General features: G+C 49.5%; 2 protein-coding genes across 7 annotated transcripts in view; both read left to right on the top strand.

Moving 5' to 3' along the window:
- The window catches only part of exoc6b (exocyst complex component 6B), a 111,220-nt gene extending 110,831 nt beyond the window's left edge, over positions 1 to 389 (top strand). For all 6 annotated transcript variants that reach the window (XM_061251997.1, XM_061251996.1, XM_061251993.1 and 3 more), the window contains one exon: positions 1 to 389. This exon is cut by the window's left edge and continues 2,417 nt beyond it. The gene's annotated coding sequence lies outside the window, so the exon portion shown is untranslated.
- Positions 390 to 21,111: 20,722 nt separating this feature from the next.
- LOC133135017 (cytochrome P450 26B1) lies at positions 21,112 to 55,771 on the top strand. Its single transcript, XM_061251748.1, has 6 exons — positions 21,112 to 22,117; positions 39,722 to 39,946; positions 49,506 to 49,781; positions 51,123 to 51,278; positions 54,560 to 54,841; positions 55,379 to 55,771. Exons 1-6 carry the CDS (start codon positions 21,914 to 21,916, stop codon positions 55,769 to 55,771), a joined length of 1,536 nt encoding a protein of 511 aa, XP_061107732.1. The 5' UTR covers positions 21,112 to 21,913.
- The last annotated feature ends 16,085 nt before the right edge of the window (positions 55,772 to 71,856 follow it).

Raw genomic sequence — 71,856 nt, 5'->3', positions numbered from 1 at the left:
GATAGCCATGTTTCAGAAGTGCTTGCGGTTGGATGAACTTGTGGACGTGCCTTGACTTTAATTTTCTTTTTTTTTTATTATTATTTTTGTTTGTTTAAATCGAAATTTCTGCTGCCTGTTGGCGAGTTTGTCGCTCCGCGGCTGGTGTCGGGTCGGAGGCTGCCCCCCACCCCCACCCCCACCCCACCCCGCCCCCCCGCTGGTCCGCTGCACTGGGCCGGGGGGGGGGGGGATCGGACTGAGCCAATCCCAGAAGCAGAACCGGAAAAGGGCCTGTGGACAGCGTCCGCCAGCAGAGATGCTCTGTACAGTTTGTGTTCCATTAAACCACTAATGACCTTGGGCTATTACAATACTAATAAAGCTAAGGCAAGTATGGATAAATAATAAATAAAGAATCCAACGAAAAAGATGACGCAATTGGTGCGTGGGCCTTTTTGTTTTATTCACTTGTTGCGAAACGCTCCGGAGGAAAGCCCTCGGCTGTCGTCTGGATCGAGTTTTGACGCGTTGACGACGGCCTTAAAAACCCCCCTAAGTTCTGGCCGGCTGCGGTGTCCTTTCTGTTCCGCACTGCGGAACGGGTTTCCCCTCCGCCCGTTCCCACGGCTCTGCGTCGGCGTGGGGAACAAAGTCGTACGCGGGGTGAGGGCGCTGGAAGGCGCTGGAAGGCGCTGGAAGGTGCTGGAGGGCGCTCTGATGTGCCGGATGAGGAGTGAGGCGACGGCCTCACGGGGAGACTGGAGATGTTTAGGCTCGGCTCTCTGCTGCACGCCGGTGCACGGTGACTCCTCTCCCTCCGAGGGGGACGGTGGTCTCCAGTCCTGGGGTGCCTCTGGGGAGGGGAGGGGGGTGGGCCTGCCGTGTCCTCAGGAGAGGAACTTGGGTGGGCCAGTTCCACAATCCGGTGATTGTGGGTAACCAGAGCAATCCGCTTGTGTTGCTTCAGTCACACCGGTGTTGCATGCACACATGCTCTCTCACACAAACACACACACACACTCACACACACTCACCCACACACACATACACATATACTCACACTCTCGCTGTTGTCCATTAAAGTGATATGGGGGCTGAGGTCAGTCGATGGCATAGTGTGGCTGAGGCAGTAAGAGCAGTCGTCTGGCGGTCGGAGGGTTGCCCATTCGATTCCCACCCTGGGTGTGTCGAAGTGTCCCTGAGCAAGACGCCTAACCCCCAAATCACTCCTGATGAACTGGTGTGTGTGTGTGTGTGTGTGTGTGTGTGTGTGTGTGTGTGTGTGTGTGTGTGTGTGTGTGTGTGTGTGTGTGTGTGTGTGTGTGTGTGTGTGTGTGTGTGTGTGTGTGTGTGTGAGTGTGTGTGAGTGAATGAGAAGCATCGATTGTACCACGCTTTGGATAAAGGCGCTATATATACCATTCATAGCAACCGCTGATCGCGACCTCTGCTTAGACTGGAAGTGCAGAACATAGATGAGTCTGGATGCAGTCGTTTCAGAACTGAATCACTTCATCCTCTCCTGTGGGTCTTCTCCAGAATAGAAGTGACCTCAAACTGCCCTGTAAGGTTTGATTAATTTGAGCAATGTGACAACACCTTGATTCCTGTCCAAAAGGCGCTTTTTTTTTTGTAGAATGGAAGAAGCTTGCATAGGGCTGGAAGGTTATCCAGAGGGAAATCCAATTCATTTTCATTTTTTGGAACTCCCCATTTCTTTTTCTTACTTTGTGTGTATTCCTCGATGGAAATTTTGTTGCTATGTTGCTTGGCAAGGAAAAAATTATAATCCTGTACCTTAAATCTGCAAAGCCTCCAAGTCTGCATTTTAAGTGTCCTTCCAGAGGTCAAAAGTATGTTGTTTGTTGGCTGTAATTATCTACATCGTGGCCATGACAGGTGCTTGTGTCGCAAATCTTCTGAGATTTGGAAACCGCACACCAAAATGTAAATCTCGTGGATATTTTACGTCGTAATTTTCCTATTTGCGTTATTGCTCTAACCTTTGGGAAGGTGGAGCATCAAGAACGTGTGGAACGAGCTTGCCAATATTGAATACACCTGCAAGTCGCAAGTAGAGAGTGAGACCGAAATGATGTAAGACTATTCCGGTATTGCCACTGTGGTAATTATTATCCAGCGGGTCATGTGTTTTACAGCCTACTTCTTCCTCAATGTTATGGCGATGATAATGTCAAAACCTCATTTCTCTTGACATCCTCACAATACTATCATTGTTTATTGATGATTGATACTGATCTACCTACCGAAAGGTACACTGACACATTAACGTGACACGAGACACAATCGCACCTTCGTTTTCGCCGCCAGTGTGTTCATTCGCTTCACGTTGTTCTTGGACGTTCGTCAAGACTCCGCAGGGTTCACGTCCTTAAAAAGAATTTAGTGTCCCTCTCCCATGTTTTTATGTGTGATTACGGGTGGAAACGTAGCTGAAGCGTTGCTAGGACGCAAGGAGGCTTGTTTTATATTGAGATGGTACAAAGACTGCGGGTCTGGGTTTTCAGCAGTCGCATGTGGTGGCCATGAATGGGGGGGGGGGGGGGGGGGGGGGGGCTCAATTCAGCACGTGGAGCTTTGTGGGTAAACCAGCTTGAAACGCCAGTTTGAAATGCAGAAAATATGTGGCTTTAGGGGGAGGGTTGGTTATGAATGATGACCGAGGAGAAGAAATCTGATATTAAGATCAACTGAGAGGCGTGAGAACATCGCTAATAATGAAACTTCCAGTGACCTTCGCGTTACAGGTCTTTTTTTTCTTCTTCTTTTTTTTTACGTGGTATTTTGTTGTTATATGGTTTCCAAGATTGTGAAATTCTGCTTTTACTGTTAATCCGTACTTTCATTGACCGCAGCGGTCTAACAAGCTCCGTATGATTATAATGTTCTGCAGTTTCCCCCCGGCTTCCTTTCTCCGTTCGGGTGCGCATTACTTTATTAACCACTGCGGGGAATTCTGCAGGACTACACTTGGGTACGTCAAAGTGTCAAAACCAAGCTCAACGGTGCCTTCAACACTCGCGGAAGCTGGCTCCAATAAAGCAACTGCGCACAAACATTTTCTACTGACGCGCGGCCCCATTAGCTTAAAAGCGAAGGGGAGAAAGCGTGTCATTTTTCAGCCGTTGCACGCCACGGCGTTTGCCGTTGTGCTGCACGACGGAGCGCTATCGAAGCATTTTAATGGGACACAGCGCCGCACTTGTACTCTCCCGCGTCCCGCTGCGCGTCGTGGCAGACCGAAGATGCCACGCGGAGGAGATGTGCGCACTATTCTGTTCACGCGCAGGCAGGACGAAGATCCGACTAACCAAGGCAGTGCTGTGCCGCACCTCGAACTAGCATAAAGTTTTTTATTTATTTATTTTTTAATTTTTTTTATGTTAAACTGAAAAGCCATGGAAAGTTCCTATCTAATTTTCTAGACTGTCATTTCTTTTTTTTTTTTTTCTATTTTGGAATGGAAAAAATATATCATAAAAAAAATAGAAAGCAAAAAAAAACTCAACTCTGACAAGAAGTGATCTGTCAACAAAATTGAATATGATAGTTAAATTGTATTAGCTCAATTGTAAATAAATACTCAAAGAGCACTTTGCTGATGGTTGACTCAAGCCAGATATTTTGAGCATAATGGCCAAATCACCATATGGATCTAGACAGGGATGTCTCAAGACTGAGTGGCTGTCTGTAAAGGAATTGGGAGGTTGGGGCTGGCCCTGTTGTCTGAAGTTTGAACTCTGGCTCCCTTACGAGTGACTGAATCTGATAGCAGAGGCTGTATCAGTAGCAGTGTATTGCCGATGTCCTGGTCGGGGTTGTAGTGGGAATGCTTTGGCCAGCCAGGCTTCTGTAATAGTCAGACACCTTTCCCCTTATTGGTCCAAGGTGTCCTGTGATGCCATATGTGGTGTTGTGTGGAGAGTCGCCATTGGCTCCTGTGGGACAAGTTGGCTGAAAAAGCTGAGAATCTCTCAGGCTTTCTAAGGAGTGTCCAAACCCAGCTCCAGACCACAGGGCCCTACCGCACGTTACTGGTGTTTACACAATCAAAAAAATGGTTCGTATTCTGCAGAAAATTGTCTCATACTCGGAGAGTATGTCTCTTTAGTTATGCTTGTGGCAACGTTTTAAAATATATATATATTTTATTATTCTCTTAAATTATTGTAAAATATATTTTGACTGCTGGATTTGCGAAAGCTCTCTTTACTGAATAATGAACAATTATACACAATTCAATCATTTTATTTTGGATTAAGCAGAATTTTTGCTAGATAGACGGTGGCCACCATTCCTACCCTGACCGCACATTCCTAGTGTGGAAAGTGGTCACTGGCTCAGCGATGAGTACATTTGAGCATCGCACACCCTCCCCATGTGCTACACACAATGCGCATGAACACGCAATGCACACGCAATGCACACGCACTGCACACGCACACACACACACACACGCACTGCTCACGCACTGCACACGCACTGCACACGCACACACGCTCACACACTGCTCTCACTGAACACGCACTGACACGGCATTGTCCTGGTTGCGTTCGAGGTACAGCAGAAGGTGGATACTTGAGATTATTCTTAAAAAAAAGATGGCCCGGTCCAGTTTGAGATTAGGTCCATATGGTTCATAACGGGCATGGGCAGTGATGATTGAGTCGTGAGACGTGCGCTGAGTCGGAGTGCTTCGTCCAACCGTAAACGAGCGAGTAACAATGGAGCAGTCCTTTCCAGCCTTGCCTCTTGCCTTGAAATGGAGACGAGTCGCAAGCCAAAATCCCAAAATTGGCCTCCGGCGTCTCAAAGTGATGCAGATTCAGGGATGACCTAACTATTTTTACCAATCAAGCCAATTCTGGATTCCAGACGTGTTCTCATCCAAGCCCCCCCCCCCCCCCCCCCCCCACCACCACCGCACCCAACCCAACCCTGTCTCCTCAATGGGGCCCACATTCCTGAAAATACCTTAAAAATACCTTTTTATCTGCATTCATTTTTTATTCTTTAAATACATTTATTGTACTTAGTTTCTGGAAGCATAATTGCGAAATTATGCCGATCACAGTTTTGGAATAATCAGAATTATTATCGACACCACTATTCTTGGTTAACATCACTTATTATGACTCACTGATTGGTGAAATTAATTATTAAAAGCATTAAGGCATCAAAATTAGCCACGTTCCATTCAGGGAAAATCCAGTTCAGTTATTAGGTCAGCGTTTCCCAACCGGTGTGTCGTCTGGCGTGCTGTGTGAGGGTTCAAATCCCACCTCGGACTCAGGCAATTTCTTCACCTGTTACATAAGCAACAAAATAAATGTCACTATAATATACACTGAATATAAAACCTCAAAAGGATATTGACTGTAGACACATCACATCAACGTCAGTACATCACTGGCTTTTGAGAGCGGTGTGCCATGAGATTCTGTACGTTTGGAAGGTTGGCCGTGGAAGGAAGAATGTTGGGAAATGCTGTATCAGATAATGCATGCCGTATACAGGTGACGAAGACCTGCATTCATTAATTTCTTACTTTTTCAGTGCCCTCAGTATGGGAATGGTATAGTAGCAGTAGTTCACCATGCACTGCAGCGAAGGCCTGGAAAGGCATTTCCAAAAGATACCAAAGGATTTGTGATGTTAATGGGTTATAAGCATGATGCAGTTATCGCATTTATGGGCCATGCCACCAAATATTAGACTATTGCTATTATTTTCAGTAAAGGGTAATCCATTAACTTACTTTCTCACAACTGAAAATGGGGGGGGGGGGGGACTCAACACAAAAACGTAAGTTTATCTCTAAAATGGTTAGACATATACACATGCAAATACCATGAAATAAAAGATAATTGTCAATACATTTTTCTCATGTTCATATTTTGATCACAAATGCGAACGCGTTAAGCATATGGCAAAAATGGCTAATTTCACTCGACAGTTCCCATACATTTGGAGGGCCCTGTGTCTTTTGTGAGATAACTCTCGCCGGGGATGGAGATTCACAGCATGCCCATAAAAGCACTGCGCGAGTTCAGAAGCTTTTGGGGACGTGTACACAGCGTTGCACGCAGAGAAAGGGCTACGCTGAGATGACGGTGCTCTGGGAAGTCGGGGGCGGTGGTGAACAGAGGCAAGCGGAGGCTCTGGGGCTGGTGAAGGGGGTCGCACAGACTGCGTGTGCGCTGCCAAAAAACACCGAGCGCAGCCAGCGTGAGAACGCCTCCCCCCCCGGGAGAGAGGGGTCAGGACAGGCCGCCGCCCGGGGTGCCCGTCTGGGCCCGGACGCCGTGTGTGTCCCGCTTCAGAAAGGGACAGGACAGCAGAGCGTGCCGCAGGTCTCTGCAGTAAAACAAAAACGGCACAAAAAAAACACTTTACATGCGACGGCGAAACTTGGTCTGTTTTGCGTCCTTGTCTAATGAGGAAGCGGGTAAAAATAAATTGGGAGGAAGTTACTGTTTCAGCCGTAACTTCGTCCTCCAGCCGGAAGAGACGTGGCTTCATCAGCCGCAGGGAAGATGAAGGCCTGGTGAAGAAGATAGCGAGGCCATTTGCATGCCGTCTAGTCCTGATTCATTCGAGATGGCCATGTAAATCCAGCCGGTTCAGAATGTACCGGCACTTCTTCAACACGCAGATCCTCATCGGGGTTTCTAATCTGATGGACCACAAACACACTGCATGCTGACGGCACAGGGCCTGATCGGATGCCGTCCTGTACTTCCGTCCTGACGGCAGAAGAGACAGGTGCAGCGCTGTGGGGCCACAGGTGGAAGGTCCAGAGCTCAGAAAGTGAAAGTCCTGCCATCAGTTTCTTCATTACATTACATTACATTACATTACATTCATTCAGCTGATGCTTTTATTCAAAGCGACTTACAGTTGATTAGACTAAGCAGGTGACAATCCTCCCCTGGAGTAATGCAGGGTTAAGGGCCTTGCCTAAGGGCCCAACGGCTGTGCGGATCTTATTGTGGCTACGCCGGGGATCGAACCACCGACCTTGCGGGTCCCAGTGATGTACCTTAGCCACTACGCTATGCAAATCCAGGTGGTTGCAGCAAAATGCTGGGGAGGACTTTTACTTTCTGGATTTTCCACCTCTAAATGGGACACATTCTATAAACTAACCAGATGGTCAACTCTGTAGTCTTAATGCTGAAAGCTCTGTCTCTGCAGCTTCAGTTGTGGAGGGTCACACTGCACTTTTTTTGTTAAATTAAGTAAATAATAAACTAAACAATCCATATGCCTCTTTTCAAAGCCCTAATTGGGTGCTGATTGAAAGCAAAACACAAATACCTGCACACACCACAACCCTCCCAAACTGTCATGAGTCATGAAACCCTGCTTTATATTGTTGAAGCTAAAACATTAAAATTGGATGCATCTTATGAATATTCATGTACGTGGGGGCACAGCCAATGACAATACTGGTGGCAGTGGATGTTCTGTCCATTCATATCCTGTGATTTAGCACTGGAAACTTTTTACCAATTGGTGTTGATGGTTCATTACATTACATTACAAAGCATTTAGCAGATGCTCTTATCCAGAGCGACGTACAACGAAGTGCAGATCAAACACAAGTGTGAAGAGGACCCTATGGGACAGTACGGTTCAAGCTCAAGTCCTGAGCCTACCTAAAAAAAACAAAAAAAACATTTGTAGATGGATGGAGTACCCTGCTGGTGCAAATCAAACTGCATCTACATCAGTGGAATGCCTGGACAACTGCACAGGAGATGGACACTGAGTGAACGAAAGCCTGGTAGTATAGGATGGAGTGAGAGAATCTGCATGAAGGAAGATAAAAAGGAGTAGAGACATGAAAGAGGCTGAAGAAGAGGGCAGGAGATAAGAGGGAGGAGAGGCCGGCCAGCTGAAGTGGAGAGAGAGAGAGAGAGAGAGAGAGAGAGAGAGAGAGAGAGAGGGGGGGGAGGATAAGAGGACATGAGAGGAGAGACAGCGTACCCTCCGCGCCCCGCAGATGAAGATAAACGAGGGGCTCTACACCTCCTGTCCCCGGGGGGGTTATTGATGGCACGGGGGGTCAGAGGTCGGCGGAGACAAAAAAAAAAAAAAGAAAAACGCCGGGTTTCCCCCTGTCTCTCCTCGGGCCAAACGTGAAAGAGAGGAGCATGTTGGAAAGAAGCGGAGGAGGAGGAGGAGGAGGAGGGAGAGAAAGGCTGCCCACCCCCCCCCCCCAGAAAACCGCTCTCCAACTTCCCAGCGTTCCACAGGCCCGAACCCATCCATCATAGGTGCCGGATGGGTTGAGGGGGGGGGGAGAGAAGGAGAGAGGTGCAACAATGGGTGGCCTTGCATATGCTAATAGCACTTCCTTCGGCACAAAGCCCCCGGGCTGCTTCACCAGGCCATGGCATAGGCTGGAGGTTATCATCGACTCATCCGTCTTGCTTTCTCTCAAGTGAGCGAGCCGTTCAGTTATCCCCGGGATATTTACCCGCTTCCAGTGATCTGGATCGCCCCTGGGGCTAACCGGGGCTACGGCTGGGAGCATCAATCACTCTCGCTTTCTCTCTCTCTCTCCTTCCCTTCATCCCTCCATCCCTCCTACCGCTCCCTGTCCAGGGGTAAGGAGACAGGAGCTCTTCTCCTCTTCTGATATCATCCATTTTTCACCCCTCAACCCCCCCGCCCCCCACACACATACTGTTTCCTCCCATGTCATGTGTGTTTTACACAGGTACCTCTCAGCCAATCTGTGATCTATAGCTGTGCCTGCGGTTTTACACAGGTACCTTTCAGCCAATCTGTGATCTATAGCTGTGCCTGCTGCCCAGGGCACCCAGCTGTCCTCTTCCTCAGTCCTTTAACCACATACTGATAGGCGTCCATCTTGTCATCCTGACGTCTGTTAGCCGTTTGGTGACGACCAACATGAAAGAACAACAGACATTTCAGAAACAGAAAAGGGAGCGGAGGCGTTTATACATCTTCATTCGTCATTAAATTGAGTTTCTTATCTAGGGCTCCTTACAGAATGGCTCATATTATAGTTTGTAGTATGGATAGGTGACAAATGGAAAACTATTTAAACTATATTAAACAAAACTATGGAATTAACCCCTTCAGACCTGAATTTTTGTCAGCCATCTTCTAACTCACTCACATTTATTATTATTATTATTATTATTATTATTATTATTATTATTATTTAAGTTACTTAATTCAACTACTCTACTGTCATGGTTCAATTCCGTGTGATATAACTTTTTCAAATGTCAACCAGTTAGGCCATACTTGCATTGGATTGGTTATTTAGTACACCGAAACTAATCAATCAGAAGATGAGATCAGAAAAATGATTCCTTAACACAGAAAAAAGCACCAAACATGTGATGACCATTTCAATAGTCGTCGGGTCTGCTGGGTTTAAAAATAATCACATTGTGGCAACTGGATCCAATCTAAGCAATAACCCAGCTTTAAGTTGCTGAAATGGTTCTCTTGGTCCCTTCTTCCAGGTAATATGTCACTCTGTCATAAAGAGGTTGTTTACACTCAAAGATAACCGTAATGACTTGGAAGATTGATGATCTATAACAAGACAATAATACTGCAATTGCACCAATTACCTTGTGCACCACTAATCAAGAACGGGCAACAGTTCTAAGAACATTGTGAAAAGTGCAAGGAGAGAGGAGGTCTCCATGCTCAGGATAATAATAAAATAAAACACAAATGATAAAGAGATGATGCTCATGAAATTACATAGTTTCTCTCACACTCATAGAACATACAGGGAAACTGAAAATGGAACTTTCATGTTCGATTAGATTTATTTATATTTTTTCCTGAAAATTATTTAATCTGTGGTGCCATCATGATTACATAAAACTATTTTAGAATTACGTAGATAAACACAGACTGAGCCAGAGTAATACCAGTGTAAACATTTTTAAAAACCTACTCTTCAAAGGGTTAAATAAAATTATATTATTGTTTCAAGATTCATCATTCTGCATAGTCAAAAAGAATTTCTAAAAAAACGATTCATGAATAAATAAATAAATAAATAAATGAATAAATAAGGTTGCAGTAACAACCAAGGCTGGCAGCTCTTTTTTTTATGTCTGGGGTTGAGCTGCAAAGGCAGCTCTGAGCATTATAACAGAAGTTCTTGATAAGCATGAAAGACTTAATATTAGCTATAAATACCTTGTTTATCTCCAAACTGCTGCCACATGTTTAATATTCCCACCAGTCCCGTGTTTTGGATGGCTCCCAGCGAAGTGAAAGAATAAAATAATAGTCGTTTTTATGAGTGAAAAGGTTTGACGTCGATTCTGATCTTATTTCCAAGCAGTTACGTTAAATTAAGGTGTCCAGTGATATTACAGTAATCGTCATATAAAGCAAAGGGGGGGGGTTTTTTCCCGTGCAGTTTTCCCAGATTCCATATGAGGCACTGTGTGCTGTGTGTTGGCACTAAATCGTGTAAAGATGGACATTAAGCAGAAAAAAAGACAGGAAGCAGAGGAAGCTACTGTTTCTGAAGAGGAACGCAAAGCTTGTGACACAGCAGTCCCTCTGTGAGAGTATTTCCCACAGTAAGAGTCCTGTATAATACTGCAGTCAAAATTCAGATACAGTTCAAATTATTGGGCCTGCACCACCAAAAGTGGGTAAAAATCTGGCAATGAAAAAACTTGACTTTCTAAGTAGTGCCCAGCCCCCACTGGCCGGTCCAGCCTCAGTAGATGAAGTTAGATCAGGGCAGATAAACAGCCTCAGACATTAGACATTGCTGGTAATATATGATAGTCCAATCAAAGGAGTTTGTCATAAATTAGGAGAGCGATAGAAAATATTCTGTGTCTGACAACCAGGTCAGACAGAGGGGCAGTCCCTGGACTGGTTGCGGGTTTGAATCCTATAGAAATCACTTTCTCCTGGACCCTGTTCCTCAAACCACGGTCCTCATGGGCTGAGAATGGCTGCCTTTCCACCCTCCCTTTACCTGGGAGTAAAGACAGTTATTAGCAGTAATTATTGCTCAGGTACCTACCTAGGTTAGGAGAAAAGAAAACCTGGGCCGGATTTGGATTCAAGTATCCCTGCCTACAACTTCACCTAAAGGTGTAGGGATAATGCAGCGTTCATTGATGACTGATTTGATCAAAGCGTAACCAGGAGCCGGCAATGCTGTACAGTGAGAATAGTACAGTAGTCTAGCTGCTCATCTTACCTGCGATGCTCACTGGCTTCATTGTGAAATGATATTTAAGCCTTCTTAAGAGCATTGCATGACTCTAGTGGAATGTCTTTGGAGTTACAATCTACATATTTAATATACAGTATAATTCTCATGGTGAAGAAACCAAAAATCAAATACTTGACACAGCTTAATTTGAACTAATAACTCATCCTCATTTTTCCAGGCAGTACCGTTTTTCTGGCTCACGAGTGCAGATTGCTGCCTTGGTTAATTGGTATCCAGGTGCAGTCTAATTACTAACCAATTATCTCTCATTGGTAGGCGCGCTCTACTCTATATAAGACTCATTGCCCCTCCGCTTTGCGCTTGAGAGTTACATTGTGTTTCAGACGCTGAGCCAGGTAGAGGTAGCCTGCAAGGCTGATTTTTCATTAGCTATTTGAAGGTGTGTTACCCCGTATTCGGGTAACCGTATCAGTTCTTCTTTTGTATTTTCTTTCGTCTATTAAGTCAAAATAGACTCGTGTACCAGTTTTTCTGTACTATTCAAGTTGGCGTTTCACCTGTTTACCTGTTTCACCTGGTTCCACTAGATTATTTTGGGGAGAACCCTAGATTATATTTGTGATTATCACACGTTCAGTTGGGTAACTTTAAGGTCGCGTCTGGTCCCCCGTCTCCACTCCCTCGCAGTGCGAAGTGAGCGCAGGATGAGAAGATGTTTTTTCAGAATAGATGAATAGATCTTTGACATATATTTGAATGCAACAGGCAGATGAGAGGTGCATTGTGGGTGCTGGCCGCGTGGCGTAGTCTGTGGGGCGCCTGACTCTCGGCACGTGTTTGGGTACCCTCCTTTCCTCACTGTGGCACTTTCTGAGATCCTCTGTCTGTGCCTTGCTCCCCCCTCCCTGAAAAAAGGAAAACGATGATGCGTATGAAAGCCATTCCCTCTGTGCTGTTGATGGAAGTTACTGGAAACGGTTACTAAAAACGTCATGCAACATGGGAGTGAAGGCACCGTTTAAAAGGGCTGTTTTTGCCGTATACGCACTTTCTGCCTTTTTCACAAGGTATTCACAGGGTATTTCACATCGCATTTTAATCTGAGAACTCCGCAGCATTTCTTGAGATTATCTTGCTTCATCTGGTTGGAATCAGATTATTGAAACGATCGCAATCCATCTCATGCTTGTCAAATGTGCATTAAATCGATAAAGGTAAATATATATTTTTAAATATATTTGCATCAAAGGCTGCTGGGGCGAGAGCAGGTTCTTTAAACGAGCCGGTCCAGAACCCAGAAGTCTGAGGGGTGAACGCGAGAGGAAGTGGCCCTGTGCTGCAGACCCGTCTCTGGTGACCTCCCCCGGAGCAGCCCGACGGAGACTGCCCCACATTTAGAGCTTGAAGTTCTGGGATGATGAGCAGTGGAGCTCATCTGGTTCTTCTTCCCCTTCATGTGCTCCATTAAAAGAGAAGTTCTCATCCAGAGACAGATCCTGATCACAGCGCTGTGGGTCCCGGGACATGTGGTGGTGGTCTGGGCTCAGATGAGAGGCTCTGATGGGTTTTTATCTTGTACAGACCTCTTTAAACAAATGTTTAAATCAAAATATGCTGTCTCGTAAAACACACAAACACACACACATACACGCATACATGTTAACACTCTCACACACACATGCATGTACACACACACTCTCTCTCACACACACACACACACATACACACATACATGTACACACTCTCACACAATCACGCACACGTATACACACGCATACATGCGCACGCACACACATACACACACACACACACACACACATAGACACACATACACACACATGCTCACACATACAGACATATACACACACACACACACACACACACACACACACACACACACACATAGACACACATACACACACATGCTCACACATACAGACATATACACACACACACACACACGCACATGCACACGCACAGTAACACAGCCAGATTGGGTACACACATGTTTCAGGGCTAGCTCCTCCACGATGGTTTGAGAAAAGAGGGTTACTCTGGTTACCTATCTGATCTTTGTGAGAAAGTACAAAGTCGGCAGCTTGAGGCTCCGCCCCCCCCCCCCCCCCCCCCCCCCACGTTGATTGGCTGTGCCTCGGGAGCCACAGTTTCCCACAGAGTCAGTGCAGGGGTGGCATCTTCTGACCGCAGAGAGGCATCTTCTCCCTCCACTGCTCAGCCATCTGGGAAAGGCCTGAGGTCCTACGCCATACACATGTAATCTATAAACATCTCATCTCTAAAAACATAAACCCTGTGTGTGTGCGTGTGTGTGTGTGTGTGTGTGTGTCTGAGAGAGTGAGGGGGTGGGGGCGTAACTCTGTATTTATCTGTGGTAAAAAGCATTTTGCAAAGACATTTTAGCCATTCGTACAATCCTCAGGCAAGTATTACGCAGTTGTTAGACTTCTAGTTCTCACACACCTGTGGTCACCCCTGCTGTAAAATCTAAACAAAGCCAGCTTGAGAATTGAGCTGGTCAAGCTGGTCATAAGCTAGTCTAGCTGGGTATGAACTGGTCAACCAGCATGGCCAAGTTTGTCATCAAGCTGTCATCAAGTTCAAAACGTAGCTTGAGCTGGTCAAACCATGTCAAGCTGAGAGCTGGTCTGAACTTGTCAACCAACTAAACCATGTCAAGCTGGGAGCTGGTCTGAACTGGCCAAACAGCTAAACCATGTCAAGTTGGGAGCTGGTCTGAACTGCTCAACCAGCTACCAAATCTTGAGATGTTTTTTTTCTGCAGGGACCCCTATAGATCCCCTATATCAAGAATGATTCACTCACACATTGATGTAAATATGCACACATTGGGGGCATTAGGGGCTAATCAGGGACACATTCCGCAACAGAAGTGGCTTTCAGAAAAGCAGCAAGCCCTCAAATCGGGGATCCTCAAACCAGGCACTCGAGACCAGAGGTACTGCCAGATTTCTTTCCTGCCTGATAGTTAATTGGTCGATTAATGCAACCGATCGGCCAGAATAAACTCACCTGGGGACCCGGGATTAAACATAATCCTGATTAGAGGATTAGGGGAATGATAACCAGCAGTACTGCTGGCATCCAGTGCCCGATTTGGGTATCCCTGCCCTATGGTCGGGCATGCGGAGGCACGCGGTGATGCCGGCTGTGGCCGGTGACCCCGCAGGACCTGGTGGAACTGGCAGCTACGTCCACGCAGGGGAAGGGAAGGCTTCAATCAGCAGTGGGACGCCTGTCTCCGTAGATGCGTCTCCGGCCTGCCCACACTAACGGCCCATTACATGGAAAAATGCCTCAAGATGGAGTCTTCGCTCACAGACGGGACCCTTCCCTTTCCGCATCCTATGAGTGGATTTTTGAGACTCAGACACCAGGAATGGGAGTGGCACTTTCACTCATATTCACTCAGAAATTACATTACATTAATGGCATTTGGCAGATGCTCTTATCCAAAGCAACTTAAAGTTGATTGGACTAAGCAGGAGACAATCCTCCCCTGGAGCAATGCAGGGTTTAAGGGCCTTGCTCAAGGGCCCAACGGCTGTGCGGATCGTATATGTGGCTGCACCGGGGATCGAACCACCGACCTTGCGGGCCCCAGTCATGTGCCTTAACCACTAAGCTGCAGGCCGCTACAGGCCACCAGAATAAACTGAATATGTGAATGTGATTCATTAAGAAATATTGGCTACATCCTGGGTGGGTTTGTCCGTCTGGACAGCACTGATTTCACTTGGCTGGAGCCTGCACTGCAGACTTGGAAATCACTCTCTTTTGGCAGAAGGGGCTGACGGTTCCTCTCCAGAAGAGGGTTTTATTCTCGGTAACCAAGCGTTCATACCCGACTGAATCACTCTATGATGGTAAGCGCAGAGTTTGTTTACGAGTTAGTCACCATTAGCTTCAGTCATCCTCATTGGTTTGACCACAAAGACACAGAGCCTAAGTTGGCCTCTAGTAATTAAGGTAACTTAGTGCATTTTTTGCAATACACTTCACAGCATAACCTGGCTTCAACCCAGACAAAGTAAACCTGAGGCGACAGTAACAAGAAAAAGAACTCCCCGGGCAGTACTTCCAGAAACGCCCATGGGAACCAGGGGGGGGGCCGTCCTGTTCCAGCCAGCTCCGAGTTTGGGTTCACGGGGACCTCATTTTAAAAATGTTCTCGCCGAAGGTTTTATTTTAGCACGCTTGCTTCCACGTGGTTCTGGTTGGTTCGGGAGCCCTGGCAGTGCCCTGCGCCGCTGACAGGGTGCCCTGGAGCGGGTGAGCGATGGCGCTGGTTCCACACGGGGCTGGCACGGCGGATTTGGGCCTGGCTGCCTCGCCGAGTGCGCGCCGTACGAGACGACCAGCCCGGCACGCAATGGCTGCCGCGCGACGCTGTGTGCCAGTCTGTGGTGAGCCTCGCTGCCACCGGGAGCCCACAACATCCATCAACTAACCTGGCGTAACGTACAGGGCTGGGTTACAGGACCAATGAACGCACTCCGGGAAATAGAAATAGTGTGTGTGTGTGTGTGTGTGTTTAGGATTGGGGTGGAGGGTTATATTCCTTATATATGCCCAATCCTAGTCCTCGAAGCCTGCCAGATTCACATCCTACCAGAACACCTGGTCACACAATTTGGTCAGTTGCAGCTCCAGTAGTGTTTCTTTTTTTTTTTCCAAATTAAACTCAATTTAGAATATCTGTTCCAGTAGTTCCCGGGGAATTATAACAGCACCACGGCAATCCAGCCTGAGCGTGGATCTCTGGCTCGCCCAATGCTAAATCCATACAGAAACAGGGCTGACTGATGGGGATGGCTCTCCTCTCGTTTTCGGGAAGATGTCCGTGACTTCAGCAAAATGGCGCGTGGCCAGACTCACACTCACAGCGCTCCCTGGGCACTGATGTTCTGATCGAATCCGCTGTCTGGACTGGGTGTCTCTCTCCGCCTGTGCGCTTGTAGCGGGTGGTTCTGGGTAATTGAAACAAGGCCGACCACAGAGGAGCCACGCTTTGATAGGCCTGTCAGTGCTTCTGGGAAGAGTTATGGAAGCAAGGGGCACACTAACAAACTGGAGCCAGCAGATCTTGTGCATGACAAACTGTGAGAATGATTCTCACAAAATTTATTTTGTTGTTAACAGTGCACTCCAATAGAGGATCGAGACTTCTTTTTCAAACTTTTGTGTTTGGAGCTGAGGGTTTATGGGGCGTCTGCCGTCATGTAATCTCCAGCAAAGTAATAGAAGGAAATGAGAGAGAGAACAAATAAAAAGGCTAATCCCGTTGCATCATATGTTGTGAATCACAGGTTTTTTTTGCAGATTAAAGTTGTTAATGATTCCCAGAAAGTTTCTTCACCTCTGACGAATTCTCAAAAGAGTCTCCCCACCCCATTCTTCACTCCCGGTCGCCATCCCAGAACTTGGCTTCGCCCGCCTTCCCTAATGGCGTCATCGGCGGAATCGACCGTCACGGAGAGCGCCGCTGATGAAAGCGGCTGATAAACGCGGCGGTGACCTGCTGAACTTCCTGGGCTGCGAGCGTTCCCTGCGTTCCCGTGCCGTGGCTCCTCCCCCCGCGCTGTGGCTCCTCCCCCCATACTGTGACTCCTCCCCTGTGATGTGGCTCCTCCCCCCATAATGTGGCTCCTCCCCCTGCGCCGTGGCTCCTCCCCCCGCGCTGTGGCTCCTCCCCCCACGCTGTGGCTCCTCCCCTCGTGTTGTGGCTCCTCCCCCCACACTGTGGCCCCTCCCCCTGCGCCGTGGCTCCTCCCCCGTGCTGTGGCTCCTCCCCCCACACTGTGGCTCCTCCACCACACTGTGGCTACTCCCCCCGCAGTGAGGCTCCTCCCCCCGCGCTGTGGCTCCTCCCCTCGCCCCTCCTGAGTCACAGGCCTCGGCACTCCTCCTGAGGTGAAGGGTCTCATCCTCCCCCCGACCCGTCCTCTCAGTGCCGTAAGCCCCCACAAGCACGTAAACACGTGGGGCGGGGTGGAGGGGGGGAGAGGGGGGGTGCCCGATCTTATCTCAAAAGGCCCCATGTGGGTGAAGGTTTTTGTTTTCGGCCAGCGCTAAGACACCTGATTCTACGAACCGAGGTCTTGAGAAGAAGACCACGATTCGCCGAATAAGGTGTTCCTGCGCTGGGCTCATGCAAAAAGACCTTCACCCACATCGGCCCCTTGTGGATAAGATTGGACACCCCTGACATAAGGCTATTCTAAGGGGGAGATAGCGGATCTAATGTGAAACAGTGAAGGGGCCAAAGGGTTTGAGGTCTCCACAAGTGCATCGCCAAGCCCCATTTTCTCCGTCGGAAGATTGTGACGCTTCAGTGTATCACAGTTATTTAGTCATTAAATAAATAAATCGTCATCATATATGTCCACACCTGCCCCCTGTATGGCATGCCTGCTCATGGTGGGAGAGTACGAGTGCAGAAGAGTGACAGAGCATGCCCAGCAGCTGATGCACCTTTATGGGAAACAGCAGCAAACAATAGCTCACACAATTACCGGTTCAACCACTGTGCATAATTGGCCAACTGGCATTTCAACTGGCGAGCTTCCTTGGTCAATTTACAAAATTGAGAAGCCTAAAGCAATAAACACCTATTTACATTTAAATCACGAGTGAATAAGATTAGGTCAAGGTGCAGGATATCGCTACAGGCTGCTGTTTGAATAACATCTCTTGAGCTGACACACTGTTCTTGGAAAATATTCAAGCGATGACTTTAAGTAGATGCTAATTAAATGATTTATGACCTTACCTAAATTGTGCAACCACTTATATTAAGTGAGACCATTAACTCTGGATCCAGCTTTATCATGTAATCAATGTTTTTTATTGTTCTTGTTTTCTTAGTTTCCAACACATTGCGCTATCTTCTTGTTAATGTAAAAAAAAAAAAATGGATTCCTGATATGGAACGTCTGTGAAAACTATCTGAAAATAGGCGAAAATAGGCGCCCATTTACGCGACAAAATAACGTCTGGGTTTAAATGTTATCCTCGATCACAAATAATGACATATGGAAAATCTGAAAAATAACTACACGTAATGTGGAATATACAAGAAAGACTTGTTTTAAAAAAAAGTGACTCAATGGTAACCTTTGAGAAATGAAATTCAATATTGATTTCGTAGTTATTCATTCGTTTTTCGGGGTAATAAGTGGTTTTTGATTAACTCATGAGTCTATGACAGGTAGGCTACCCACGAAACAGGATACGAGTTCCGTGATAACTAAAAATATTCCAGTCTGATGGCAGTACACTGTTGAACTTCCTCCGACCTGCCGTTGGCTCGGAAAGGCAATCGCGCACGCCGCCTCTGTGCTGACGCCGCTAGGCGGCAATATAAGGTAATAAGACGCATTTCAGACATGCCACTGCACTAGTAAAGAGCGAAAGTATTTCTTAGAAAAATATAATAAAAACACAGAAATCATTTGCGTTGCGCAGTGCAAACACAGGGCAGATTTACTTTGGCTTGAGAAAATAAAGAGAAAAACAAAATCTTGAAGGAAAGCGAGAGAAGGGCAGCGAAGGAGAGCGAAGTCCTACTTTTTAACTAAGACACAGGAATGAATGAGATGATCTTCACCTTCTGTATTACTTGCCGTTTCCAGACATTCCTCGTCGCGCTTTTTTTTTTCACCACAGGCAAACAACAATGCTTAAAGGAGCCGTCTGGTTGCCGTGACTTGCAGATGTTTTGTGGCGTTTCATATGTAGGTGAGGAAAACATCGCTTGTTAAATGTATTGGTTTAGTCAACCCTTTCCCCTTGTGGTTTCGCACTGTGAATGAATGAAGCTATGCAATGTCTCGTTTCGTTTAGAATCGCATCTGCCGACGGGATTATTCGCTGTTGGATTACTTTCTTTTTCCATCGGTTTTGTGGGGGGAAAACGTGGTTTACAGAACGCTTTCGTAAAATGGGTCTCTGGACGTATACACAAAGTCAACAAATAAAACGAGGAATGTTTGAAAATAGGACATGGACTGGTCGCCCTCCACATTCGCAGAACACACAAACTAGCATGCAGTGCAATTTGCGCTGCTCGGGTAACAAGGACAAGTGCAGCACCTGGGGGTAGAGTTTGGAGCTGTGTTGTCAGATCCAAGAGAAACATTACATAACTCACACTATACGCAAACAACATAGGAATGGTTTGCATAATTGAAAACACAACATATTGTAGCCTACTTTATGACACAGTGGCTGGCGCGTGACTATAGCTTTTTGAAACTTGTTTAGCGCCAGTGTGGCAGAAAACGTAGGCTAATAGAACATTTAGCAGCCCTAATACACAGGCCTGCCCATATGCTATCAGCAGCAGGGGCAGATAGTTTAAACAAACACAATCATGTTCAGAAATATTTAATTAAACGCTGTAATCCACATACTTATCAGTCTTTTGCTGGAAATGTATATTAGACGCAGTTATGCTGCAAAACAGCGTCACGTTTAAACAATGAACTGAGTTGCGTTTGAGTTTCTCAGTTTTGCACATATTTATACAGACGTCCTAGGATATGTATTGCGCACTTACTGTCAAGCACACTCACATTGACGTCACACCACAAATTAATACTCGAGTGGATGTATGCGCCAATGGATGAACGTGACAGTTCAACGCATATGGGTGTGGATCAGTGAATGAATGAATTAATAAAGAATGAATTGATACAGAACCATGCGCAATTTTTGGCAGCCTACGTGTCGCGAAGCGCACGTCGGACCGCTCTGTAAATCGGTTGTCTCCCGCAGTAAGTTGACTAATATCGTCAGTCATAGTCCCCAGGGCAATCCATGTTGGGCACGATGCCTACTATCACTCATTTCGGCCCGGTTGCGCGATGGGCTCTCTCAGCGCCCACGAGCAGTGCTTTGCGTTCAGGTAGCCATGACCCCCCCCCCCCCGGCGCCAGTTATAACACCGAATTACAACTGATGAAAATATATTTTTTGGAAAGCGCAGATCTGACACATTGGCGCGCGCCTGAACGAACTTCCCGGGCTTCGCGCGCGCATCTGGAGCTTATTTGAGTCCCTGGCTTCACCCGGCAACATATTTTTGGAGCTCAATTGTTCGGGAAAACACTGAATAAGTTGAAAAATTGTTGCAACACAAGTTTGGACGGCTCTGAAGAAATACCATTTCAATACAATAAATATATGAATGCTTTATTTGTATTATTATTATTATTATTATTATTATTATTATTTGGCGTATTGTTATTTTATGATCATTATTACCTATTAGCTGTAGTACCCTAATAGTATTGTTTTTCTTGTTGTTACTGTCAACGATTAATTATTCTTCCCACGTCTCGTTTGTAGATATTCTCACTAGCCACAGCGATATAGCCGTTTCATTAATTTCCCATACATCTGCGTCAATTTGCAGCTCTGTGGAACGCCATATCATAGCTGGGGCGAAAAACAAACACTTCCACGGCTTGGAGGCGGAATGATTTACGCACGTGCGCGTTGCTAAATCGCAGGTGACAAGTTCCCAGTAGCAGAGGACCAGAAATAAAATTCTTAAAACCTTTAACCCCGTTTCCTTTCGCTAACCCCCCCCCCCCCCCCCGTCTCCCCTCTCTCTGAGCTCGCTCTCCCTTACTCTCTTTTTTTGGGCCGGCGTCCAGGTCCCGCACGCTCCAGCGCTCGGCCCGTTCGCTCTTCACCCCGCCTCGGAGAGGGGCGGGGGGGTGGGGTTGGGGGAGCCGCTCGCCGCCTGGCCGCTCGCCGCCGCGCTGCCTCTATATAAACACACATTGGAGACTCGCTTTGCGACTCGAACTCACGTTGAGAAACTGTATGTGAAAAGCGAGAGAGAGAGAGAGAGAGAGAGAGAGAGAGAGAGCGAGAGAGAGAGAGAGAGAGAGAGTGAGAGAGAGAGAGGACGGAGTGAGGAGTTAGTGAGGGAGAAGACTTTTAGCATTTAAGCATCAGCATCAGAGCGCAATCTTCAAAGGATTATTTCTATTTCAGACATCTATTTCAGTACTTTATGAACTATTTTTTTCAAAAATTTTTATTTCATTTTTTTTTTTTTACTGAAGTAAAAGAGGTTAGCACATAATATAAGCTCACTCGTTTTGGGGGAGATTTTTCATGCAAAGGATTCTACATTTTCATGCTGAATCTTTCAGAAGTCAGTCAGTTAATAACTCTTAAAATATATTCTTAATAATTTTTGACTGTTTGCTCCCCTCGTGATTTGTAAAATTAGACCAATCCAACACGACTCCAGTTATAATAGATTAATTTTTAAGCAAATTGTTCACAGTAAAATTGTAATATTTGCTTTAAATGATATCAAAATGAGTTTATTTAATCTTTATCAGTATTCAGTTTCGTTTTGTTTTTTCCAGCATTCAAATAATTAAAAATACGTAACTTTATTGCTATTTTCTTTACCAATTTTACAGGAATAGAAGGTAAAGAACATAATTTAGCCCACGTTTCATGCGTCTATTAGCTGTAGCCGAAACTGCAAATATACATGTTATTTATTGCGATATATTTAATCGCGATCATTAATATTACTAAGTCACTACCATCGTTTTAGTCGCCTACAATTTATCGTTTTGGTGTCATTGCTTCATTTAAAGAGTCACTGTCACCAGCTGCAGCTCGGTCATCATGCTTTTTGAAAGTTTTGACCTGGTGTCGGCTCTGGCGACACTTGCGGCTTGTTTAGTGTCAATGGCTCTGTTGCTGGCGGTGTCCCAGCAACTGTGGCAACTGCGATGGACCGCGACCCGGGACAAGAGTTGCAAACTGCCCATGCCCAAAGGCTCAATGGGATTCCCCATCATCGGAGAGACCTGCCACTGGCTTTTTCAGGTAAGCGCCGTCTACTGTACGTAGTCTATCTCTTCCTCTTCGCTCGCGGACACGTCCAAGCTGCCTGCCCTGTCACTCTGTAAATCCCCCAATTCTCCGCGCGCCTCTGGTAACGCCGTGGCGCATTCGGCAGCTCCCGTGCTCCGACAGACTCCTTCTGTTTTACGTGATTCCGAGGTCGTTTGACAAGTCAGACTTGTGCAGAATGTGCAAGTTTTCGGTATTGCTATGAATGGAACGTTTTTCTGCAGTTGTTGAAATAACTCGTGTAAATGTGTGCACTGATGCATCACAGAGTACGGTATTCTTATTGGATTACACTTTGAAGTTTTCCTTTTGCAAGACGCATAGAAATGGTACCATTCAATTCCGTTATAAACATATTGTGGTACATTTATCTATCATTCTCTATGTACATTTCTCTGAGCGCGTAAACAGTTTTTCTTTTTAAATAGTTAAATGTATTTGTTTTCCCACCAACGAAACATAAATTACATTTGAAAAAGCTTTCAAGTGTTAAGCAGAACATTTTTGTTTCGTAGAATGTAAAAGTGAAAGCTCACTTATCGCCTTGATGTAATAGAGCTATCAATGACTTTTGACGCGCGTGAAACAGCAAGTATAACTTGCTAGTCCTTCACTGGATCCGGGGGAGCGCTTGGAAGATGAGCGCGTGCAGCGCAACCTCCCAAGCGTTCGGGATAAAATAAACTCGTGCTGACCAGACTTGACGTTTCATCTTTCTCCATAAGAAATTACACGTTCCTTGGATAAATTCGACGTAATATTGTCATGTTACAGACCATTCGTGTAATCTGTTCGACACACAGAGCTCGACGACTAAATTAAACCTGTGCAACTGTTGCTCTTGGACTGATGTGTGGACGAATGCATGCCTCGCGTTTAAACTATGCCACGTTTCTGGGTAAGTGTACAGTTCTGCGCATTCAAAACTGAATGGTAGACAGCGTTTGTTTTGAATAATTTGGGATTGCGCTCGTCTCTCTCTCTCTCTCTCTCTCTCTCTCTCTCTCTCTCTCTCTCTCTCTCTCTCTCTCTCTCTCTCTCTCTGTCATACATATGCACACACAAGGAAACAAGGAGTGTGTATGTGTGTCTGAGAGAGAGAGAGAGAGAGAGAGTGCGCGCGCGTGCGATTGTACGTGCATGCCTGCGCGTGTATCAGTACTCATCTTTTGAAATGGTCTTTTGAAGTGTATTTATGTGTAGCAACGAGAGACTCATATTCTGTAGCCTGCGTATTATAGGAATGTTAAGAATAGCCAACTTTTGTTGCCATGGGGCGAAGCACTAAAGGGTGTGTAACGTTCAACATTGCTTCTGTAGTCCAGGATGGTTTAAGTAGTAGCCTATATTGAACACATTCCAAAACAATATTGTTAACTGCTGGCAAACGTGTGAAACATTGACCCGTTTTCTTGATTCGTATATTTAAAATAAATTGTTTTTGAATTGTGTACCAGTTGCCAAACGTCTGTCAGTTTTCATTTCTAGAGGGGCTGTATTTTGTGCCAGATTGCGGACTAAACGCGCGCTACCGTGCAAACTCGCAGTTTTACATGTCCACACGTCTCATATCTGAGTTGCTGAGATCCTGTACGCGAATGTTCATTGACAGGGTGGCTGAGTTGCATATTTATGTTATTCCCAGTGAATACCAAACATAGATCTCTCCCTCCTCTCTGCTGCCCGCGGTGTGGTCACTGCCTCACACCGCAATGTGTCCTTTAGTAGCCCACTCTCTTCCTCAGCAACGTGAACAAAAGTTTGTCTCAGACATGATTTTCCGACGCTGGCCATACCTCACCTCCGGATGAAAACGGTTTTACAGCGCAGCCCGGTCACTTTTACACCCGCATCTTCGTGATGTCTATTCTATTTTTTTTGCACGAAAACTGGTTTTAATGTGTGCGCCTGTGCGTTGTGACCCTCTAGGAAGTCCGGGCGGGTGTAGCCTCTGTACAGGCAGTTCGCGGCGCGTCATGGCGCAGCGCGAAACCGCGCGTGGCAACGTTGACTCTGTACTGGGAAGCCCGTGATACCGCTCGTGCCGAGACCCGCGGAGTTTTACAGCAGCCAGACGTAGGTCCCCGGCAGCGTGCGGGAGGGAACTCCATCACTCCGTTCTATATACTCCAGTGCCGCTCGTCCAAGTATTACGCACAGGTTTCCGACACATGTTCCGAGTTTGACTGCTGCTTCGTTCCGGCGCGGGTCGAATTCTGTCGCACCAGGTTCGATATTTTACGTCAGCACGGGCGCATTTGGCTCGCTCGAGCGGATGTTAGGGAGCAGCCAGGTAGCGGCGCGGCGGCCGCCCGGGTTGACATCTAACAGAGGCTCGTGGGTTGGCTGGCTGGCAGCAGTGGGACCAGTCTGTGAATGGCAGGGCCGGGTGCTCGGGGTGAGTGAGTGAGGATATGAAGTTGAAGCAGTGCTCGGGAGTTCGTTGTTAAAGCCGGGACACGAGACGGAGGAGATGCGGCTCTCTGTAAGAGATTCGGAAGATTATTGGTTGGGTCAGTGGGACAATGTGTCATCGTTTATGCGGGAGCGCCGAACCGGGCCTCGTGTGCTCAAGGTCACCGCTGTCTGCTCAGGTCCGCTCACGCCTTTGCTCTGAGCTTCTGACAGGGGTAAACTCTCACACCTGGAATATTGATTTCTGGTTTTGTGGCACTGCGTCCCTGGGCCTCCCCCTGAGTCCCATGGAGGAGCCAATCGCTGCGTGACTCCCCCGTATGTAGCCAGACAAACAGAATCCAACTCTTTAGTGGCCTATATAGTGTAACTTTCATCACGTTGTCATTTGCTCTCCCCCTCTTATTTCACACAGCCCATCTGGCAGATCAGTTTGAGTTTGACTAACAGATCTCTCTCTCTCTCTCTCTCTCTCTCTCTCTCTCTCTGCTCTCTCTTTCTGTTTCTCGCTCTTTTCGTTTTTCTCTCCCTGCTTATTTTGCCACTCCCTCCACCTATATGAATAGGCCTTTATTTTTATCGTAATCTGTGGTCATTTTTAAACATGCGTCTGTGCTATTTATTTAGTCTGATTCATCCATCCATGAAGTGGTGATCAGCCCCAGGACTGGTCGCTGCGTCCTCAGTGATTCTCAGGCATTCTCTGGCAGCCTGAGGAGGCTCGTATTTCAGACCTTTATTTTCCTATAATAGTTGATTGAAGTGGTGTTTGGTGTTTCGAGCGCATGGTTAAGCGCAGGGAAAGAATGGCGGCAGCATTTCTCTGCAAGGAGGTCAAAGCTAAGCCTTTCTACACACTCCCACACACACACACACACACACACACACACACACACACACATGTACACTCACACACACACACCCACACACACCCACACACACATACACTCACACACACACACACACACACGTACACACACACATGTACACTCACACACACACACCCACACACGTACACACACGCATGTACACACACTCACACACACACGTACACAGACACACCCACACCCACACACATACACACACCCACACACACATACACACCACACACACACACACACACACACACACACACCCACACACACATACACACCACACACACACACACACACACACACAAGGACACACACATGTACACACACACACACACTTACACACATACACACGCGCCCACACATGTACACACACACGCACACACACATGCACAATCACACCCACCCACACACACACACACATACACACTCTCACACACACACATACACACACACACACACACACACATACACACTCTCACACACACACACACCCACACACACACACCTCTCACATACACACACACACACACACACACACATACACACACACGCACGCACACACATACACTCACACACACACACCCACCCACACACACGCACACACACACCCTTTGTATGAGAAACAATAGGACAGACCTGGCCATGCGGCTGTGTGTGTGTGTTATGAGCCCTGATGTTGTGGCTGCACTCAGTAGGGTGGCACTGTCTTTACAGCCTCCCCTGCTAATGTCACCCGGGTAACCCAGTACCACAGGACCCCACCAAAGCCACTTAGGAGTCACGCCCCATTAGGCCAGGCTGTGACCTCTGACCCCCCCTCTGTGTGGAGCTACCAGCAGGATCCATGGGGGGGGGGGGGTGGACCCAGACAAGGTGAACTCCCCTGTGAGGGAAAGTAGACACAGACAAGGTGAACTCCCCTGTGAGGGAAAGTAGACACAGACAAGGTGAACTCCCCTGTGAGGGAAAGTAGACACAGACAAGGTGAACTCCCCATGCTCTCACTCTCTGCATTCCTTGAGGTTTCCTTTTTTAAGAATTTATGTCATTTTCTTTTTTTTTTTCCACTGTAGTGGGGTTGAATTGCAGGATCTGTAGATGTGGGGGTTGGAGGGGTTCGGGTTGGGTTCGGGTTGGGTTGGGTGGGGTGCAGCCACGCTTCCATTTTGTGGCTTTAATATAAAATAAAATAAACGCTCTTTGGTCGAATTCCGAGCATTCATTCCATGTTCCCCGGGAACGTGGATGAAGAACAGAGCACACTGGCCCACTGTTTCCCAGAATGCTCTGTGGAGACGTCTATCACCGCGCAATGATCCGACGCACCTGTCCAATGGTTCATCGATATCACACATTTCCGTCCAACAGTGTTTTTTTAATTTATTTTTTGCGATGGGCTGTTGTTCCCTTCCTGTGCCGCTGTCTCACGCTCCTCCTGCCGTTGTCCTTCAGCACAGGGGAATTACCTGGCTGGGGAGGCTCTTTCAGACAGCCGGCTCGTCGTTGAGAGATGGTGGGCTTGTCTGAGGGTGGGTGGTGTTTCGTCCTCCAGAACTGTCCTCTTTGCACTCTGCGTTGTGCGTTTGCCTCCCAGCGCTGAACCTGGAGATGGGCCGGCGCTGACAGGTTTGAGGGAGAGGCCCTGTTCATTTTGAAGGAGATGAAAAGACTTTGAGGGAGGGAGGTGTGGTGACGAACGGTTGGGTGTTTTGGCGTGTTCTGTGTTGGGGGGAGGGAATGTTCGGGAGGGGGGGAAAGAGTGTCGGTAGTTAACGTTGAGTAGTGATGAACGATTTTGGGGGCAAGGTTGGGGTCAGTTTCATTTCAACGTCAGTTCAGGAAATGGCTTGAAATTCAATTCATAAAAAAATACCCATAAGGCAGTTTTAACTTCATGAATTGAATTTAAATTCACTTCCTGTATTGACTGAACTGAAATAAGAGTCGATCCCAACCCTGGTTAAGGTCATAAAACCACTGAATGTGAATGATGGAATGTTTAATGTTTTCTGGGTTTAACGTAAAGGACAAACCATCTGGTGTTGGACCAGAGGGAGTGTTGAGTTTTGGACCAATGGCAGTGTTGAGTATAGGACCGGGGGAGTGTTGAGTGTTAGACCAGGAATAGTGTTGAGTGTAGAAGGAGAGGGAGTGTTGAGTGTAGAACCAGGTGGAGTGTTGACTGCAGCAGAAGGGAGTGTGTTAGTGGTGTTGGTGCAGGAGAGGGGAGTGTGTTGGTGGTGTTGGTGCAGGAGAGGGGAGTGTGTTGGTAGTGTTGGTGCAGGAGAGGGGAGTGTGTTGGTGCAGGAGAGGGGAGTGTGTTGGTGGTGTTGGTGCAGGAGAGGGGAGTGTGTTGGTAGTGTTGGTGCAGGAGAGGGGAGTGTGTTGGTGCAGGAGAGGGGAGTGTGTTGGTGGTGTTGGTGCAGCAGAGGGGAGTGTGTTCGTGCAGGAGAGGGGAGTGTGTTCGTGCAGGAGAGGGGAGTGTGTTGGTGGTGTTGGTGCAGGAGAGGGGAGTGTGTTGGTGCAAGAGAGGGGAGTGTGTTGGTGGCGTTGGTGCAGGAGAGGGGAGTGTGTTGGTAGTGTTGGTGCAGGAGAGGGGAGTGTGTTGGTAGTGTTGGTGCAGGAGAGGGGAGTGTGTTGGTGGCGTTGGTGCAGGAGAGGGGAGTGTGTTGGTGGTGTTGGTGCAGCAGAGGGGAGTGTGTTCGTGCAGGAGAGGGGAGTGTGTTGGTGCAGGAGAGGGGAGTGTGTTGGTGGTGTTGGTGCAGGAGAGGGGAGTGTGTTGGTGCAGGAGAGGGGAGTGTGTTGGTGGCGTTGGTGCAGGAGAGGGGAGTGTGTTGGTGCAGGAGAGGGGAGTGTGTTGGTGCAGGAGAGGGGAGTGTGTTGGTAGTGTTGGTGCAGGAGAGGGGAGTGTGTTGGTGCAGGAGAGGGGAGTGTGTTGGTGCAGGAGAGGGGAGTGTGTTGGTGCAGGAGAGGGGAGTGTGTTGGTGGCGTTGGTGCAGGAGAGGGGAGTGTGTTGGTGCAGGAGAGGGGAGTGTGTTGGTAGTGTTGGTGCAGGAGAGGGGAGTGTGTTGGTGGCGTTGGTGCAGGAGAGGGGAGTGTGTTGGTGCAGGAGAGGGGAGTGTGTTGGTAGTGTTGGTGCAGGAGAGGGGAGTGTGTTGGTGGCGTTGGTGCAGGAGAGGGGAGTGTGTTGGTGCAGGAGAGGGGAGTGTGTTGGTGCAGGAGAGGGGAGTGTGTTGGTGGCGTTGGTGCAGGAGAGGGGAGTGTGTTGGTGCAGGAGAGGGGAGTGTGTTGGTGGCGTTGGTGCAGGAGAGGGGAGTGTGTTGGTGGCGTTGGTGCAGGAGAGGGGAGTGTGTTGGTGCAGGAGAGGGGAGTGTGTTGGTGCAGGAGAGGGGAGTGTGTTGGTGGCGTTGGTGCAGGAGAGGGGAGTGTGTTGGTGGCGTTGGTGCAGGAGAGGGGAGTGTGTTGGTGGCGTTGGTGCAGGAGAGGGGAGTGTGTTGGTAGTGTTGGCAGTGTTGGTGCAGGAGCCTCAGGTTCAGGGAGCGGGCAGCTGGGTGCTTCCACACGTCCTGGGTCTGTTCCCCGCCTGACAGATCCAGTCTGCGGGACAATGCTCCCCCCCGCGGGGGGATCCCTGCACCCCGTCTCCTCTCCACCCAGCAGGTCCTGAATCTGCATGCAGGGCAGGGGCCAGGCGTGGGCCCCGGGGCCCAAGCGGGGCCGAGGCTCTGTGCTTTTCGGGGGGGATTAGAGCGGTGACTGGCAGGGCAGCGTCGTGCCCCCGCGTTCACCCCGGCCCCCCCCCCCCGCCCGCCTCAAACCGCCTCTTGTCCCGGGGGACAAAAACCCAGGGGGCGCGAGCCGAGCGGGACTTGGCAGGGCCCGGGGGGGCCCGGGGGGGCCGGGGGGGCCCGGGGGGGCCCGGGGGGACAATAGAGGTCCCGGGGTGAGCGTTCACAGCTCTCTGAACAACCGTAATCTCCTTCCCCGCACGGCTTCCAGGTCGAAGGGCAGCGCATTCTCCCCGCTCCGCTCCGCTCCGCTCCGTTCTGCTCCTTCTTGGCTCCCCCTGTCAGCCCCGCCCCCCCGCTCCTCCGGTATTCTGTTTTTGTGCCCGAGGGAAGCGCATGTTCTCCTTTCTGGGCTCCCCTCTACCCTTCCCTAACCCCCGGCTGTAACCCAAACACCCCCGCCCCCCCCCCCCCCCCCCCCTCGGATCACATACGCCCCCCCCCCCCCCCCCCCACCCCCCCGATGGCGTGTGTAACTGAGAGTGACGGGGTACTTTGTGTGCGGGACAAAAACAGAGAAACCTGTCACTTTCCCCCAACACCCACTGCCCCACACCCTGGGCTGGCTGGCAGTGGGGCAGTGCTTTGGGGGGCGACTGATGGCAGAATAATGGAGAGGCCGCCCCACCACCCCCAGCACCCAAACCCCCCCCCCACCCACCCAAATCCCACCCCTCCCTCTCTCTCCCCGCCCTCCCCAGCTTCACTATACCCTCACTGAACCGCTGCCAATGTACACTTCCTGAGGGATTCCAATGGGCCATTTCAGTAAATGGATGTATTATCTTTTTTTTAATGCCGTACGTGCGCCGTGACTAGAGTCAAAATAAACCTCTGTAGTCTACCTGCAGCTCTAAATCAATACATGGAAAATGTACGGGGAGGAAACGGCCGGCGGCCAGAGGCACATGCATCAGATTCACATTCGAGCCGGAGTGACAACGGTGGACAAGCTCAAAAACAGCAACAAAAAAATAAAATGAGAAGGACAATAAACACTGGAGGTGGAGTTCTCTCAGGCGCAGAGAGACAGAAAAGTGTGGGGAGTTAGTAGGTGGGAGGAACAGGTAAAAGCCAACACAAACAGGTAGGAAAGCTATAAAAATGCCCAATGGCTCCTGTGGTTCTCTCTCACCCTCCCTCTCTCTCTCTCTCTCTCTCTCTCTCTGTCACTCTCACTCACTCGCTTACTCACTCATGCTTTCTCTCTCTCTCCCCCTCCCTCTCTCTCCCTCTCTCTCTCTCTCTCTCTCCCCCTCTCCCCCTGGGTCAGTGAGCTCCATGACTCTTCTCCCCCTGGGTCAGTGAGATCCATGACTCCTCTCTCCCTGGGTCAGTGAGCTCCATGACTCCTCTCTCCCTGGGTCAGTGAGCTCCATGACTCCTCTCTCCCCCTGGGTCAGTGAGCTCCATGACTCCTCTCTCCCTGGGTCAGTGAGATCCATGACTCCTCTCTCCTCCTGGGTCAGTGAGCTCCATGACTCCTCTCTCCCCCTGGGTCAGTGAGCTCCATGACTCCTCTCCCCCTGGGTCAGTGAGCTCCATGACTCCTCTCTCCCCCTGGGTCAGTGAGCTCCATGACTCCTCTCCCCCTGGGTCAGTGAGCTCCATGACTCCTCTCCCCCTGGGTCAGTGAGCTCCATGACTCCTCTCCCCCTGGGTCAGTGAGATCCATGACTCCTCTCTCTCCTCCTGGGTCAGTGAGATCCAAGACTCCTCTCTGTCCTCCTGGGTCAGTGAGCTCCATGACTCCTCTCCCCCTGGGTCAGTGAGATCCATGACTCCTCTCCCCCTGGGTCAGTGAGATCCATGACTCCTCTCTCCTCCTGGGTCAGTGAGCTCCATGACTCCTCTCCCCCTGGGTCAGTGAGATCCATGACTCCTCTCCCCCTGGGTCAGTGAGATCCATGACTCCTCTCTCCCCCTGGGTCAGTGAGATCCATGACTCCTCTCTGTCCTCCTGGGTCAGTGAGCTCCATGACTCCTCTCCCCCTGGGTCAGTGAGCTCCATGACTCCTCTCTCTCCTCCTGGGTCAGTGAGCTCCATGACTCCTCTCCTCCTGGGTCAGTGAGATCCATGACTCCTCTCTCCTCCTGGGTCAGTGAGCTCCATGACTCCTCTCTCTCCTCCTGGGTCAGTGAGCTCCATGACTCCTCTCCTCCTGGGTCAGTGAGATCCATGACTCCTCTCTCCTCCTGGGTCAGTGAGCTCCATGACTCCTCGATGACTCCCTATTCAAGTTTCCTCTGCCGTAAGAACTCCAGTGTTCGGGCAACCCCTGCGCTGATCTGAATAAATATAATTAAAGGGCTTTTTTGTGGTTCTAATAAAAGAGTCATTTGTATAACATTTCCACTACTGCACAAAGACTACATTTATATACTGGGAGTTTCAACCGGTGTCCAATTTACACAGAAATTTGTATTTTTAGTCGTGCGCTCTGTTTGGAAGGGGTCAGTGGAAAAAAGTAGTCTCCTTGTAAAATATCTGATAAATTTCTTTAAAAAATAAAAGGACTATTGAGCGGGGCGAGTTAACTCTTTCCTGGCCGTCATGGCTGCCACGCGTGCTAGCTTGCGGCGTCTCGATGGAGACTGTTGGACTGTTTTTCCTGGAGATTTGTCTGAGATTAGACACACCGGGGACAGCTCCTGCTTAGACACTTGCTCTGGAATGGGACGAGGTCCTGTCTCTCACTCTGTTCGTCCACTTGTCCGTCCTTTTGTCTTTCCTCTGTCTGCTGGGGCTGGTTATTGAGCTCTGTGATGCGGGAATAGGGGCGAATGGGATGGGATCTATTTACCATTTCATACTTTAGTTATTGACATGTTTTGAAACTTGCGTGAAAGGTTGATTAGTTGACTTAATTCATTTCATAGTAGAGGGAGACTGCATAGGGACAGGTGGTTGTGTGTGTAATGGCGGTGTGCAGTGGCACGTGTGATTTGCGTGCATGTGAGCGTAGGGGTGTGTGTGTGTGTGTGAGTGTAGGGGTGTGTGTGTGTGTGTGTGTGAGTATGTGAGCGTAGGGGTGTGTCTGTGTGTGAGTGTGTGAGTGTGTGTGTGTGTGTGTGTGAGCGTAGGGGTGTGTGTGTGCAAGACCTACGGCCTAGTGACATCACTCTTTCCCAGGATTTGTGTTCGTTTTTTGGCCCTTACATTTGGCGGGCTGGGCGATGGGGGACATTCCTCATCTTCTCACTGAATGTCCTCCGTGGCCCCTCCCTGGGCATCCATGGCCCCTCCCTGGGCATCCATGACCCCTCCCGGGTCATTGTGGTAAACATTTAGATCTGCAGCAGCTCTATCTCCAGAGTCACACATCCATGAAATAGACAGCCACCTCCCCCTTTCCCCTTTCTACCTCTCTCCCTCCTTCTCCCTCTCCCTCTCCCTCCTTCTCTCCCTCCTTCTCTCTCTGACATTACTGGGTGATGGAGGAATGAAGCAAAGACTGCTCCTGTCCGCTGCTGTAGAACTGTAGAATGAAATGTGTGTGTGTGTATTTTTGTATGAGCAAGTTTGTGTATGCTTTTGCGTATGAGTGTGAATGCATGTCTGTGTTCACAATTGTATCTGTGTACACACGTGTGTATGCACGGTGAGCACGTATGTGTGTGTAGACGTGCGTGTATGCGTGTGTGTTTTTGTGTATGAGTGTGAATCTGTGTACACACGTGTGTATGCACAGTAAGCACGTGTGTGTGCGTAGACGTGCGTGTATGCGTGTGTGTTTGTATGTTTTTGTATATGAGTGTGATCTGTGCACACGTGTGTATGCACGGTAAGCACGCGTGTGTGTGTAGACGTGTGTGTGTGCGTGTGTGTTTGTATGTTTTTGTATATGAGTGTGATCTGTGCACACGTGTGTATGCACGGTGAGCACGCGTGTGTGTGTGCGTGTGTGTGTGCGTGTGTGTGTGTGTGTGTGCGCGTGTGTGTGCGCGTGTGTGTGTTTAAGGGCTGTCGGACTCCCGGGTGCTCTGTCTGGCTATGGGCTCTGACAGTAAAAACAGAGGGACTGAGGCAGTGAAAGAGAGCCTTGTCCTCTCGTAAGTGTTTGTGCCCTCTCTCTGCTCCCGCTCTCCACACCCTGTTTTCCCAGATGAAATGAGCTTTGCCCCACTGTCTGCAGGCGAGCAGGGCTTCCTGGCCAGAAAAATAAGGATGCCCTGTTCCTGCTGTGGGACTGGGGGTCAGTTTGAGCAGGGCCGCCTTCCCCCCGCCCCCCCCCTCCTCTCCTCTACTCTCCTCTGTTCCTGCTGTGGGACTGGGGGTCAGTTTGAGCAGGGCTGCCTCTGTCTCGATCACGACCCCCTCTGAGCGCATGTTTACCCGCTCCCGCCGTGAGAACACAGGGCGCCTCAGTCGCCGGCCGGCCTCTCTGTGCGCCGCTGTCCGCCGGGAACGCGCCGCGGGGCTGGGAGGATCCGGCGTCCCCCGTCCAACGCCCCCCCGCCCCCCCGCCCAAACGCCCGCGTCACCTCCAGCTCCCCTGGAGCAATGTAGGGTTAAGGGCCTTGCTCAAGGGCCCAACGGCTGTGCGGATCTTATTGTGGCTACACCGGGATTAGAACCACCGACCTTGCGGGTCCCAGTCATGTACCTTAACCACTACGCAACACAGGCCGCTATAATCCTGTCCGTCGCTGATAGCGTGACTTTTCTATCACGTTTCTATCAATGAAATTTAAACTTGAGAAATATGAAATTAATATCTGAATCTCAGACAAGGAGTTGGTCCAGCTCAAAAGTGCATCGCTTGTGATGTAACTGACAGAGAGATGGATACAGTTCATAAATATCCAAGAGGCAGCGTAGCAGCAGTTAGAAGCTTGGCTAACTGGCCTTATAGCCTAAAGGTTGCAGATTGAAGTCCCAGGAAATAAACTATTGTTCTGTTGAGCAGGGCACTTCACCTGCTTTAGTGCATATCCAGCTGTGTGAGTTGACTCTAAGGGCGTGTGCGCATGATTGTTGCCACCAGTGATTATCACATCTTGGTTGGTCACTATGCCAGAGTGACAGACAATGTCCTGTCGTTGTCGTGGCCGTGCCCATCACTGAGGCTCAAGTTGCGTTGAACTTTGACCCCATCGCTGGCTCAGTTGTCATGCCAACATTATTTTCGTGTAAAGTCATCAACTAGCCTAACCTTTAAATTAATCAAATTGAAGTGCCTGTATGCTCCTAACTGGGCGGACTACAAAGATGCCACTGATTACCCCACTTGCGTTCTTATTGGTGATGTGTTAATACATTTTATGGGAGAACATTTACTGTAATGTGAAAGTTGAGCAATGATGGGATGTTGGTGACAACACATCCTGACTGTAAACTGGCGTTACATCGCTCTGGGTCTGCTAAATGCCTGTGTTGTTCTGTAGCGTGAACTGCAGGCAGAGCGTACGGTCCTCAGACCTGGGCCGGCATGTCTTGAGGCCGCTGTGGCGAGACGATGATCTGGTGAGGAAGATATCTCACGTGTTCTCGCTCGCACTCGACCGCCGGGTGACTCTCTGACCCGGCCACGGGCACCTACGTGACGATTGGTAATGTCTAGCCATGACCGACCTCACCCTGCCCGGCACGGATACTCTGCCCGCTCATGAGTAATATACCCATCATATTCCAAAATAAGCTTTTATTGCGTGCCCGATTACACATTCTATTAAACAGTATCTGCGTCGGTAAAAGAGGGGGAGGGCTGTGTGCTCAGTTTGTGAACCCCCCCCCAGCAATCCCTCACGGGCACGCTGGTACAGGGGCGGGGGGGTTTTTCGGTTGCTGCCTGACCAGTGTTTGTTTCCGCCGACCAGCGGCGAGCCAATCAGACTCCAGCAAATGGGAGCCCCGCCCCCCCCTGGCCACGGTCCGCCCCCGCGACCTGCTCCCTGGCCCACAGTCAGGCGGGGAGAGTTTGTTTATTTGGAGAAAGTGTTGGGGGGGGGGGGGGGCGAGGTGGGGGCGGGGTGAGTGTGGCCAGTTCAGGAAGTACACAGGAGAAAATCTAAACAAGGTTGGGTCAACAGCACGAGCTGAGGGCGCTCCTGACGGGTCTGAGAGAGGAGAGGAGAGGTGGAAATAAGAGAGGAGAGGAGGAGAGGAGAGGTGGAAATAAGAGAGGAGAGGAGGAGAGAGAAGAGGAGAGGTAGAAATAAGAGAGAAGAAGAGGAGGAGAGGAGAGGTAGAATGAAGAAGAGAGGAAGAGAGAGGAGAGGAGAGGTAGAATGAAGAGAGGAGAGGAAGAGAGAGGAGAGGTAGAATGAAGAGAGGAGAGGAAGAGAGAGGAGAGGAGAGGTAGAATGAAGAGAGGAGAGGGGGAGGAGGAGAGAGGAGGGAATGGTGGAGAGAGAGAGGAAGAGCAGAGTGGAAAGGAGAGCAGAGATGGTCCGTTTGTGTGCCCTGCTCCATCAGACTGCAGGCTTGGCTCACAGAGGCTGCAGGCCAGGGTTGAGTGAACGCTCTGTACGCCCTGCTGGGCACCTCTTCCTCAGAAGGGTGGCCCAGGAAGGCCAGCAGCCCTGCAGTAATCCAGCGTGACACACACGCACACACATGCCAAACCGTTGGCCTTTTATTCACATTACGTCATGTTGTAACACTGTACCATAACATCATTCTGGAAGTTATATCTCAATCTAAGCTCCCTCTGTTCCAGCATGGGATGATGAGTGTTGTTATTATCCGTAAATACAGTGTGTATTGACCAGGGCTGCAGACACTGGTACAGACTGTTAGTTACCTAGTATTTACTGGGTAAATACACGGGTACTTGTGTAATTATTAGGTAAATACTTTGATTTCAGTGGTAAGTACTATGAAACAAAGTCAAGAAGTGCCATATGACAAGTAAATGGAATGTAAATATGTTTTACAGAGTGTTTCATAGTGCTTTCCTCTGAACACAATGTAGTTACCAAAGAAGTACCTGGTGCTTATCCAGTAAATACTAGGAATGCATGGGCTGTACGATAGCTTGTAACAGGCGGTGTGCTGTAAGCGTAACCCAGTTAATTTCGTGGAAGTGAATTTCAGTTCAACCCGGTAATTGAAAAGTCAAACGGTCAAACCGTCATTTCGCCGGTTCATTAGCCGATGCGGCGGGCCCTGACCCCGGCCGTGCTGCCGGCAGCGCGGGGAGCCGAGCGGGTCGTGACCCCACGGCGCGCGGCGGCTGAGGGCGCGGGCGCCACGGTAACCGGCTGTGCGTAACGCAGCCCGCCGCGGGGCGGAGGCTCCCGGAGCACGGGTTAATCCCGTTTGATCAGGCTTCAAATGAACGCCGCGCGAACACATCATTAAGGGGGCTGGAGGCGCACGTAGGGGAGGGGGGGGGAGCGCGTTTCCCCCCCCCGTTCCTCTCCCCCTGAGGGGCCCCCCTAAACCCCGTAACCTCCCCCCCCCCGGCAACCCAAACCAGCGCCCCGCCCCCGCCCCTTCCCCCCTGGCCCCGGCACACCATGTCTGCTGTGTGAGTGCGGGCATGTGGTCGGCTGGCCAGTGTCAAAAGCGTTTGTGCTAAGTGGGGAAATGATAAGTCAGGTCCCTGACAAAGCCGCCATTCACCGCGTCATTAATTGGTCGTCCGAAAGCGGCTGAGCCCCGGCGGGGCCGTGGCCCCTCACCCGGGGCACGGGGGACCCGTACCCGCCAGCCCAGGTGTGTAATGGGGCCGCGGGGTGCCCCCGCCTCGAAGCCACAACGCCGCAAAAGTGCCTTTTATCAGGAGGCTGGAGGAGCACACGCATTCATGGAGCTGTCAATCACTCTGGAGTTACTGTGTGTGTGTGTGCCTGTGTGTGTGTGTGTGTGTGAGTGTGTGTGCCTGTGTGTGAGTGTGTGTGCCTGTGTGTGAGTGTGTGTGTGCCTGTGTGTGAGTGTGTGTGCCTGTGTGTGAGTGTGTGTGCCTGTGTGTGTGTGTATGTGCCTGTGTGTGAGTGTGTGTGCCTGTGTGTGTGTGTATGTGCCTGTGTGTGAGTGTGTGTGTGTGTACATTTGTGTGAGGGTGTGTGCCAGCATTCTAGTATTTCTTGCAGCATACACACGCACGCACACACACAGACACACACACACACACACACTCACACACACACACAGGCACAGACACACACACACACACACACACACACACACACACATAGACACATACACACACACACACACACACACTCACACACACACACACACACACTCACACACACACACACACACACACACACACACACACACACACACACAGACACACACACACACACACGCGCTCTCTCTCTAGCTCTCCGTACCTGCAGACTAACACGGACTAGCTCTGCTGCGGGCTGCAGGCCCCCGCAAACAGCCGAGTAAACATGAGAAACTCCTCTGCGCTGCTAAAATTAGACCTCAAATAGCCAGTGGTGTGTGCACACGCAGGCAGGAGGGCCAATGGGCGGCCTGAGTGTCAGAGCAAACGGCGGGCAGAAATGAGCCCAAATGAGCCTCCTGAAGGCCGGCGTCTGCAGCCGCACTCCACAGTAGCTCTTTATGAAGAGGGGCATACGCTGTGGGGTTACGGCCAGCGTCGGGACGCTAAACAGAGGGGCCGAAGCGCCTGCCTTCACGCCGGGTTGACCTCCGGTGAACATGAATGTGCTTTTTCTCTCGCTAACCTGTCGGCACCGCGGCGACGCGGAATCATGCTCTCATTCGGCCCATTACGTGTGCGCGTGTGTAGGAGTGCGGGAGAGAGAGAGAGAGAGAGAGGGAGAGAGGGAGAGAGGGAGAGAGGGAGAGAGAGAGAGAGGGAGGGAGGGAGGGAGAGAGAGAGAGAGAGGGAGAGAGAGAGGGAGGGAGGGAGGGTGAGAGGGAGAGAGAGAGGGAGAGAGAGAGAGAGAGAGAGGGAGAGAGAGGGAGAGAGAGAGAGGGAGAGAGAGAAAATGTGTATGTGTATGAGAGACAGGGAGGGAGAGAGAGACCTGTATTTAGTTTGTAATTCAGAGAAGCCATATTACATAGTTGTGTATTTCTCAATCAGCCCCTCCTGTACGAGGAGACTTTCTGGATCTGGTCGGTTCCACAGTGCCACCCATGCCAGGATAGGGTTCACCGGTCTGGCCTGCGATCGGACCAGTGAGACCACACCACCTCTGGCTCCAGTCGGCGTCCGGTGAAGTTCTGAACGGACGAAGACGGTTGGCCTTGTGGTCATTACTTAACTCAGATTAGGAGGTAGGGGGCAGACATGTGATCTAATGAGTCGCGATCTCATTGGCTGTCCCTGGTTCCCGCCCCCTATGGGACGTGTTTATCGCTGAGATACCGGAACGCCGGGCGAGAGGAGGGAGGGAGAGGGTGAGCGACGTGTAGTCACGGCTCCTCACTGCATCCCGGCCTGGTCAGGGGCTGTGATGTTTCGGGGCTGTGCGTGTCGTTGTGTATATATATTGTTGTACCTCTAAATGATCTCTGATAGAGTATACTTTTCCACTGGTGGGATCTTCTAATGCAGGACAGTGTTAACTCAACAAAACCATGCCATAGTTGAGTCAACAGAAACAGCCATGGGACTATATAGCCATGGGTTATAAGCGTGTGTATGTGTGTGTGAGTCATACACCCATTGCTGGGTACCTCAGGTCCTGTAGATATCCATCATATAACCCTAACACGTGTCTCGGTCTCCTGGGACCCCCCCCCTACCCTACACACATGCATTAGATCACTTCCCTGACCCCAACTGTGATCTAGGAGGCTAAGCCAAGACCTCTCTCCTGTAATCTCTTAAACTAATCTAACACAACACACGCCTCCTCTTTCCAAAGACCCTGCCGCACCAACCGCCCTCCGCCGCCCTCCAAAAATAATCGGAATAATCCACCGGTGAAAACTCGACACTACGTGTAACTCTTACCTCCAAAGTCTCATTAACGCTAACACCTCATTGACCTGGTAATACCCGAGGCTAATGTTGCGCTAAACCCTTCACACTCAAAGCAGCAGACCCAAATCGGCACGCAGTCAAGCCGACTCAGCCTCCAGGCCCTGCGTGCCTCACACATCCCAGGGTCTTACTTAAAAATTCCAGTTGTGCTTTGACCCTCTGATCTTAAACCCGTAATTTCTTGGAACAAACAAGACTGAAAGGCTTATGTTTTTAAAAGCTGCAAATTATATAATGAATAATTGGCCATTTATTTCAGCAAAATATCAGTAAGCAATATTAGAAGCTGGCAGCCACTGTAAGGTGAAACCAACTGTATGCATACAAAATTTTGCATGATAATCGGCGGGAAATTCGATATTGGTCAATTCGATAACGTGCACATAACGGTTAGTGACGTGTTTTGACCATTCCTATTTTCTCCAGGATAAAGTTTTCACCTTAGTATCGGATTGGTTTTACCTGCCGTTCCGTGGTTGGCCAGCGCTTCAGCATCGCCCTGCCTGATTGGCTGAAAGTGGCGGTGCTCTGGCCCTGATTGGACGTTCCTGACGGCGCTGGTGCTCTCTTGGCCTGCAGGGTTCCGGGTTCCACGCTTCGCGGAGGCAGAAGTACGGGAACGTGTTCAAGACCCACCTGCTGGGGAGACCCCTGATCCGCGTGACGGGGGCGGAGAACGTGCGGAAGGTGCTGATGGGGGAGCACACCCTGGTGACGGTGGACTGGCCCCAGAGCACCAGCACCCTGCTGGGGCCCAACAGCCTGGCCAACTCCATCGGAGACATCCACAGGAAGAGGAGGAAGGTAAGGCACACTGTACTTCCCACACCTCTACCTGCACCGTTTACCTGTATCCTTCCCTGTACACTTACCCCCTCTCCTTACCTGTATCCTTCCCTGTACACTTACCCCCTCTCCTTACCCGTATCCTTCCCTGTACACTTACCTGCTCTTCTTACCTGTGTCCTTCCCTGTACACTTACCTGCTCTTCTTACCTGTATCCTTCCCTGCACACTTGTACTTCTTACCTGTAACTACCTGCACTCTTTACATGTACACTTACCTACACTTAGCTATACTCTAAACCAATACACCTACCTATATCTATCCTTACCTGTATCTCATTACCTGCAGTTTATACTTTCCTGTACAATTACCTTTACCTTTACTGCATCCCTTACTTGTCCACATACTCCTTACCTGTACCCTTACCGGTACACCTACATGACAAGATTTTTTTGGCATCTTCATCATCAGCCTAGTCTGACACTGATCTTGACCAATTAAAGAAAAACACTGCCCATGCATCTGTTTGGGCTGTGGTACCTCTGTCAGGAAGGGAAATGGGAGATTGAGCGATTTAGGTCAGGCAGAAGCAGAACCTAACAGGCCCCGGATCTCAGCTTGGGCTGCCCTGCCTGAGTGAAGGGGAAGCAGACGTACAGGCGTGTAGCCCAGGGGTGTCAAACTCCAGTCCTGGAGGGCCACAGTGTCTGCTGGTATTTGTAGCTTTCTTTCAATCACTAGCCAATTATGGCCCTGGCAACAATGTGTGTGGATTATTTAGCCAATCAATGTCTTATAGTAATCGTAATAACAAAAAACAGCAGACACTGTGGCCCTCCAGGACTGGAGTTTGACACCTATGGTTTAGCCAATGAGAAATATGAGAACTGCTAGTTTTCTGCTGACCGGTTCCATCAAAGCCAATTGATGGAGGTCTCCATGTTAGACGATAGGGCTTTTTGGCACCAGAGCGTGCACGATGGGTGCCTAAACAGCAAGGAATGGACAGGAGAATGAACCAGAGGCTTAGTAAGCTGCAAACCTCCGGTAACCACCTGAGTGTGTGAGCTTCTGGGGGGGAACGTCAGTCCCCTGGACCCCTGGGCGCAGCCACGAGCGTGATCCTGCCAATCACGCCTGGCCCTGAACCTCAGACTCCTCCGATGGGGAGGCGCTGTGCCAACTGTGAGAGAAATGCACCTCCTCTGCCCAAGTCCCGGGGGGAAGGGGGGGGAGCGGGGCGGGGCGTAACGAAACAAAGGGGCAGGTTGTGACGTCACTCGCCGTGGCCTCTCAGATCGGCCTGATACAGACCCTGGCGGGTCGATGTCTCATCGAGCCATTAGAGGAGATTGTTGGAGGAGCGGTCGGGACAGGCTCTTTTCATTATCCAGGTTTGGGGGGGGTGCGGGAGGGGGGGGGGGTATGGTGCATACCTTTCCTCCTCCCCGCCATTGTCCCGGCTCAGCCCCGCGCTGTAGCACTGAGAGGTCAACGGGCCGTAATCAGCAGGCTAATCCTCCTGCTCTGAGAGCCCCCCCAACACAAGCCCCTAATGACCTGTAATTAGCCAGCGAGCATTCGGCTAACAAAGAGAGCTCTTTCTGCTTTCTGCTTCCCCCCAGACCCTCGCCCCGGAGTGAGTGCGGGAGTGGGGTTCTGGCATCTGTTCCCCCCCCCCCCCCCCCCGCCCCTGAACCCCCCCCGAACCCCCAGCCCTGTGAGTATAGCATGGAGACACGGGGCGCTGTTACGATAGACGGGTGTCAGTGGACGGGCGCTCTTGGCCTCGACGCGGCGTTGTGGTGATATCTGCGGCGGCGGCGGTGGCTCTTCCAGAGCCGGGCCGTGAACTTTGACCGATCCGGGGCATACCTCGGGCGGATTAAGGAACAGGTCTGTCCGCACGGTGCTGGGTCCCGGAGTTCTAACAACGCTGGCATCGGCGCCGGTGACACAACGGTGACGAACGTCCCACAGTCCCAGCCGAGCTAATCTGCCCTGGGGCTGGCCTAGGCCTGGCACCTGGGACCCGTGGGCAGCTTAACTTGCTGACCCCGGCGTTAAACCTTGTGTTACTCCATCTAGCTCACCGCCCCCCCACCAGAAATACCCTGTCTCCTTCGCCTCTACCGTCCTCTTCCTCTCTTCGCCTCTCCACTGCCCGTTTTTATTTTGACTCCTAAACGTCCCACTCTTATTCTTGAGAGAGAAATAGAAAAAGAGAGAGTGAGAGGGAGAGGGAGAGGAGGGAATAGATGGATGGAAGGGCAGAGCTGTAAGTCAAACTGAAACTGATTTGCCAGACGGGCCCTGTGAAAAAAAAGAAGAAAAAAAGAAAAAAGAAAAAACGCTGGAGAATATGATACTGCCAAAATCTCAACAATTTCTCTCCGACTACGTTCCATACGAGCGGCTCCTCCAAGGCTCTGCGGACCCCCCCTACGGTATTCTGTCATATTCCAGTTTCCTCTGGTTAATGGCTCAAAAGGCAGAGGTCGTGAAACTCACAGTGATGCGTTTCAGCAGGTTCAAACACTGGACCCCATTCAGGAGAGCCGCCCGGGGCTCCTGGAGTTCAGGGCCCCCAGTGGACGGACTGGGGGCCCCCAGTGCCTCCTGCTTACCTGCTGTGCCTCTCTTCTGCCCCCCCCCCCCCCCCCCCTCCCCCTGGGGCCATTGGGCTCCTGGCGTAGAGGGTCTATCCTGATTGGCTGCTGAACCGCGAGGGCTGGTTTCCAGAAGCCACTTGCTTTTCAACCGATCGGACGGCACATCGTAGAGATTAGCCAGCCTTCCTCCTCCTCCTCCTCCTCCTCCTCTTCCTCTTGGTCTTCTGTGCAGTCGTGCGCGACGTGGTCACCCTCGCTAAGGCTGACTTAGTGTCGCCGACACAGCGTGGCTGTGTAACGTCTGTGGTGGGTGTGCAAACTGGAAAGTGTGTGTCATAAGAGGGGGCGTGTGTGTGTGTGCAGCAGGCAGATGAGATGGAATACTAGACTGCTGGCACACACACACACACACACACACACACACAGACACTCACACACATAATATAAAAGTCTCTTAAAGCGTTGATTGAATACCAGCTCTGTGGGGGCAGGGAAGAGAGAGAGTTTATGGTCACTGGGCGTGAGGATCAGTGGTAGGGACTGCACCAGTGAGGGGAACAGCACCTGCAGTCACCTCAGCGGCCAGCAGAGGGCGTTTTTATCCTGCGACGTGCTGATTATTGTTTCAGCAAAATGATGAATGGGGGATTGTGTTTCAGTAGAGGGTTAAAAGGAGGTAGAGAGGGAGGGGGAGAGGGTGGGATGAAGGGAGGGAGGGGGGGAGGGAGGAGACAGAGAAGGAGAACAGTTTAAAAAAAAAATGGAAGAGATGAAAGAATAAAGAAGTGTTACACGCCGGTCAAACCAGCAGCTGAGTTCAGTATCGTGGAGGACACATGGGAATGATTTGCTGGGGGAGTGGACGGATATCAAAAAGTCACGTTTTGTAATAAAGCCCGAAAAGCATTTTGAGATTTTCTCGTTTTTTTTTTGGGAGCGCTTACTGGAATCTCCTGGCTGGAGGGCCGGAGCCGCCTCGCTCGCGGCTACCCTCTGCTGCACCGCTCAGTACCTGCAGTAGGAGGCGCTGCCAAAACACGCAGAGGTTACAGACCACAGAGAGGACAGCAGGGACATGTATGTTTCCTCTAACGCGACGTGCGGACTCCCACTCACAGGCACGGAGGCGCGCGAGAGGTGTCCTTTCCGTATTCCGGTCGGCTCACTCCGTGTTATTTGTGTACCGCAAGGGCATTGTCACGAGGCAGGCTTTTTAACAGAGATCCAGGAATGGACTCCGGATCGCAAGCCAAGGGTGACAGTGAGTCCTTCGAGCAGAGGCTGACTCAGAGTGGAGGGGCCATCTGCTGCCGGCTGGCACTGCTTAATTTGGAAAAGGCCGATTGCATAATACGCAGAAAAAATGACGGTACGTAAATGAATGGAATGGCTGCATTCGAGCTGTACTGTCAGGATGACTGTTGGGTGCTCATGACCCGGCCTGGAGTGTGCCGAACAGGCCCACGTTCTCACAGGCAGCGTGATTGTAATTGTTTTTTGGATTCGAATGGCGTTTCCGTGCTCGATTGATCTTGGCCGGTGAAATCGAGCCAACCGAAAAAGACCAGAAAGACTTTTAAGGGTTTTTAACTTTTCGAGAGTATTTCAAAGGTTCCAATACGACAGACAAAGCTCTCTCTGCGAATTCTGCAGTTCTGTATGTTCAGTGTCCACCGGGCCACGGCGTGTATGAAGCATGAGGATAGGTACTCTGAGAGGGAAACATGAACACACGGAGAGAAATAGAAAAGGAAAACCGTTTGACTGTATCTGAATATTTTCACTTTTTCACTGCTGTAAACCCCCCCCCCCGCCCCCCCGCTTTCGGGAGTGGGAGAGAAGCCTTCCACGTCTTCTGCCCCTGTGCCGACTGCTAAACGATCCCCGTCTGTTCACCTGAGAGAGGCCCGAGGCTCCGTCTGGGTGTTTTTTTTTACCTCACCTGCTCGCTTTTGCTTTTCGAGGGTTCAGGCCTGGGTTCAGCCCAACTTTCCTTCTGTTTCTCCGTAAAGTGTCTTTGTGGCAGTTCTCCGTAAAAAAGGCGCGAGACAAAATACATCAAATTGAACCGCGCGCTAATGCCAAACAGCAGCTAGCCGTCGGGGGGGGAAAGCCAGGATTGATTCCCTGCCCGCGGAGGAAAACGCCAGAACGCCCGATGCACAACGCCAGAAAGCAGGCACGACCTGCAGGTGTACCATGAACGTGAGATCATTTTAGCTGTCGGTCACGGCAACCTGAAGTTTAAGAGACAGATGCTGCACTATCATAGCGATGGAGTTTGGCAGGCCTTGGTGGTTAGTAGCGTATGACAAAACTATCAATTTACCCTATTTAAACAATTGACTCATTGTTCTTTGACATTCATTACGTGACATGCATAATTTGCAAGCTTATATGACATTATGACATGCAATTAGTTCTCCACACCTGGAACACATGGTGGTCTGTTTCCATGTTGTTTAATGAATGAAATGAATGATTAAAGGTTAGTGATGTCACCGGTCATAAACATAAACAGACCCCGCACACTTACGTTCAGCAGCACAGAGGCACAATTACGTTCTCACATCCTGGTAAATGACCGGAGAAGAGGCCTGGCTGCCTGGGAGCTGGGCTTGACCGTTCCACTGGCGGAGTGCAGGGGTTCAACCTGGTGGTTAGTGCGTCAGCTTCTCCCACTCGCCATTGAGGTTAGAAGAGCTGAAACTATTTGGTTTGGGCACCTTGAGCAGTGTTCTCAACGCAGTGCTTTGTCCAGTCTCCTGACAGGGGCTAGGGGGAGAGGGGGAGAGGGGGACGGGACGTCGGGATGGCCAGGAGGGCGTGGGCCTCCTGATAAACGGCGCTGGCAGTGGCACCGGTTGCTCCACGCTTAACCTCCTGACCCCGTCTGTGATCTCTGCTCCCCCGCTGCCACGGCAACCCTGATCTCTGCTCCCCCGCTGCCACGGCAACCCTGATCTCTGCTCCCCCGCTGCCACGGCAACCCTGATCTCTGCTCCCCCGCTGCCACGGCAACCCTGATCTCTGCTCCCCCGCTGCCACGGCAACCCTGATCTCTGCTCCCCCGCTGCCATGGCAACCCAGCGCTCACTGCAGCTCTGTTCATTCATACTGTCACTCTCCTGAGTATGACAGAGAGGGAGAGGGAGAGAGGGAGAGAGGGAGAGAGGGAGGGAGAGAGAGAGGGAGGGAGAGAGAGAGGGAGGGAGGGAGGGGGAGAGAGGGAGAGAGAGAGGGAGGGAGGGAGGGGGAGAGAGGGAGAGAGGGAGGGAGAGAGAGAGGGAGGGAGGGAGGGAGAGAGGGAGAGAGGGAGAGAGGGAGAGGGAGGGAGGGAGGGAGGGGGGGAGAGAGGGGGAGAGGGAGAGAGGGAGGGGGAGAGAGGGAGAGAGGGAGGGAGGGAGGGAGGGGGAGAGGGAGAGGGAGAGAGGGAGAGAGGGAGGGAGAGAGGGAGGGGGAGAGAGGGAGAGAGGGAGGGAGAGAGGGGGAGAGAGGGAGGGGGAGAGAGGGAGAGAGGGAGGGAGGGAGGGGGAGAGAGGGAGGGGGAGAGAGGGGGAGAGAGAGGAAGAGAGAGGGAGGGAGGGGGAGAGAGAGGGAGAAGGAAAGAGAGAGAGGGAGAGAGAGAGATAGAGGGTGGGAGAGAGAGAGGGAGAGAGAGGCAGAGAGAGAGAGGGAGAGAGAGGAAGGAGAGGGAGGGAGAGAGGGAGAGGGAGAAGGAGAGAGAGGGAGAGAGAAGGAGAGAGAGATAGAGGGGGAGCTAGGGGGAGAGAAAAGTGTGCTAGGATGAGAGAGGAATGTATAGATTGAAGCGGTGTTTTGATGATACCGCAAGAATGGTGTGGGGAAAAGGAGGAGAGAGGGAAAGGGAGGCAGGCGGAGATAGAGGGATGGCAGGAGGAGAGGAATAGCGTGTGGAGCGGAAGGGGAGGAGGATGCGTGTCTGTCACCGTGCCTTTACGACTCTGGAAGAGCTCAGTGGAGTCGAGGTATTCGGGGTCAGATGGCACTGGGACGGTGTATAAAAAGTGCTATTGTTAGTCTTCGGCGCTGGAGTTTTTAAGGGGAACATGGATGTTATTTCACCAAACAAACCCTCGCAAGTGAGGCGCATTAGAAATGCACCACGGCCGCCAGGAAAATCTTACCTTTCCCTCCGAGAGCTGACAAAGAGGGAAACTCTCCCACTCGCTGGAATGAGAGAGGGAGAGGACAGAGGAGAGAAAAATGAATTTTCCATTGAAAAACTCTGGGTAAAAACGAGAGGAACACAGCGTAAGAAGTGCTGCGGTAAATCAGGGGGACTGCAGTGGGATAACAGCTTCATGGCTTCTCCACGCTCTCTCGGTAAATCAGGAGCGACTGGGGCCGCCTGTCATGCGTGGAGGACGGGGGGCGGTGGACCACGTGTTGGGGCGGTGTTGAGGTGCGTGGAGGACAGGGGGCGGTGGACCACGTGTTGGGGCGGTGTTGAGGTGCGTGGAGGACAGGGGGCGGTGGACCACGTGTTGGGGCGGTGTTGAGGTGCGTGGAGGACAGGGGGCGGTGTTGAGGTGCGTGGGGGACAGGGGGCGGTGTTGAGGTGTGTGGGGGACAGGGGGCGGTGGACCACGTGTTGGGGCGGTGTTGAGGTGCGTGGAGGACAGGGGGCGGTGTTGAGGTGCGTGGGGGACAGGGGGCGGTGGACGACGTGTTGGGGTGTGTGGAAGAGGCGGGCGGGGGTGCCAGGTGTAATTGGGAATTGTCCTGAGGGGGGAGGGGGGTTCGGCCCCAGTGCTGGACAGAGCTTCCTTCATACGAGATTTGTGATTTCAGTGGGATCCATCTGAAAAAACTAAATACAGATAAATAAAATAAACCTAACCTGAGTCCATTCCCATTTCCTGGGATTCCACATTTGTCCATAAATTTGACGGACAACGAAAGCAAGAGTCTTATTTTTTTTTCTCGGCGCCGTTGCAGTTTGGCCAGTTCGGAGATCAGAAAACCTGACTCAGCGAGCTGAGTTTGTGCAGAAACTTGTAAAACTTGTGTTTACTTGTAAGTTTAAGTTAAGGACAAACGTTGATCGAATCCAGGCCTCATTCAGCTTATGTTTGACTGTTGGGGTCTCACCTGTTACCCTGGCACTGCAAACTTCGAGTTTAACACCTCCAGTGCCACCTCCAACCCCACTGGCATCATTCCTGCTGGTAAACCAGATGAGTGAAATCCCTCTCTCTCATTTACCTGTCTACCGGCTCATTTAGGACAGGGGAATCCTGTCACCTGTGCTTTTGCTTTACCTGTTACATAAAAGTACCAAATGAAAAGCAGGGTTTTACTCTTACCAGAGATGCCTGGAGAGGTACAGGGTTGCCACCTCAGTCCTGTAAAAATCCTGGACACATGCGAAGCTGGCAAACTGAGTAAGCAGGACTGTCAATCGCTCTCGAGGGTGCGTGAGCCTGAAGGAATGTGGTGCGCAACTACCTTGTGCTTGGTGCCAATTCCTCTTTCATTAAAAAAATGAAGTGAAGGTCTCTGTACCATTTGTTACATTAAATTTAGGAACAAACACTGGATACGCTGTCTACATTTAGCAATACTAATGTATGCGACACTTGAAAATACTTAGATTCCGGGACATTTCGTTTCATAATTTTTTCCAGGACAGACAACAAATATCCCGGAGACAGTCCCGGAAAATCCAGGACGAGTGGCAACCCTAGGTACAGCCAGAGCAGGGCATGCACAGGTTTCCCGATGTGAAGGGTTGCTAACGTGCTACGAAGCACGGAGTGAACTCGGAAGGGCCCTACGTGCTGCGGAGAGCACACACCCACCCGCCCGGAGAGATGAGCCAAGAGCCACATTTCTCAGGACTCACACATTATATCTGTCACAATCCATGGTCGAGGAGAACTCTGTACAAGAAAACAGCCCACGAAGGCAGGATTAGTGTCAGACATCGCTTTCATTGACTTTGAGCTTTGGATTATAGCTTTCTGCAGCTGTCCAAAGTGCCACACACAAGAGCTTTTTGTTACAGCAATCACTATGGTAATATGTGAATATCCACAGCTATTAGAATTGCGTCTGTGTGTGTGTGTGTCTGTGCGTGCGTGCGCGTGTGTGTATAAGCGCGCCCGTCTGTCGGTCTGTCTGAGAGAGACAGGGAGAGCGACGGAGAGCCAAGAGCAAGTCTCCTCTCCGACCTCAAACATCTTAAGGAGCTCCGCGGCAGCTCCAACCCAAACCGAGTTCCCCCCCCCCCCCCCCCCCCGCTCGCCCGGGGCTTCTCACGGGTGGCAGCGTCACGTGGCGGTTAGACTGGGCTCGCCGCTCCGACGCTGTGCGCGGCGTTCCCTGCACGGGGCGCTGCCCGCAGGCCTAGGCGCTCGCTCGACCTGAATCACTCCGTCACACTTCCACAGCGCGTACGGAAGGGTGTGCTTATTATTGCAAAGTCATGTGAGCCGTCGTGTGCGTTTCCGTGGATACGATCGTGTCCCAAATGCCTAAATGAAAGTAAAATGTATTACAGAGACACTGGCCTGTACCCTGTTATAACTCTTGTTGTATTTCTGTGAGTCGCATCATATTGGTTCTCGGAATTGTAATTAAAAGGGAGTGAGTAATTATTTTAGTAGGGTGTAGTTAATACTAGTACTAGTTTTGTCAGGGTAATGCCTGTAGGATTGCTGTGGACTGAATCTCGCTCTACTAGCTGCTGGTCTGCCTGATAGACAGGAGCGTGACGTTATTGATATTCATATTTTGTCCAACACAGACTGGATAAACTAAAAAAACTTTGACAGCAGATGGGCCGCAATGGAATGCATGGGGTTTGCAGTTGGGGGAACGGGGAGAGGATTTAAGGGGTCCTGAGGGAGAACTCAGTGACTAAACAGTCTCTCTCTCTCTCTCTCTCTCTCTCTCTCTCTCTCTCTCTCTCTCTCTCTCTCTCTCTCTCTCCCGGCAGGTGTTTGCCAAGGTGTTCAGCCACGAGGCCCTGGAGAGCTACCTGCCGCAGATCCAGCGGGTGATCCAGGAGACGCTGCGGGTGTGGAGCAGTGACGCGGAGCCCGTGAACGTTTACCGGGAGTCCCAGCGGCTGTCCTTCCACATGGCGCTCCGCGTGCTCCTGGGCTTCCGCGTGTCCGACGACGAGATCCGCCACCTCTTCAACACCTTCCAGGTGTTCGTGGACAACCTCTTCTCCCTGCCCATAGACCTGCCCTTCTCCGGCTACAGGAAGGTGAGCCAGCAGCCCCCCGCCCCCCGGCCCCCGACCGCCGTCCCATCCCGTTACAAAATGCAGTTTGCTTCAAAACTATCCTTCCCTGTATTGTAAATATATACAGGAAATATAAGGATAAATATATATCACAGCAATATATTGTTGAAAGAAATTTGCAATATGCAAATGCAGTAATGATCTGTGTTTATGTGGTAGAGTGTGGTTAATATATTTATACATTTCATTTAGATTTATCCCAGTATTTATATTTGGACCAGGGGCTGCCCATTCCAGTAGTCCAATGTGTCAGGATTTCCCCTGGCTGCAAGATGTAAAATATTCTTTTTTGGAAAATGAAATCACCCCGCATCCATGGTTTATTAGAGAAATAAACATTGGTTTTACATTATTAGCTGTGAAATGGTACTCTGTATTCAACAGTGATCTGTGTTCAACCACTGTTTTCTTTTAATGTAGTGGAATTTCTTTGTAATTTAATCTAGGACTATGCTTAATCTGTGTCTGTGAAGCTGGCACAGGAAGGAAAACAGTGATAGTCTATTAGATGCCAGTGAGGTATATTGTGGATGTCAGATGGTGAGAAGCCATGTTATGGATGAATGATGGTGACAAGGCACTGGCCATCATGGTGACAGACCATTGGCCATCATGGTTACAGACCATTGGCCATCATGGTTACAGACCATTGGCCATCATGGTGACAGGGCATTGGCCATCATGGTTACAGGGCATTGGCCATCATGGTGACAGGGCATTGGCTATCATGGTGACAGGGCATTGGCCATCATGGTGACAGACCATTGGCCATCATGGTTACAGAGCATTGGCCATCATGGTTACAGAGCATTGGCCATCATGGTTACAGACCATTGGCCATCATGGTTACAGACCATTGGCCATCATGGTGACAGGGCATTGGCCATCATGGTGACAGGGCATTGGCCATCATGGTAACAGAGCGTTGGCCATCATGGTGACAGGGCATTAACCGTGGTGGTAACAGAGCATTGGGCGTGGTGGTAACAGGGCATTGGCCATCATGGTAACAGAGCGTTGGCCATAATGGTAACAGTGCATTAACCGTGGTGGTAACAGAGCATTGGGCGTGGTGGTAACAGGGCATTGGCCATCATGGTTACAGGGCATTGGCCATCATGGTTACAGGGCATTAACCGTGGTGGTAACAGAGCATTGGCCATCATGGTAACAGAGCATTGGCCATAATGGTGACAGAGCATTGGCCATAACGGTGACAGTGCATTAACCGTGGCGGTAACAGAGCATTGGCTGTGGTAGTAACCGTGGAGGTGACCGTGCCCTGGCCTGGTTTGTGTGCAGGGTATCCGCGCCCGGGACAGTCTGCAGAGGAGCATCGAGAAGGCCATCCGGGAGAAGCCGCTGTGCAGCGAGGGGAAGGAGTACGCGGACGCGCTGGACGTGCTGATGGAGAGCGCCAAAGAGAACGGCACCGAGCTCACCATGCAGGAGCTGAAGGTACGGCCGCGCCATTGGCTGCTCGTTACACACGTGCCCATTATCAACTGAGCTGATTGGCTGTGGAAATGATGAGAAACTTGGGATGCAGAGGGTAAATGATTGGCATTTATGTAGCGCCTTTATCCAAAGCGCTGTACAATTGATGCTTCTCATTCACCCATTCATACACACACTCACACACTCACGGCGATTGGCTGCCATGCAAGGCACGAACCAGCTCGTCAGGAGCATTTAGGGGTTAGGTGTCTCACTCAGGGACACTTTGACACTGCCAGGAAGGGGGATCGAACCGGCAACCCTCCGACTGACCGGACGACAGCTCTTACCGCCTGAGCTAATGTCGCCCAGATAGCCAGTGTGGGTTCACCATTTTGGAAAGCTTTTGATCAGCTGTGTACGGCTGTGCCCATGGTTAGACCCACAGAACATGCTGGTTTTTGTTTTCACCTTCAAATCACCATCAACTGCTTCAGACCCAAGAGCCAAGCTGAGGTAGAATAAACTGTTTAAATGAAGCAATTCATTTCTGAGCGACAGTGAAAAGCTGCTCTCCAGAAACGGGACTGAATATCGCTGCCTTACGCAGTCAGTAACACAGCTGAAATGGGAAAGTCCCCCTTTTTTCGAACAGGTTTTTGTTCTCGTTTCGATACCCAGCTTGGAAAGCCCAGATGACACACTCTGGAAGGTCCCGTTTTGAAGTTATGACATAGCTCCTCCCCCGATGTGCAATGTATACACAAGCACAGATACCATCCGAAAAAGTGTGAAATTGAAACAATAAATTTCATCCACGCAGAACTGTACCGGCTTTGAGTTGGGTGTTAAATGTCTCCACACTGTTCATGCTCACAGCGCAGATCTGAGTAAAATACATAGGATACTTTCTTTTTTCCCTTTCAATACTTTGAAACCACTGATACAGATCCATAATAATCCATCCATCCATCCATTATCTTAATCCGCTTATCCTGAACAGAGTCGCAGGGGGGCTGGAGCCTATCCCAGCATACATTGGGCGAAAGGCAGGAATACATCCTGGACAGGTCGCCAGTCCATCTCAGGGCACACACACCATTCTCTCACACACTCAGACCTATGGGCAATTTAGACTCTCCAATCAGCCTAACCTGCATGTCTTTGGACTGTGGGAGGAAACCGGAGTACCCGGAGGAAACCCACGCAGACACGGGGAGAACATGCAAACTCCACACAGAGAGGCCCCGGCCGACGGGGATTCGAACCCAGGACCTCCTTGCTGTGAGGCGGCAGTGCTACCCACTGCACCGTCCATGCCGCCTCCGATCCATAATAATTTTCAACAAAATGTTTTTGTTGAACTTTGCTATTTATTCATCGTACGAATAATGAAGACTATGATTGGAAAAAAAAGAAGTCTAGTATTTCCAATTTGGCCCAGATCCAGACCAGACCAGTGTTTATGGTGTACACATGGGCTTTTGGCTTTACACTAATGTTCAGGGAACTAGACCACTCCTTCCTCTATTGTAGTTACCTGATGCTGGAATTCACGAAAGGGAATGATTAAACAACATATCCATCTGTACTGGCCTGCCTCACAGTAGTATCACCCAGAAAAAACAAAAAAATGCCTTAAGGCCTTGTTAATGAGAAGGGATTTAGGGAGAGACGTGCAGAGTGAAATGAACGTCTTCCAAGAATATCTTCCTGTAATCCCAGAGACAATCAGCGCTTGCTGTTAGCTCGCTGTGATGATTTGGATTTGGAGAACGCACGCCTTGTCCTCCGAGCACAGCCCACACGGATGCGTGGATGCCTGTAGGTGCATACAACAGCTCAGATGGTTCAGTTTCACATTTCAGGTGAGACACTTTTGTACAGACAAAGGGGTTCATACCAGGGTGGTCATGGAAGGACTGTGAACCTATCCCCCACCACAAAGTAAACGGTCACTCTGCTAGAAAGAAATTTAGACACATGGAAGTTATCCTGGTAGTTTTTTTTTTCTTTTCTGTCAAAACACAGCGGAGACATTCATGTCCAGACATTTGACCAGTCATGCTACAAAAAGCGATCCCAGACAGGCGTACCACCCCAGCCCAGCGGTAGCACCGTGGGTGTCCAGCGCAGGAATAGGCCCCAGGCAGAGGGAAGCAGCCCAACAACCTGTCATTTCCCATAATCAGGCCGCAGACAGCCTCATTGAGAGGCATCGCCCTGCCAGAGGAGCTCCTGGCTGCTTCAGTTCTGCCTCCCCACACTTATGTAAAAAAATCAATGTTTCCAGTCCAATAAATGAGAAGTCTGATTGACAGGTGGACGCCATTGGTGATAAATTCCCGGGACTGATTTGGGGCTTTGCCTGCTCCGTGTTTTCCCTCTCTTGTTCTCTCTCCCTCTCTCTCGTGCCTAAACGTGGAGAATTTGAGGTGCGAGGGCCAAATTTGAGCCAATCGCTCAGTTGTCAGGAAGCCCCACCTGTTTCCTGCCCCCCTCCCCCCGTCCCTGGGCCCCTAAACTCACACGCTCCACCCCGTATGAGCGAAACCCCGTCAAAACAACCCCAATTTGTTCCTGTCCTGTCCTGCCACGGTGGCAGAGACATGCTGACGTGAATAGCGACCACAGGGGATCAAACCTCATCCCTGTAGGGCTTCTCCATCCAGTGTTTTTCCCCAAATCACTCCCTCTGACACTGTGGGCATCATGGATCACCATGGATCATCGTCATGGCGACCCGCACTCTCGTCTCCAGCAGATCAGGGGTCAGAGGTCGCAGGCGGCTCGGTTCACTTGGATGACCCCATTTTCCTAGCGGTACACCTCCTCTGGTGTGTCACGGCGGCCTGTAGCGTAGTGGTTAAGGTCCGTCACTGGGACACAAGGTCGGTGGTTCTAATCCCAGTGTTGCCACAATAAGATCTGCACAGCCGTTGGGCCCTTGAGCAAGGCCCTTAACCCTGCATTGCTCCAGGGGAGAGGATTGATTGTCTCCTGCTTTGTCTAATCAATCTACATCGCTCTGGATAAATGACATGTAATGTTATTACGGGACAGCAGAGCAATGTTGCCCGTCTCCATCAGCCACCGCCTACGATTGGTCAGATCCCTCTGGCATCCACCCTTAAACGATCGGCTTCAAGAGAGGTCGGCGCGTGTGCTCCAACCTCACTACGACCACGACCGTAACTTAGTCCCAGAAAGCCGTTCCTGATCTCGGCGGCGCTAACCCTCCTCCCCCTCTCCCCCCTCTCCCCCCTCCCCTCCCTCCCTCCCTCCCCTCCCCTCTCCGGCAGGAGTCGACGATCGAGCTGATCTTCGCGTCCTTCGCCACCACGGCGAGCGCCAGCACGTCTCTGATCATGCAGCTGCTGCGGCACCCTGCGGTGCTGGAGAAGCTGCGGGAGGAGCTCCGCGGGCGCGGCATCCTGCAGAACGGCTGCCTGTGTGAGGCCGAGCTGCGGCTCGACAACATCTGCGGCCTCAAGTACCTGGACTGCGTCATCAAGGAGGTGCTGCGGCTGTTCACGCCCGTCTCCGGGGGCTACCGCACCGCCGTGCAGACCTTCGAGCTGGACGTGAGTCACGGCCCCCCCGCCGCCCACCACCAACACACACGCCTCCTCCTACACCCCACACACGGCTCGTCTCCGTAGAGAAGGGGTGTCAAACTCCAGTCCTGGAGGGCCGCAGAGTCCACACACCTGCTTCTCAAGGCCTTAATTGGCTGCTGATTGAAAGGAAACCACGAAAACCAGCAGGCACTACGGCCCTCCAGGACTGGAGTTTGACACCCCTACCATAGATGTACCCTTTTTAGTCCTTTATGAAACCCTCTATCTGAAACTGCGAAGCGTGAAAGCTCCCTGACCCGTTTTACCCGACAACGAAGGCTTGACCTAGATAATCCAAAAGAAGCGTGTGCTCTTGGTAATGATATTATGAAAAGTTGTTTATCTGGACTGTCTAGTGAGGTCCCTTTCATTGTTCACAGAAGAAGAAGATTTCTTTATTTCATTATCTTGGTTGACTTGGTAGACTCACACTGTCTCTCTCCTCCCCTCTCCCTCTCCTCCCCTCTCTCTCTCTCTCTCTCTCTCTCTCGCGTTCTCCAGGGGATGCAGATCCCGAAAGGCTGGAGCGTGATGTACAGCATCCGGGACACGCACGACACCTCGGCCGTGTTCAAGGACGTGGGCTCCTTCGACCCCGAGCGCTTCGGCCAGGAGCGCAGCGAGGACAAGGAGGGCCGCTTCCACTACCTGCCCTTCGGCGGGGGCGTGCGGGCCTGCCTGGGCAAGCAGCTGGCCACCCTGTTCCTCCGCATCCTGGCCATCGAGCTGGCCAGCACCAGCCGCTTCGAGCTGGCCACCCGGACGTTCCCGCGCATCGCCACCGTGCCCGTCCTGCACCCGGCCGACGGCCTCAGGGTCAAGTTCTACGGCCTGGACTCCAACCAGAACGAGATCATGGCCAAGTCCGACGAGCTGCTGGGAGCGACCGTGTGATCGCCCGGGGCGACGGGGCGGGGCCGTGGGGGGGGCAGAGAGCGGGGCGGGGGGGAGAGCGGGCGGGGCGGGGGGGGAGATGAGCGATGGCTGAGCTGTTTCCCATTTTTGCCGCCCTCTCTCTACAAAAAGTTTGAAAGACATTTTTTTTTGGTCTGTATTATTATATTAATTATTATTGTTCTTCGGACATTCTTGAGAGAGAAGATGAAAAGAAAAGAAACTGCCAAATATGTATAGTCTTTATTCTTTTTCTAAAAAAAACCCAACAAAACAACAAAAAAAAAAAAAAGCATAAAAAATAAAAATAAAAGTAACGTTATGAGAAATGCACAATGACGTGTGGGGGGCAAGGGTGGGGTGGGGGGGGAGGGGGAAGGGTAAAACAGGGTAAAGAGATTTATCATTTCGGGGGGGGGGGAACAAGTTCCACCCCCCTTTCACTAACCTGACCTGGAGCGCGGGGATGAAGGAACGAACAGATTACTGAAAAACAGAAAGAGAGAGAGAGAGAGAGCGAGAGAGTAAGAACGAGACAAGGCGATGGACAGAATGAAAGAAAGAAGAAAAGAAAGAACGAAAGAAAGGATGAAATAAAGAAGGACAGACAGGAAGTAGGGGAACAAAGTCGCCGGGAGCAAACTGAGGGCAGTCTGTAAACTCAGGTCGGGTATTCCGCAGGACTCGTTTAAACTTTTGCCTTCTCGTGCACATAAGAGACAATTAATCACCTATTCCTTTCACTTAAGATCTCTCCAACCTGTGCTCTATTGTCCGTGACGTCACACGGTGACGTGTCTGTCGGCTACGACCTGCGTACCTGACGGCCGTCTGGACACAAGCTTCCCAGGCGGTGCGAAGCGTTTCCTGCTGCTTGCAGCTCCGTGCGTGCGGGAGGAACCCCAGACCTGCTGCTTAAGGGGGTTCCCGTTGGAGCAGAGTGGAGCCAGAGACACGGAACTCTGATGAGAACTGACAAGTACCTTTTCTCTTTCCTGCTGCTCCGGGTTCTCAACGGTAAAATGCAAAAAAAAAAAAATTTTTTTTTTTTTTTTTTTAGAAGTAGGAAAAAATATATTTATTAGATGAAACAGAGGTCATTGCACAATCCAATCGAAAACAAATTCCGATGCCAAGACATTCCGAGATAAAAACCTTTTGATGCAAATGGTCTCTACAGAGAGCCTTGGTTTGATTCGGGGCTCCTGGACCCAGAAGACAAGGGAACTTTGGAGGAAATTTTATATCGTTTTTTAACAGATGATGTTTTAAGAGACAAACATTTCATCTGTGACAAACAACACCACTGTTTATGTTTTATAATGAAATTATGAAAATTAATTAATTCTGCTGCTTCTGTGTACAATTTTCTAACAGAGTTTTAGCTTGCTACGATAGTTTGCAAGTGAGATGTGCAGTTTTTTAAGGTGAAAACTGGCATTTGTGAAAGCCACAAGAGATGGAGATGACACATTTTAGAAAGCCATAGAGTAACGCATATTTGCATTGTCTAATAACCTAATATTATTGTTATTATTAATATTATTATTGTAATAAATATTATTTTAAGTGCTATTTTTGTTATATTTCAGAATAGAGTTTTAGTATAAATAAAGTTTGTTGGTAAATATTGTTATATTTAGTATGATATGAATTTCAATTATATTGTAAACAGTGTTTTGTTAATATTTTCTGTTATTGTAATAATTATTATTGTATTATCACCATCGCTTCCATTTAATGTTAATAGAAAAAATAAAAAAACAGAAGCACTTGCAAAGTATGTTTAAATTGAGTGCCAGGCGACCGCTGGTTCCGTGCAGTGTTGATAGCTGAGTGTCTGTCTGTCTGTAAATAATATTTTATTTCTTTCTACAGATCCACTTTTCAGCTAGTTAAATATTAATGTTATCCCCCTCCCCCCCCATCTGTGTGTTACCATGACCTTACATGTACTTGGCAATTTTATAAACTTCTGTAATAAACTGTAAAGATAAAAACACAATTTTGTTTGTGCTCTCTCAGAGGAGTGTATCCACGCAATCAAATGGCGTTGTTCATAGATTTTGTTAGCTTCTAAATGCCAGGATAGCCGTATGTTCCTGCTGTTGTCTGGCATAGTCATGGCATTTACACAACACCGTTCTACCCTTTTAATGGCACGACAGCACAGCAGCATTGTGTACTTGCCTTGTTGCAGTAAGGTAGCAGGGATGGGAGAATTTGTTATCAGGTAGTTGGTTCCAATCACTGTGTTTCATCACCTTCGATGTTACCTATCAACACAGCGCACTTGGATGAGATGCTGGGGAACATTGCTACCATATGTATCGAATGGAAACCACAAGTGCTTTGCTGTTGTTGCTCTTTGAGCCAGTTGTATATATAATTCAAGTTTGTTGCATGAGAGAAGCATAAAATCGATCAATCAGTCCTTTAGTGTAAGCTACAAAAGCCTTTTTTTGCTCGGGTTCAAAGAGTCAAAGTCATAATTGTTAGGCGCTGTAGGCCATGAGAAATGTCTCTTTTATTTCGTAAAAATGGAAGTTTGGAAACCGAGAGCGTGCACACATTGTAGGTCAGGAAAATTGGAAAGACTTACAACTTTCTTTCTTTTTTTTTTGTGAATTGTTTTGTTGGGTCCAGATTCAGGCTTTTTTTTTTATGGATCTTTTGAAGTGAAGAAAAGACAGAACAGACACAGAAAACAAAGAAACAAATAAACAAGTTTCAATGAAACTCAGATGCTTTCTCCAGCGGCCCCGCGCCAAAGCTGGACTACATTTCACATGAGCATGACCACTCACGATGATGTCATAAATACCAGACACCCAGCATATCCTGACCCTGTTATTAACACTCCTGACATTAGCACTTTTATGTGACTGTGGAAATTGCACAAATAAAGCATCCAATCTCTAAACCTCCATTGAGCAATCTATCTGGCATTTTAAGATAAAATTAAATGTGTGACTGTAATATCTACGTAATTACACTGTAACAACATATGTTACATTACATTGCATTACATGGCATTTAGCAGACGCTCTTATCCAGAGCGACGTACCACAAAGTGCAAATCAAACACAAGAACAAGTGCAAAGAGGACCTGAGAGGACAGTATAGTTCCGAGTCCTAGTGTAAACATACAGAAAATCAGAACCCTTGAAGAGTACAATCAACTTTCAAACTAGCATACCACAGTTGGCAGCTAGAATACAACAATACAACAGCCAATATAAACAACAATACCTATACAAGTAACAATATCTATACATAAGTGCCATTACAGTCTAAGGCTAATCATGGTGGTGAGTTGGGGGGGGAAAGGTGTAGCTTGAAGGAGGTCAGAGACTCTGCCGTTCTGACATCCACCGGGAGGTCATTCCACCACCGTGGGACCAGGACAGACAGCAGTCGTGAGCGTGAAGTGCAGGTGTGGTGAGGGGGAGGCGCCAGATGGAGGGGTCTTGCTGGTGTATAGGTCTTGATAAGGGATTGAATATACACAGGGGCTGATCCTTTAACTGCCTGGTATGCGAGCACCAAAGTTTTAAATTTGATGCAAGCCATAACAGGCAGCCAGTGGAGGTTGCTGAGCAGGGGGGTGACATGCGAATGTCTGGGAACATTGAATACCAGACGGGCTGCAGCATTCTGGATCAGTTGTAGCACTGGCATAAACAATTTCAGCATACTTCACATGTTGTCACATAGCGCATATGGAAAGCTTGTCTGTTTACACCTTCGTATCAATCATATGTTTGAGTGCACGTATGAAGAGGGAATTGAACAGCTCGCCTAAGTAAACATGTGGAAACTGTAGGGCTCGTAATTTCTAAATTAGAATGTCCCACTTAAAGTGTTACATAACATCTGGGTCATCACATTAGTATCTGTGTGCAGATGATGCTCATTTGGGTTTTAATCATTTTACTAATCTTGTAGTAACGCACAATCAAATGATATTTTCTGAGGGAAACGAAACTGCATCAGCTAGCCGGCTGGTTGACAAGAGCTCACAGACATGCACTTTTCAGAGGTTCTAGTTAGCTAGCGGTTATGTGTTTTATTAATTATTTTCCACTAGAGGGAAGCAAAAATGGATATACAAGTTTATTTTGTACGAAACGTGAATTATCAGTGACAATGATAATGATGGAGTGTGATGAGAAACAATGAATGAACGTAGGGCAGGGGTGAGCAACTCCATTGCTACGGGGCCAATGGGTATGCGTGTTCATGTTGTCACCAGCCACACTGGCCAAATGAGCTAAGTAGCTGAACTTATGTGTGCTGATTTAACCATAGATTAGATGTAAATAATGTGTTTCATGTTGGGACTCAGGAACAGGTCTTCAGCTGTCACTCATGAACCTACGAAGAAATGTAGCTAACATATCAGTTAGGGAAAACAAAATGAAATAATTGAATAATTAAGAGCAGAAGTTGACAAGACATCCAGAAACAGACATGGACATCCATGCCCAGCCCTGGCATAGGGACGCTTTGTGTCCTTCAGGGCCAGGGCTCACAGCCTGCAGTGATGTGACAGAACACAATAACATCGGTAGAACAACCAACCAATTCTGCCTCATGGTCTTTGTCTGTATCTGATTGTACCTGCAGAGAACATGAAGTATTAATTTAAAATATGTATCAATTATTATTACTCAATTTTTATGAATAAGTTATTATTAATTAATGCTTATTTATTGAAACAGCATGAAAGATGAGCAGTAAACACACAACACAAGGACAGAGATACTGCAGACAGAAGACTACACTGCACTGACCCTGATAATATTCATATCCGGTACATATTTGCTATATTTAGGGTGGCCTGTAGCGTAGTGGTAAATGACTGGGACCCGCAAGGTCGATGGCTCTAATCCCGGTGTAGCCACAATAAGATCCGCACAGCCATTGGACCCTTGAGCAAGGCCCTTAACCCTGCATTGCTCCAGGGGAGGACTGTCTCCTGCTTAGTCTAATCAACTGTAAGTCGCTCTGGGAAAGAGTGTCTGCCAAATGCCTGTGATGTAATGTAATGTAATGTAATGTAATGTAGTGTAGTGTAATGTAATGTAATGTAGTGTAGTGTAGTGTAGTGTAGTGTAGTGTAATGTAATGTAATATTTGCGCCCAAAAAGGCTGCAACAAAGCTTGTAAAAAGAGGTCTGCACCTGGGTTCACTGATGTGAAAGGTAAACCGTTATTCTGTTCATCCCAGGTAGAGCTGCCCCGTACAGACAGCGCTGTGGAGACCTCCACCTCCACCACTATGCATGCTCCCCTCCGCACACAGGACTGCATCCCAGAGATTTGTTCTGGGGGGAGTGTAGGGGGGTTTGTATTTGTATTTGGTGATTATGGGATTCACACATCTGCAGGGTTGCTTGTCCAACAAGGACCCAAAGCCCCCCTGTCCTCCCCTCCCCCACACAGACCCGGCACGGCCGGGAAGGTGTGGGGCGGGGGAAGGAGGGAGGAGGTCACTTCATGAAATTAAAATCAGGCCCCTCATTTCTGGCTCTGCGGTGAGGGCGGATTAGGGAACACGCTCCTTCCAGATCTGATGCCTGGGATCATGTCCTGAGCTCCCCTCCCTGGGATTACAGGCCACCGCAGGGGAGCGTGAGGAGAATCTACAAAATCTCTGCCTCTGAGATGGGCCCGTTTTGTTCCAGAATGTTCCAATCCTCCTGCCGCTTGCCTATCTGCTTATCTTCTGCTCGAGGATTACAAAATAAGCCAGATACAATGTACAAATATTAATCATGTTTAATGGCTGTGCGTATTCAGGTTGCCAGCGACCAACATTCCCTTGCCGGGGACACAGCATGCGTTTTGCTCACAAGATCGGTTTTCAGTGCGTGCCACAGTGATTCGCACATGGCAGGTTGTATTCGCAGCACACGGGGGAACGCAGAACTATTTCTTGGCAGAAATACGGGGTGTCCCGGTTAATGTGGAACTGTCGACAAACCCGAGTGCATATTAATCGAGTGACGGTTGATGTGGGTATGACATCAGTGCGTTGCGTCTCTCCGTAGCGTCGCTCTATAGCTGTAGTTTGTTTATCTCACCCGTCACCCAGGGTGCGCTCGCTCTCCGTCTGGTCCGCAGTGGAGATCTAAACCAGACAACGGGCACGTGACCCGCAGCTTCCCTCGCCTGGAAGCTCCGCCCCCCTGGAGAAAACGTTGCAAAATAATGAACCCTTTTGGGTGGAAGGTCACAAATATGTGATCAGAATGTTCTTAACTGAGTGTTCTAATGTTGCTGTAGCGATCACTCCTGGTGAAGAGAAAGGCATGAACTTTCTATAACGCCGAATTTTGATGAAAAAAAGAAAAATCAAAAAAGAATTTATTCTTCGAAAAGGTCGAAGTCACGGATCTCACCGGATCCGTTCCCCGAGTCCTCACCTGACGCTGCGCAGGCCCTCAGTCTCCGCGGGTGTGTTGTCTTATTTCATTGACAAGCCATTTGTCATCATAAAGCATCCCTTCAAAAGGGAGGAACGAGGCGCTCTCTGCGGCTGTTATTGGCACAGGGAATCAGAGAAGGATTCCCGTCGTTCGCAGGTGCCCGGACTCGCCGCGGGTAATGAAAGAGTCCTGTGTGTCAGGCAGCGCAGCGCCGGCTTGTGAGAGATGTTTCATTCTCATTCGGCCTCCGCCTTCATCAAGCCCCTTCTTGTTAAGGCTGACAACACAGCCGTAACGCTGCACTCCCCTGTCTGGGTTTAGCGCTGGCCTGCGGAGGATCTCAACCCCAAGGGATCTCAAAGCCAGGGGATCTCAAGCGCGGTCACCATCCAGGTTAGGCCTTGGAAACAATGCATGTGAATTCTTCAGCCAATCAATGACTTAAGTAAAGCGCTAAATGTCAGTAATTAGGTGTCCACTGATTTTTGATCAGTTAAAAAAGATCTAATGCCTTTCTATGGGAATGATTTGCCATACTGAACATTACAGAAAAGCAAAGTATTGGTTGCTCTGATTAAAGTGATTAAATTCCGGAGATGTGAACGTGGGGCATTTATTCTCCCAGACAAAGACTCGCCTCACCCAACAAAGAACCCTTTAACTAGACAGGGTTCTTCTATGGAATCACAGGGTTCCTTTTGGAACCATTTTTTTTTTTCCGAGAGGGTACACTTCAGAGGGGGAGATTATGGCTGAAACAGAGCGCACACAGTCTCGCGTCCTCAGGAGTTAAAAAACGAGCCACGGGCGGCACGGCAGTGCCGTGGTGTTAGCGCAGTCCGTCTGCGAGAGAGGGCGCAGAGAGAGGGTGCAGAGAGAGGGTGCAGATATCGTGGAGGAGGACGCTTTAGGGTCAGGATCAGGGGATTACGGCTGCGGCCCCCGTGTTTGTTTTGAGAAGTCGAGCGCGGGGAGGGAGCGGAGCTGTAAGCAGGCCGTCTGGCCTGCGGGCACGGTCTGCGCCGTGCCGGGGTTACAGAGGGGAAGATTATCTCCCCCGTTTGGTCGACAGCCAGAAACGAGCCGGGGGTTTATGATTGAATTAGCTTCAGTGTTTGTCCTTTTTTTTTTCCTCCTCGCCCTTTCCGAACGCAGAGGGGAGTGTCCCGCCTCCTCCTGCAGGTCACGGCGCATCGCCCCGGGCCGGGTGCCGGAGAAGACGCAGGGATCGCGGTTTGCGGAAAAAAGCGAGCGCATTCCAGTAAACGGCAGCCAGGCGACTTGCCCGAACCTGAGCGAAATGCTGTCATGTTATTTGTCTCAGGTGAGGATTTTCTCAGGTAAACTTACGTCTTCTAAAGGTAGACAGGTGCCAGAACTGGGTCAGAGGCTTCGACGCAATTTCAGGAAAACGAGAGCTATCGCCCAGCTAATACCCTGGTTTAATGCGTCTTAAACTTAAACCTGCTCCAGAGGAACTGAGGGTAAGCCTGGCTTCATGTGTACGGCCTGGACCCTGATAATGTGTGGCAATCATCCACACGCATCTGGCTTGTCTCCATAAGGAAACTCTTTTCAGGTCTTCATGGAACGGTGTCAACGCTCCCACATCGAGGCCCAATAAGGAAAAATTGATCCAGATTTGGGTTCCTTTATCAAGACAGAGGACCCTTTTGCAAGCCTCTCTTCCGAGTGTACACATTCTATGGAGCTTGATAGGTCGTTTTTCCATCGTGTTGTTATTTCATTTTCATACTGAAGTTTGATATTTCCTCTCCATTTTATCAGCACTCGGTCCAAAATTCATTGCTAGTGGAGGATTTCAGGGCTATTTAGGTCAGCTGTTGATCAGTGTCTGTGGCGTAGTGGTTAAGGTACATGACTGGGACACGCGAGGTTGGTGGTTCGATCCCCGGTGTAGCCACAATACCATCCGTTGGGCCCTTGACCAAGGCCCATAACCCTGCATTGCTCCAGGGGAGGACTGTCTCCTGCTTAGTCCAAACAACTGTATGTCGCTCTGGATAAGAGTGTCTGCTGAATGCCATTAATGTAATTAATGTAATGTGATGTCTCGGAGACTGGCTGTCAATCATTGAGAGTAGCTTTTCAGCCTTGTTCTCTTTCCAATCTCTAACAACACTCCTCACGTCTGCAGCCTCTTGTAGCTAGAGAGTACCTCTCATCTTGCCTCTCATTTGAGCTTTGGCTACAAAACAACCATAGTCAGTGTACTTTTAGCAATAATCCTGAGTGCTGGAATTCATGCATGTCTCCTCTTTGGTAGCAAGGAGACATTGGTTTCAGATGGCTGTACCGAGCTCATGTTTTTTTGGGTGCAGAAAACATGCGGTGACCGAGTTCAGAAACCCTTAATTGCCGTGCTATTTATACATACAATTTTACAAAATGTTCGGCGGTCGCTTTCCACGAACGCCCTGCGTTTGTCACGTTGTGTGAGGCTCCGCGGTGTGCCAGCGCCGACCACAGCAGTTTCTCTCACATTTCTCTCTCGAACGTACAGCTCGGCAAATTCTTTCCCTCCTTTGGCATCGCTTTGACCCCGTACGCAGTAATCTCTGATGTCGCTCGAATCAATCTAACAAGTGGAGGGGAGCAAGCAGGGTTTAGAGAAACGAAGAGGGAGACGTGGGGCGGGTGATTGGAGAAGGGCTCCTGAACTGTGGCTGAACCCCTGTGGTGTCTCTCCACATAGCAGGTGCAGAGACTGCGCGGAGTTCTGGGATAGCGCACGCAACCCCTCACCTTGACAGCTGAGCTCACAGGTAGAGAGGCTAGGGTGCCGTATGACACACGCACACTCACACCCACACACACACACACACCCACACACACACGCACACACACACACCCCTCACCATGACAGCTGAGCTTACAGGTAAAAAGGCTAGAGTACTATACAGGATCCTCTCTCTCTCACACACACACACACACACACACACACATCAAATAATCCTCCTGTTCCCACCTGTGTATCTCCTCTCAGGGTGCATGGCAGGAGCACCATCAGATCCCTGTTCAGAGTGAGAGATCAGGCTGTAAAAAACTCATCAAACTGTCGGGTTTCTTTCAGCAGACATATCGTCACTCTGCTGATGAAACGTGAGTCATTACCTGCCTGTCTGTGCCATGACTTTACAGTCAGCGGCCGATGATATAACCACACTGTTTGTTCCACAGCAGGTCATATACACTCAGAAAAAGGGGTTTCTTGTCTCCAAAGAGGAACCCTTTTTAGTTCTTTATGGAACCCACTATCATAGGTGTGAAGGGTGATAGTGAAAGCTCCCATACCCATCAAAGAATGCTTTAACTAGACAGGGTACTTCAGTGGAATCACAGGGTTCCTTTTATAACTGAGAATGCTTCGGCATAGTCATAACCCAGACCTGGATAAAATGTGTATTTGAAAGACTTTTGCCTCTTTGCTGGAAAATATAACCATAACCATAAAAAAAAGCATACATTTAGTTATATACAATTTAAAAAATTTTTAAATGGCCAGTAATCTGATGCAATTTCACTGATGCATATTTAAAATAGATATACAGTATGTTTGGTTCAGGTCTGCTGTAACTGTAACAGTCTATAACTAGGGCCGAGAGATATATATACAGAACTCTGCAGAACTAGCCTGAGAATTCAGTTAAACAGAGTTTATGGGTCTATTTGAATCCTCTGTGAATCCACTGTTGTATCCTTGAGCATAACATTTAGAAATCATCTGGCCAGTTGTATATGAACTTAAAGTAACTTAAGATGCCATATGATACCATATAATGATATGATCCTCGTGAAGACAAATAAATATATAAATAAAGAATGAATGAATCAATCAATCAATGAATCAATCAAATGATCAATCAATAAATCAATCAGACCCAAAATTTGTCTGCCTGTTGTAGCAGTGTAATGTAATTAGCGACTGGCTAGTAGCTCCTTTTGAGAGTTATTTTAGTTTTTGGCTCATTTCTGGATTTTTTTCTTCGATTCCTTCCACTGGGCTGATTGGAGGTGATGTGACTCACCTGCAGCTCAGACCCTGGGAGCTGGCTCTTAATTGGTCATTGAGAGCAGCCTGGTGCATTCCCCTCTTGGCCAATCAGGGAGTGACCACGCCCTTCCTTTTGGGTTTATAAGAGGCAGTAACGGCTACACCTGGTTGGTTTTCTGATCCTACCTTCTTGCTTGAGACCTCATGACAGAAAAACCCATATGAGCTATGGATTCTGCTGCTTTAGGGAAACTTTTGAGAATTCTTTGTTTTTGTATTACATTAATGGCATTTGGCAGACACGCTTATCCAGAGCAACATACAGTTGATTAGACTAAGCAGGAGACAATCCTCCCCTGGAGCAATGCAGGGTTAAGAGCCTTGTTCAAGGGCCCAACGGCTGTGCAGATCTTATTGTGGCTACACCGGGGATCGAACCATCGACCTTGTGTGTCCCAGTCATTTACCTTAACCACTACGCTACAGGCCGCCCTGTTTGCTCTAGTTTCTGTCAATTTTGAGGCATTTGTCACATCACATTACCTACATCAGGGCTTTAGGGTCTATCGTTGGCTAGCCCAAATTATATCACCTTGGCCGAAAGGCAGGGATGCACCCTGGACAGGTTGCCAGTCCATCGCAGGGCACACACACCATTCACTCACACACTCATACCCACGGGCAATTTAGACTCTCCAATCAGCCTAACCTGCATGTCTTTGGACTGTGGGAGGAAACCCACGCAAACACGGGGAGAACATGCAAACTCCACACAAAGAGGCCCCGGCCGACCGGGATTTGAACCCAGGACCTCCTTGCTGTGACCCACTGCCCCATCCGTGCCGCCCTCTATTGGAATAACTTCTATGTGAGAATCTGTCTCTGTGAATGGGGAATTAATGGCAGTGGGTAGGAATCGGTCCGTCAGTGGAAAGATCACAATGAGACGGGCGATGTTTACAGCGAGAGACCGCTCCGTCTTTTCTTTTGTTGTTGAGAAATTCAGCGACTGATCGGATTTGTTCCTGACATGACTCCCCTCTGCTGCCACTGCTGTGGTTTCACGGCGAAGCTGAATAAATAAACAACATGAAACAAAGGAACGTTCCAGGCTCGAGTTCACCGATAAAACCCTGATGTGTGATAAGGGCAGCTTTTTCAGGTGCAGGTTATGTTTGACTTCCACCCACAACAACAATAATAGTAAAAGCTTGTGAAAAAAAAAAAGAAAAAGGAAAAACGTGAGTCAAATTGTATGTTCATTCTGCGAGCTAAAATTTGTCTCAAACAATGATATTGTTCTTTACAGGGATATTACTTATTATTCTTTAGATGTGTACAGTCTAATTATGAGCAACGAGATTAATTTGTCCTTTGACTGAATCATTTTAGAAAAATAATTTCCGTGCTTTGGGAACCTCTCTCGCTCTCGCTCTCTCTCTCACGTCCTCTCTCTCATTCCTGCCCTCAGTTTCACCCTCTTCTGCAGTCAGGGAGAGGGTAGGGGCAAGGTGTCAGCGTCATGCTAAGCTTGTCATCAGATTTGTTTTTTTTCCATCTCTGCTTATTTTGGTTCTGCCCTGAATGAAGCCGCTTCCTGTTTTGGAAGACAGGGACAACAAGCAAATAAGGAGGAGTCAGGGGCACACCTGCAGCTCAGGTAGGGGGTGGCAGAGAAGTGGAACGGACTAGTGGGCGGAAATGCAGGAGGTAAGGGGGGGAGGCATCACAGAATGTATTAATTTTTTTATGACTGTGTCACATCTCCTGCAGTTTTACCCACACGCTTCAGTGTAGAAAAAACAAAGTTCATCATGAGATCCTCCGCATTAACCTGCCTGTTTATTTGTTCATTTTTGGGTAGCACTGCCGCCTCTCAGCAAGGAGGTCCTGGGTTTGAATCCCCGTCGGCCGGGGCCTCTCTGTGTGGAGTTTGCATGTTCTCCCTGCGTGGGTTTCCTCCGGGTACTCCGGTTTCCTCCCACAGTCCAAAGACATGCAGGCTAGGCTGATTGGAGAGTCTAAATTGCCCGTAGGTATGAGTGTGTGAGTGAATGGTGTGTGTGCCCTGCGATGGACTGGCGACCTGTCCAGGGTGTATTCCTGCCTTTCACCCAATGTATGCTGGGGTAGGCTCCAGCCCCCCTGCGACCCTGTTCAGGATAAGCAGGTTAAGATAATGGATGGATGGATGGATGGACGTTAAAATGGCATTTTCTGTAAAAAGGTGTGCTAACGGCACTTACACACCCCAGCGTTAGCAGAGCTGGGTCGTGTTGAGCGGTGGATGAGTGGTCAGGAACCTCTATTTACGTGCTGGGAATCATCAAAGACGGGCGGCTTGGGCTTGGATATTTTCTCTGGCCATGGAGCCAAAATGGCTTCCAGCTGGCAGAGGGAAGGTTATAAGCATGTCTCCATGCTGTCCGTCCTCAGTGTTGCAGTCTGGGATTGGGTGGAGGTGTGGGGGGGGGGGCACTAGCCTTCTGTAGTGCAGATTTATGAGCTAAGATCTGGAAGCTCTATGATTGTTTAATGAACAACCCCCCGTGGCCTCACTTTCATGATGTCTGTGCTTGTTCTACTAGTTCTGACGAAATCCTTCGTCTCTCTCTCTCTCTCTCTCTATCCCCCTCTCTCTCTCTCCCCCTCTCTCCCTCTCCCTCCCTCTCCCTCTCCCTCCCTCTCTCTCTCTCTCTCCCCCTCTCTCCCCCCACTCTCTCTCTCCCCCTCTCTCTCCCCTCTCTCTCTCCCCTTCTCTCTCTCTCTATCTCTCTCTATCTCTCTCCCTCTCTCTCTCTCCCTCTATCTCTCTCCCTCCCTCTCTCTCTCTCCCTCTATCTCTCTCCCTCTCTCTCTCCCTCTATCTCTCTCTTTCTCTCTCTCCCTCTCTCTCCCCCTCTCTTTCTCTCCCTCTCTCTCTCTCTCCCTCTCTCTCTCTCTCTTGAAAAGTCATTGACAGCTGTTGTAACAGCCGCCCTTGCTCCTTTTACACATTCAGGTTTTGAGCTTAAATGTTTTGATGCCAGATATTAAGGTGTGATTAAGGAAAATCAGTCAATATCGGCGAATATCGGATTCCACTTCTACCTGAAACTGGAAAGCTGAGCAACTGAGCTACTCGAGCAAGACTAATCACGTTGTCGAGAGGTGAATCGACACACTTGGGGCTTGGAAATGGGCCATTGATCTGAATCCATTCTGATCAATGACTGTGGCCACGGTCTCATATGATACTCACTAATTGGGGGCTTTCAGCAGTGACCCGTGTATCGTGTGTATGATCCATGAGAGGAAGCTGACCCTCGCGGTCGCGTAGGAGCCGGTGTTCTCGTGTTGCAGACGCGGGACTGGAGACGTAGGGGCCCTTGACCTGAGTGATGCCGCTGCGTTCGAGGCGATGTGGGAGTCGGCGCTCAGGAGCGCCGTGGCTGTGGAATTGGGGGCGCCGAATCGGTACCCTCTCCATGTACCGCGGACGGAATCGCGTCCCATGTGACTCTCAGCACCGAGAGAATAAGCTTCCTCGGGGGGGGGGGGGGGGGGGCAGAAACAACTTGTACGAAAGTCCGAATCTGACGTTTTTACACGTCCCTCCCCGCTTCTCCCGACATGTTTTGCTTTTGCGCCGGGCTTTTGCCCGTGGCTTTTAAAATGGCTGCCAGTGCCATGGTGCGCATATCCATTTCACCCGCTTGGCTTGTGCCGATGTCCATCTGTCCCTCCGCATATCTGTCCTCCCGATCAATCACATCAAGCATGTGCAGTTGCCCTCCAGTTCTTATCATTTCTCAGGCAGAACAATGGCCTCCATTCTGCGGTCCCCCCCCGCCCCCCCCCCCCCCCCCCTACACCCCCGTCTCTGACCGCGGTACTCAGGAGCCTGCCCCAGAGCAGATATATTTGGAAGCGGAGATAATTCTAGGTTGGTCAGACTCGTTCATTGTTCTCGGAGGAGAACGCTTTGTGTTTGCAGCCATGTCGCTGGGCCGTGGGGCCTTGAAGCCAAACACACTTCACCCCGCCAGAAGTTCTAATACCCCCCCCCCCCCCCTTTTCCCCCCCTCACTATTTCCAATTCCAATTTTCCACAATAGAAGCACAAAGGTTTCATTCAAGAAAAAATAACCCTTCAGCCAATTGCATTTTTTTTTTTTACCCCCAATATTCAGCATACTGTAATTATATTACTGTTATGTACGTGTCTGGTATTTTAGCAAAATTATTTGTTTTACTTGAATCAAAGAACATACTCGTGCAAGGTTGTCTGTCTTTAATACACACACACACACACACACCCACACACACACCCACACACACACACACACACACACACACACACACACACACACACACACAGTACATACAGGCAAGTTAAACCTACCCCATCAGCAATTTGATGGGGGTGACATTTTTGAGTCGACTAGGCTATGATGTGTGTATACAGTTTACAAGGAACTCAGTTATTTTAAATTTGCAAACTCATTCAAAAGGAAGGTTTGTGGGTTTTAAATTATAGCCTCGGAATTCTTTGTATGTTCCTACAACTGTCACATTTCAGTGCAGAAATTCTTCGAGGCATAATTTTGAAAAACAGCACACTAACGCCGGGCTATCGACGCTGCCGAACTGAAGCGCACACTCACTTGACCTAAGCTCATCCTAAGTCACATGTTCCGCTGGTCTTTGCCCATATTTGGACATCTCTCTATAATGGGAACTGCAATTTAAAGTTTCTAATTTTCACTGGAAAAAGTTTTCTAATTCTTTCATGGTTTTCCCCTGAAGCTTGTGAAAGATGTTGCGTGATACCACAAGGGAGAACTTGCTATGACAGTGACGTGTTAAAGTTCTCAGCGTACGCTTTCCCATGTGAACAGTTGTACATGCCTCAGTCTTGCTTGGCCTCTCGCATCACAATAAAGAAAGAGCTTATTAAAAATAACTTTAAAATGAGCGGCCTGTAGCGTAGTAGTAGATGACTAGGACCCGGTGTAGCCACAATGAGATCCGCACAGCCGTCGGGCCCTTGAGCAAGGACCTTAACCCTGCATTGCTCCAGGGGGAGCCTGCTGACACTCCTTTTTTCCTTTCGCTTACCGTTCGTCAGAAGCGTTTAGAGGGATTGAGACCCTTCCTTCTCTGGGCAATGCTGGGCTCCACTGTTCACTACCCGTTGAGACTCCCTGAGATTATCCCGGTCACTGCTCCTCGGGACCAAAAGAAAGTATTAGAGGAGATCAAAGAGTACTGTACATCATGGGAATATCTATACCCTGCTTAGAGTCGACAGGGTTTGGCTGTCTAAACCTCGGTAAGTGTTAACCAGGGCCTTGTTTTCAGTATGAATGAAAACAGACCTTAAATCAGAGCCTGAAGAATAAATTATATTGCAGCTATCTATCTATTCGAAATACAGGGTCATATTCTAACATGTCCTGTCCAGATGGTTTATAGTAACTCACCCCGTGAACTTTGCTTTTGCAAATGCCAGTAAGCCTCTCTGGTGCTGGGAAGATAATTTTAATTAGTCTTCCTTTTGTCTCCAATTGGGGGAAAATGTGAAGTTCACCTATTCCTGGAATTCTCGGGAGATCAATTTTCAACTATTTACTATTTGCGCAATTTGAGAGTTA

This window comes from Conger conger, chromosome 8 (assembly GCF_963514075.1).
Source record: "Conger conger chromosome 8, fConCon1.1, whole genome shotgun sequence".
Lineage (NCBI taxonomy): Eukaryota > Metazoa > Chordata > Actinopteri > Anguilliformes > Congridae > Conger > Conger conger.
Note: the sequence above shows the minus strand (reverse complement) of the source record. Positions and strands in the feature narration are given on the sequence as shown.

What these genes read in the sequence shown, in the direction of transcription:
- LOC133135017 (XM_061251748.1), top strand. Translation starts at nt 21,914, where the DNA reads ATGCTTTTTGAAAGTTTTGACCTGGTGTCGGCTCTGGCGACACTTGCG. An exon ending in CCTGCCACTGGCTTTTTCAG is followed by an intron (nt 22,118 to 39,721) that starts GTAAGCGCCGTC and finishes CTTGGCCTGCAG; the next exon opens with GGTTCCGGGTTCCACGCTTC. An exon ending in CCTTCTCCGGCTACAGGAAG is followed by an intron (nt 49,782 to 51,122) that starts GTGAGCCAGCAG and finishes GTTTGTGTGCAG; the next exon opens with GGTATCCGCGCCCGGGACAG.